Source organism: Antedon bifida, chromosome 1 (genome assembly GCF_963402885.1).
Source record: "Antedon bifida chromosome 1, ecAntBifi1.1, whole genome shotgun sequence".
NCBI lineage: Eukaryota > Metazoa > Echinodermata > Crinoidea > Comatulida > Antedonidae > Antedon > Antedon bifida.
Window position 1 is genome coordinate 10,893,132 of NC_136226.1, and position 72,089 is coordinate 10,965,220.

The following is a 72,089-nucleotide window of genomic DNA, read 5'->3' on the forward strand; positions in this document are numbered from 1 at the left end:
GTTGTTCCTACATTATAAATTATATGTTCTTTATATGACAAACCCATAGATAAGCAAAATATAGCTAAGTGTGATGTTTGTAATAATTCTGTGCATGCTCACTGTCTTCCCGGATATACTGACTGGATTTGCATATCATGTATCAACTGTTTATTTCCTTTCAATAAACTTTCAGATGATGATTTTCGGTATGTACAAAACCCCAATATCTCCCCTTTATATCTTGATATTACTCGGCTTAACTCAACAAATACTAGCCTAATAGATTCTGTTCTCTTGGTGTTTTAAGTAAATTAAAATATATTCTTCCATACAATATTTTATTTTTGCTTTACAACACTCTATTTTACCATATTTATCTTACTGTAATATTGATTGGGCTTCAATTTCTAACAACATTTTGCAGACTAATCCTTGGAATAGTCCATCAACATCCAAAATTCAAAGTAATTTAAAGTAATAAATTATAGTTTATACATAGCACAAGTACTTTCTTTTAACTATAGGATGTGGTATATAAATGGGGGTAGATTTCAGAGTAATAGAAGTGTTAGGATGAATGGTATATTGTTTCTACAGGTAAGTAAAACGTGAATGTTAGTCAAGGGAGACACTTTATCAAAGTTCCAACCACAGTAATTGACAATGTATTTCTATAGACCAACGGGTATATCTAATAGTGGAACCACAAAAATGTAGGATAGGCTAATTTCTAATTGGCAACCAATGGGAATTCAGAGTGTTTTTAGTTGTTTACTAAGGTGCATACTAGCACACTTCATTGTTAAATTAGCCGTTCGATAGTTGTACAAACTTTTAATCTTCCCACCCAACCATCCCCCGGTATCATCCAACACCTAACTCAACACAGGCGCTACTCATATGTTACTCATGTTATTCGCTCATTTGGCTGGTATAATTCTGGGCAATTATTTTGCCCCCAAATTCCACAATTTACCTAACGGATGTCACTTACATCCTCACCGATATACTTAATAACAACCATTTGATTTACTGGCTCCTGTGACAACACACTGGACCTTTAATACAGCGCGATGTCAGAGGCCAAAATGTAGTTTATTATTAAGCTTTAGTAGTATTTAGCATTGCTTGTACAGTATCAGTAGAAATAAATATTATGTATTGTTAAATATGTATACTCGGAATAAACTTGGAAAGCTTAACTTTTTGCTGTGGGTAAACTCGTTGTTTACAATGGTTCATTCTTATAACAACAGGTCATCTACCCGGAAACATTTTATTTATGAAAAGTACACTACAGCAGAAAAATTCTTTCATTTTTAACGGACCATTTTTATGGAATAATTTAATTTTAAACATTAAATTATCACCGACCTTACTTTCTTTTTTAAAAAAATACAAAATATTAATCCATCAATATTCTTTAGATAGTTAATAAGTTTGCTCCTATAGAATTTATATGCTACTTTTCCTTCTATTGATATTCAACCAAATCTGTTTGGCTTTTTTGTTCTTTTTTTTTAGAAAGCAATTGTATGTTACCATGTACAATGTGATGTATTTTGGAATGCTCAGCCTTAAAGCCCGGTTTGGCTTATTAGAGTTTCCACACATAAACAGATAATTAGCCAGATTTTTTATTTTTTTTTGTCTTGTCTTTGTCTTATCTTTTACTTATTTTATGTGAAACAATAAAATGAATGAATGAAAACATGATAGCATAAGAGAGGAGCTTGGTGTATCAAATGATTGGTTGCTGCAGTGTGTTAAAAAGCAGAAATTGTGCTATTTTGGTCACATTAAGCGGCAAGATGGAATGGAGAAGACAGTGTTGGAGGCTTATATTCCAGGGAAGAGAAGAAGAGAAAAACCAAGATGCAAATGGGAAAAGACTATAACAGATGTGTTTGGCTCTATGGATTACATAAGACAGGAGATGGTTTCAGAATAGTGTTAGAGAAGCCACACTCTGATCAGAGGTTGCCTTGACGACGACTATTATTTAATTAAATTGTATTACATAATAAAGCTTACAAATTGTGTTTTTGTTTTTTATTCACCCTCACCAACATCATGTTGTACATTCTTCATAGAGTACTTCTTTTTAATGTAATTTTTAAATGCTGTACTATTATTTAATTCAATTGTATTACTTAATCTATATTCCAGACGAAGACCAAGATTCAAATGGAAAGAATATAACATATGTGTTTGACTCTATGGAGCAAGCAAGTAAGATGACAGAAGACAGGAGATGGTTTGAGAGTAGTGTTAAAGAAGCTTTCTTTTTTCGCGTGTGAAAATCTCCTCTTGAGGATGAAGTCTTTCTCATGATTGTTGTCCGTAGTTAAAAAAAGGCCTATTGCAAAATCTTTCGATAATTTAGAGCTCACTTGTAATCAAGCTATATAACTATTAAATGAAATTATAAATATATAAAAAAAAACAATGCTTATACTCCTGATTTTCGTGATCGTTACCCCACCCACAGTGCCCAGCAGACGCTAACCCCTCTGTTCATTCTGTAGAATAGATATCATGTTCGAATGACACAATTTAGTTTGTCGTTAAAGTAAGACTGAAAGATGAACAAACTTTCGTTTCGGAAAAGACTTCGAGATGTAAATTTGAAATATTTATTATTATTATATTTTTCTGGCGAGTCGAAGATTAAAATAAAGTTTAAAAATGTGAAATTGTAAGTAATTCATTGTATAGATTCTACTTTATTTCTACGTTTATGTTATTTAAATTAATTTTTTAAATACTATTTCTAAAAATAAAAATGAAATTAAAATGTCATTAGTACCATTATTATATTTAAAAAAATTATATTACATAACATAATGTAAACCTAGTAGGGTTATTTTTTAATTAGCTACAACATGTTATTACAACGTGTTAATGTTGACATATTCCCTTCTATACATAACATGTTTAGACCACATTGCTTAGTTTCACGGCGAATTAAATATCTAGATACAACCCAAACCCAAACGAATTTAATTAAACCTGGCATGAGAACCAAAACAAACCGATTTAATCACTATTCCAATAACAAATTTATAATTTTGTTTATTCTTAAGTATTGGCTGCTGCTTGCATCTGAAGACTTTCAAACTCTTTATTCCCTCTTATGTTGTTTTTCCTGCAATAATAAAACAAGAAAACGGCGTGTCATCGGTAATAGACTAAAAGATGCGGAGAAAAATGTTTAAACGTAAAAGTAATAAACGTAGCGTCGCTAGTGGGAACCACGCTTAAGTACTGTTCTTACCTCGTAATTATTTCAGCTTCTTCTATAGTCTGCGGAAGTGGCACATTTAGAGTTTCAGGCAGAAGTAGTGCCACCAGTCCAGAAGTCACTGACGTAAAACTGAACGCCACCAGCGGCAGAGGTGCCCATACTTTTTCGAGGAAAAGAATCGGAGGGGCAAGCATCCCAGCCACTCGTGAAAAGAGGGAGCATATTCCTAAACCGGTGCTCCTGTAAACACATATACAATTACGTTATAGTCAATATGTGACATGTATTGACACAAGTTACAATGGCAGCAAAAGAAGCGGGTGCTTGTTATTTTGGATTTTACAGACCATTTACACAGACCAGACAACATTCAGGAACATATTAATATTATTTTACGAACTTATCATATAGTATTACTGTAAAGTAAATGTATTTAACTTGCCTAATATTCGTTGGAAAAAGTTCAACAGTATATATATAAACAATTGCAAATGCAGATGTAATAAAAAACTTGCCAATCATTGCTAAAGATGTCCTGAAAGCCACGAGTGTTACCGCTGAAAGTGTACAAACATAATTATTATTACTCTAAATAAATGGCTTTATAAAAGCAACACGTTGCTCATTAATAATTGAAAATTCGAATCGACCCGATTGAAAAATACATTGTTAAAATTACTTTAGTAATAATTGTAGCATATCAAAACAGAAGGTCGAATTCTGATTGTCAGTATATAGTACCGTATGCTCGATTATAATCCAACACACTAATTTAAGCTAAGTTGGGACACTATTTGGAATTCATTGTTGATTCAATTCAGTATAATTGAACCCCACCCCAAACTTTCGTACCCAGGCAATCATGGACTAGTACAAAGTACACAGTACCATAAGACGCAACCACCAACCACCATATTTGGGAAGGTTGTGACTGTCCATTTGAGGTTCACACGACATGAGATTTTCAAATGTACAGCTTCCATTAAAGATGTATTGTCCTCCAAAAACATGAAAAATAATAAATAATAAAATCAGACTTTAAATAGTTCATTTTGCAGTTTCAATAAAGTTATTCACTTCTGGAAAAAAAAAATCAAAATAAAAAATTATTTCACTTATAAAAATACAAAAAAAAACGTTTAATTTTAACCAAAAACCATTACCTGACAGACAATTTAAGAATTTTTTGCTTTAAATCACATTTTTTCAGGTAAATATGTTTTGCTCAAAGTGAATAACTATTACACTAAAATGGCATATTCAACAAAAAATGTGAAAACAATTTTTTTTTTAGGGGGACAATATATCTTTAAGCACAACGTTCTACAAACAATGGCAAACTGAGTTTCCAAACAAAAGTTTGAATTTTTTTTTTTACATCGAGCGCGCTCTGGTGTTACGTGACAGACTTGAAAAGTTTCAATAGAGCATGCGCATCGATGTGGACCAAATCTAGACTTACGAATCCATATATTGATGAAACAAGCAACACCACCAGCAACAAGGGTACCTGCTAGTGAACATCGTCTGCCCAGCTTCTGAATAAAGAACCAAGTGAACAGGTAGGCCAACAACTCGGTAACACCACCCAAGAAAGTTCCAATGTATACGTCGACGTTTAGACCCTCAACACCATACGTCAAACCATAGTAGGCAAGGTTAACGGCAAACCTATTTTAAACATTCGTTTAAGCAAAATTTAGTTTTAGTTGGAATTTATCAAAAACATATCTTTGATATGGCTGTAATGACATGGCATTATACTTTTTACCTTTTTTACTTTTTCGGTCACAGAGTTTTAGAGCGGAATAAATGAAAATAGTTTTATTACACAAATAAACAAGAAATGTGTCGTACCAACTGTATGTGATGTAAACAGTTTTCCTTCTCATCTGTGGATATCGAAGTATAATCAACGGACTAGTCTTGGTACTTTCACTTGAATCCTATAATAAATATTCATGCGTTTTACGTCACATTTTGTTTTATTAACTTTCTTTTATTCAATTAAAGATGTATTGTCCCCCAAAACATGAAAAATAAAATCAGACTTAGAATAGATTATTTTGTAGTTTTAATTACGTTCGAAACGTTTTCGTAAAAAAAAAACCGGAGAAAATTAATGTTTTCACTCATAAAATGACAAAATAAATGGCTAAATTCAACCAAAAACCCATTGGCTGGCAGCCAATTTGATTAATGTTTGCTTTAAATTACAGTTTTTTAGGTAAATACATTTTTTGATCACATTTTTTGGTTTAAGTGAATAACTCTTAGGTATTAATGTCACCTAATAGTTATCCACTTACACCAAAAATGGCATATTCAACAACAAAATGTTAAGAATTATTTTTCAGGGGGAGGGGGGAGGGGCAATACATCTTTAAAAACCTATAAAATCAACCAAAACGAGGAACCAGTCAGACATATCAATTTTGCATGGTTGTGAGATCAGGCGTCGACCCTTTCCCTAAAACTGTTATGAATAAATACAAAATATTTTCTCTTTTTCTATTGACAATAATGTCACTTAACTATTACTATACAATGACATTTTGGCAGCAAAATAAATATTTCAACTTACACATCCAACTTCTAAATTGTCCAATATGTCATCCGGTAAATCTCCAACTTTATTTCTTTTTGCAATTTTTTGAATAACAAGTTTTGCTCCTTCAGTTCTCCCTTTGGCAAGAAGCCAGCGAGGTGACTCTGGAATAAAACTGTAAAAAATGATCAAATTAAGTTAGAAATGAATTACTAGATTACCAGCCACCGAATTACATAAAAATATTATAATACCAACTTTGCTTGACCATAATTATTTTTTAAATATTTATAGAAAATTGTTACCATATGCGAATTAATTCACAGAGCTAATATTCACATAATGCTCCCGAAACAAAGTCTTAAGTTTTTCGGAGTGGAGTTCTTTTTTTGATTGTCATAAGAAAACAAGGCCATATACATGGCTGCAGTCGCGTGCTCAAATTTGAGTTAGTGTTACCGACCGACATAGTGAGCTGTAGAGCAGAGTAAAATACTATAGTGGATGCTGAAATTTGCTTTAAAGGAGAAGGTGTTAGATGAAAAAGGAACTCTTATAGATTATCGGAAGAGGTGGCAATAGGAGAAACCCAAGGGCTGGAAAGAGAAAGCCCTACATGAAGATTCCTATCGATATTATAAATTTTATTTAATTGTGATTCATGCTTGTGAAGATATGATTACAAACGTGATTTTGTTAAATCGTGCGTAGATCGCGTAATTTTTTATTGCGCACCGTGAACAAATAACCACACCGATTCCTGGCCATAAGGAATATACTGTAAAAAATTGACTTAGCTAGATGAAACTGATATCAAGGCAAGGCCATATACAAGTTAGTGTTTACCGACCGACCGACCAACCGACCGACTTAGTGAGCTGTAGAGTCGAGTTGCACGCGACTAAAAAATTGACACTTTACACGATTTGAACACTATGACCCTACTGTACGATCAATATACAAGGCTACAAGTCCACTTTTACAATAGCTAATTATATTTCCTGTGTACATTCATTTAAGGAACATGTAATATAGCAATTCACAAATTACTCTTTATATGCTTTCCGTTTTTAATTTATAAAAGTACACTTACAAGTAAAGCAACAGCAGAGGGGAAAGGGAAATGCTGAAAGTCATGAGAAGTTTGTCCCATGATCTAATGAAATAAGCAATCGGAGCTAACATCAATATGCCAAAGCACCAATAGATAGTCACAATGGTAGACATCATGGCTCGTCTTGATGGAGCAACTAATTCCGTAACTGAAAATAATAACAGAGAAAAAGCAATATTTAAATTCAAATTGTCTGTATGGTATTACATTATCGGGACAGTCTACGAAATATATTGGCAATGTTCGTTGTATGCCCGTGACGAAAATTATATTATGTTTGAAACTTTAACATTTAACATTAAAATATGATTATATTATTTACCAATTTAGCTTGAAAGGTCGCGACATTTACAGCGTGTTGTTTTACCAGGCATGATACTGAAGCAGGGAGACAAACCTAGGCCCCATGCATATTGCCCTTGCATGCACACAATGCATTAACATGATGTCAATCGAAAGCTCCTTCATTTATATGTCGTTTTATTTTTTTTTCTGTCTCAAGTCTCAATTTTGCGTGATTGTTTAGTACACTGTGCAGTATTATACCTATCATCAGCTCTGAATATACCATTTTAATTGTATTTGTTAAGTTGGTCAATGGTTTAAAATATGAATTTTAATGATCTTTAATAAAATATTATCCTACCGTATGTGAAGACTGAACAATATAACCCAGTATTACATATTCCGGTCAGGAAGCGGAAACTCGCATACATCACATATGATTTCGACAGACTGCATAACATCGAGAATGATAAAGCCAATGCAAAGCCTAAAAACACTACTTTTCTTCTTCCTAGACTAACAAGTGAAATTTATAAAATGTGAGTAGTGTAACAAAATGCAGCAGAGTAGAGAACGGTACTTATAAGTTTGAACTACACTCAAACATGGATTAAGGAATAGACTCAAAATCGCATATAATTAGAAGACTCGCTGAAAATCGCGAAAACCATTATTTAAACAAGAGCAATCAGAGAGTTGCAACATCCACCAGGAGTAACAAGTATCAAGAATCGTGATAAACATTAGTCTTGTATAGTTACGGCCTAATATTAGTAAAATAATAAAAAGTGGTCCAGAATTGTTATCCTGGTCCGGATTGCCTCCAAAATTTAATGGCATGATACTATTATGAAGGCACCGAATTCTTTCATTTATTTAAAACTTACAAATCACAAAGAAGTCCGAATAGAATAGAACCAACAAATAAGCCTGCTAGGTACAAGGATGACGCCAAGGAAACCAAATAACTGTCTTCACACACCAGGTCAAACTACCAAAATGTAATGCATGTTATATAAATATTTATTGTTAAATTAAATACTTATAAGGCATTGTTGTGATGTATTGGAACAACTCCTGAAATATAGGTAACAATGATTTTAGAAAGATTGAAAATGTTCATCTGGTTTGAAGATACGATATTTTAAAAATCTATTTTGACAAACCAAAATTAGTTACTGACCTGACTGACAGTTTCAGTGCTCCTTTCGAACTGTCAGTCAGTAACTAATTTTGGTTTGTCTAAATAGATTTTTAAAATAATGATTTTAGATAATACAATAACATACAAGCCAACTTAGTGTGCAAAAAAACAATGTTGACATTCATTTATATCTACAATTCAACATTATATCTATTTAATGTATTTATGGTGTTATTTATCTATAAACCATAATCCTCCTTTCTTGAGTTTTGTCCTACCTCTTGACGAACACAAAATAAACAATCTTACCTCAGACACAATAGTGGAATCATACCGTGATCGATCGTAAGTCCATCCATGTTCACAATCAATCAGTTCAGTCGTATCATTTGCATACATTTTACATTGTGCTTCATTGATTAATAGTGTCCCCTCATCATCTGGTGGAAGTCTCATGCTATCGCCTGTATTCCAGCAGTCACCGAGATAAAGCTCGCTACAATTAGCTTCATATGGAGGCTTGCAATGGTGATCCATAGTCCCACTGAGAAACACGGTTGATATATTAGTAAACGAATTAAAAAATATAAGACAGCATATTGACAATGTCACCAGTTTGTGATAGAGACCATATTCACCAATGTATTTAAAGACGTTATCAAACTTCATAGTGTTATTAGATTGGTACTTATTCAACAACCAAACCTGACGCTACTGATCCCTGGATAGGATTTGTTCTATTGTGTGTAGGCTACAGTAGTTACAAACATAACACACGACTATATAGAATACCATTAAATGCATCACCGCGCAATTCCTCGTTCAAGTTTAACTGTTAAATATTTATGGTGAACTGACGTGCCTAAACGTAGCTCTCCCGGCTCCTATTGTTAGGTAACAAACCAATCAGATTACTACACTCAAGCCGTCCACCTGCCCATTAATTATTACAATTACACTGCTGATGGCTGGTGGTAGTAAGAAAAAACCGACTCCTAAAGATTCCGGAGAAAACGTAGCTGACTCCGGCGGATCTGGAAAAAGCTGAAACCATTAGGCCTACTGACAAAACAGAAATTAAAGAACTGATCGATTTAGAGCTTACGAAATGCTTAGCACCTGACTCTACATTTATGAAGAACATTGCTGCAGCTGTATCAAATTCCGTGCAAGAACTAATTGGTAAGCTCACTGATGGAGTGGAGTTGTGGCTTGGGGAGTGGAGTTGTGGCTTGCGGAGTGGAGTTGGGTTCAAGTCCTGTCATATGTCAGGATTTTTTCTCATGACAATTTGCAACTCCACTCCCAAAGACTTAATAAGTCTTTGTTTATGTAGAGCATCTTATGTATATGTTTGTCTTGTGAATGGGATTTCCACCTTTGAGAAGGATAGTGAATGAATTCTCTTGTGGTTATCCTTGGCAATTTGCCTAAAATGAAAATTTAAAAAAAGAGATTAGAGATTCTTTACACTGTGATATTAACAAGACTAACGATAAGAAAAAAGCATGATTTTAGAAAACAATATTGATGAAGCTGAACAATATTCCAGGCGTAATTGCCTAATTCTTCACGGCATTTCCGAATCAAGCAACGAGTGCACGGATACCAAGATTATCAATCTGCTTCAAGAAAAGCTTAATGTCAGCGTTGGAATTGCCGACATAGATAGAACTCATAGACTAGGACAAAGTAAGGGCTCAGACGCTAACAAACCTAGACGTGTTATTATTAAATTCTCAAACTACAACAAAAGAAGAGAAGTATTTAATGCAAAGAAGCAATTTAAAGGGACTAAATACTTCATACATGAGCATCTGACCCTGAAACACTCGGAGCTATTACGAGTCATAAAAACCAAAATATGCGAAGTACATTAAATCATGGATTTCCATGATTAAACCTATATGGACACTTGACGGCAAGATTTTTATTCTTACCAACGGCATAAAAAAACTTACCACCAGTAATCAACTAGATCTATCTCGGAACCTAAACGATTTAAAAGCTTGAACTATAAATTAATAACAATGATTAACATTGTATAACTAACAGTGTGAGCTGGTTGACATTTAAATAAGGCGATACAAGTTGGAAACTTTATTTTGTTTTTACAATACAAGTCTTTTCTTATGTTTCACCTTTTTTTTGTTATGCCTTACAGAAATGTACTTGATTATTTAGACCCAAACATGGATATGCAAGTAATCATGTCAAGTTGTTCCTACATTATAAATTATATGTTCTTTATATGACAAACCCATAGATAAGCAAAATATAGCTAAGTGTGATGTTTGTAATAATTCTGTGCATGCTCACTGTCTTTCCGGATATACTGACTGGATTTGCATATCATGTATCAACTGTTTATTTCCTTTCAATAAACTTTCAGATGATGATTTTCGGTATGTACAAAACCCCAATATCTCCCCTTTATATCTTGATATTACTCGGCTTAACTCAACAAATACTAGCCTAATAGATTCTGTTCTCTTGGTGTTTTAAGTAAATTAAAATATATTCTTCCATACAATATTTTATTTTTGCTTTACAACACTCTATTTTACCATATTTATCTTACTGTAATATTGATTGGGCTTCAATTTCTAACAACATTTTGCAGACTAATCCTTGGAATAGTCCATCAACATCCAAAATTCAAAGTAATTTAAAGTAATAAATTATAGTTTATACATAGCACAAGTACTTTCTTTTAACTATAGGATGTGGTATATAAATGGGGGTAGATTTCAGAGTAATAGAAGTGTTAGGATGAATGGTATATTGTTTCTACAGGTAAGTAAAACGTGAATGTTAGTCAAGGGAGACACTTTATCAAAGTTCCAACCACAGTAATTGACAATGTATTTCTATAGACCAACGGGTATATCTAATAGTGGAACCACAAAAATGTAGGATAGGCTAATTTCTAATTGGCAACCAATGGGAATTCAGAGTGTTTTTAGTTGTTTACTAAGGTGCATACTAGCACACTTCATTGTTAAATTAGCCGTTCGATAGTTGTACAAACTTTTAATCTTTCCACCCAACCATCCCCCGGTATCATCCAACACCTAACTCAACACAGGCGCTACTCATATGTTACTCGTGTTATTCGCTCATTTGGCTGGTATAATTCTGGGCAATTATTTTGCCCCCAAATTCCACAATTTACCTAACGGATGTCACTTACATCCTCACCGATATACTTAATAACAACCATTTGATTTACTGGCTCCTGTGACAACACACTGGACCTTTAATACAGCGATGTCAGAGGCCAAAATGTAGTTTATTATTAAGCTTTAGTAGTATTTAGCATTGCTTGTACAGTATCAGTAGAAATAAATATTATGTATTGTTAAATATGTATACTCGGAATAAACTTGGAAAGCTTAACTTTTTGCTGTGGGTAAACTCGTTGTTTACAATGGTTCATTCTTATAACAACAGGTCATCTACCCGGAAACATTTTATTTATGAAAAGTACACTACAGCAGAAAAATTCTTTCATTTTTAACGGACCATTTTTATGGAATAATTTAATTTTAAACATTAAATTATCACCGACCTTACTTTCTTTTTTAAATAAATACAAAATATTAATCCATCAATATTCTTTAGATAGTTAATAAGTTTGCTCCTATAGAATTTATATGCTACTTTTCCTTCTATTGATATTCAACCAAATCTGTTTGGCTTTTTTGTTCTTTTTTTTTAGAAAGCAATTGTATGTTACCATGTACAATGTGATGTATTTTGGAATGCTCAGCCTTAAAGCCCTGTTTGGCTTATTAGAGTTTCCACACATAAACAGATAATTAGCCAGATTTTTTATTTTTTTTTTGTCTTGTCTTTGTCTTATCTTTTACTTATTTTATGTGAAACAATAAAATGAATGAATGAAAACATGATAGCATAAGAGAGGAGCTTGGTGTATCAAATGATTGGTTGCTGCAGTGTGTTAAAAAGCAGAAATTGTGTTATTTTGGTCCGATTAAGCGGCAAGATGGAATGGAGAAGACAGTGTTGGAGGCTTATATTCCAGGGAAGAGAAGAAGACGAAGACCAAGATTCAAATGGAAAGAATATAACATATGTGTTTGACTCTATGGAGCAAGCAAGTAGGATGACAGAAGACAGGAGATGGTTTGAGAGTAGTGTTAAAGAAGCTTTCTTTTTTCGCGTGTGAAAATCTCCTCTTGAGGATGAAGTCTTTCTCATGATTGTTGTCCGTAGTTAAAAAAAGGCCTATTGCAAAATCTTTCGATAATTTAGAGCTCACTTGTAATCAAGCTATATAACTATTAAATGAAATTATAAATATATAAAAAAAAACAATGCTTATACTCCTGATTTTCGTGATCGTTACCCCACCCACAGTGCCCAGCAGACGCTAACCCCTCTGTTCATTCTGTAGAATAGATATCATGTTCGAATGACACAATTTAGTTTGTCGTTAAAGTAAGACTGAAAGATGAACAAACTTTCGTTTCGGAAAAGACTTCGAGATGTAAATTTGAAATATTTATTATTATTATATTTTTCTGGCGAGTCGAAGATTAAAATAAAGTTTAAAAATGTGAAATTGTAAGTAATTCATTGTATAGATTCTACTTTATTTCTACGTTTATGTTATTTAAATTAATTTTTTAAATACTATTTCTAAAATTAAAAATGAAATTAAAATGTCATTAGTACCATTATTATATTAAAAAAAATTATATTACATAACATAATGTAAACCTAGTAGGGTTATTTTTTAATTAGCTACAACATGTTATTACAACGTGTTAATGTTGACATATTCCCTTCTATACATAACATGTTTAGACCACATTGCTTAGTTTCACGGCGATTTAAATATCTAGATACAACCCAAACCCAAACGAATTTAACTAAACCTGGCATGAGAACCAAAACAAACCGATTTAATCACTATTCCAATAACAAATTTATAATTTTGTTTATTCTTAAGTATTGGCTGCTGCTTGCATCTGAAGACTTTCAAACTCTTTATTCCCTCTTATGTTGTTTTTCCTGCAATAATAAAACAAGAAAACGGCGTGTCATCGGTAATAGACTAAAAGATGTGGAGAAAAATGTTTAAACGTAAAAGTAATAAACCTAGCGTCGCTAGTGGGAACCACGCTTAAGTACTGTTCTTACCTCGTAATCATTTCAGCTTCTTCTATAGTTTGCGGAAGTGGCACATTTAGAGTTTCAGGCAGAAGTAGTGCCACCAGTCCAGAAGTCACTGACGTAAAACTGAACGCCACCAGCGGCAGAGGTGCCCATACTTTTTCGAGGAAAAGAATCTGAGGGGCAAGCATCCCAGCCACTCGTGAAAAGAGGGAGCATATTCCTAAACCGGTGCTCCTGTAAACACATATACAATTACGTTATAGTCAATATGTGACATGTATTGACACAAGTTACAATGGCAGCAAAAGAAGCGGGTGCTTGTTATTTTGGATTTTACAGACCATTTACACAGACCAGACAACATTCAGGAACATATTAATATTATTTTACGAACTTATCATATAGTATTACTGTAAAGTAAATGTATTTAACTTGCCTAATATTCGTTGGAAAAAGTTCAACAGTATATATATAAACAATTGCAAATGCAGATGTAATAAAAAACTTGCCAATCATTGCTAAAGATGTCCTGAAAGCCACGAGTGTTACCGCTGAAAGTGTACAAACATAATTATTATTACTCTAAATAAATGGCTTTATAAAAGCAACACGTTGCTCATTAATAATTGAAAATTCGAATCGACCCGATTGAAAAATACATTGTTAAAATTACTTTAGTAATAATTGTAGCATATCAAAAGAGAAGGTCGAATTCTGATTGTCAGTATATAGTACCGTATGCTCGATTATAATCCAACACACTAATTTAAGCTAAATTGGGACACTATTTGGAATTCATTGTTGATCGATTCAATTCAGTATAATTGAACCCCACCCCAAACTTTCGTACCCAGGCAATCATGGACTAGTACAAAGTACACAGTACCATAAGACGCAACCACCAACCACCATATTTGGGAAGGTTGTGACTGTCCATTTGAGGTTCACACGACATGAGATTTTCAAATGTACAGCTTCCATTAAAGATGTATTGTCCTCCAAAAACATGAAAAATAATAAATAATAAAATCAGACTTTAAATAGTTCATTTTGCAGTTTCAATAAAGTTATTCACTTCTGTAAAAAAAAAATCAAAATAAAAAATTATTTCACTTATAAAAATACAAAAAAAAACGTTTAATTTTAACCAAAAACCATTACCTGACAGACAATTTAAGAATTTTTTGCTTTAAATCACATTTTTTCAGGTAAATATGTTTTGCTCAAAGTGAATAACTATTACAATAAAATGGCATATTCAACAAAAAATGTGAAACAATTTTTTTTTTAGGGGGACAATATATCTTTAAGCACAACGTTCTACAAACAATGGCAAACTAAGTTTCCAAACAAGAGTTTGAATTTTTTTTTACATCGAGCGCGCTCTGGTGTTACTTGACAGACTTGAAAAGTTTCAATAGAGCATCGATGTGGACCGAATCTAGACTTACGAATCCATATATTGATGAAACAAGCAACACCACCAGCAACAAGGGCACCTGCTAGTGAACATCGTCTGCCCAGCTTCTGAATAAAGAACCAAGTGAACAGGTAGGCCAACAACTCGGTAACACCACCCAAGAAAGTTCCAATGTATACGTCGACGTTTAGATCCTCAACACCATACGTCAAACCATAGTAGGCAAGGTTAACGGCAAACTTATTTTAAACATTAGTTTAAGCAAAATTTAGTTTTAGTTGGAATCTATCAAAAACATATATCTGATGTGGCTGTAATGACATGACATTACACTTTTACCTTTTTAACTTTTTCGGTCAAATAGTGTTAATACACAAATAAACAAGAAATGTGTCGTACCAACTATATGCGATGTAAACAGTTTTTCTTCTCATCTGTGGATATCGAAGTATAATCAACGGACTAGTCTTGGTACTTTCACTTGAATCCTATAATAAAAATCCATGCGTTTTACGTAACATTTTGTTTTATGTTACGCTCATAATCTTTGGTTCTTGTTCATTCCGTGTTTACGGTATGAACGCGTCTTAGACTCTGCTAATAAGATGACATTTTGTCAGCGAAATAAATATGTCAACTTACACATCCAACTTCTAAATTGTCCAATATGTCATCCGGTAAATCTCCAACTTTATTTCTTTTTGCAATTTTTTGAATAACAAGTTTTGCTTCTTCAGTTCTCCCTTTGGCAAGAAGCCACCGAGGTGACTCTGGAATAAAACTGTAAAAATGATCTAATTAGGTTAGAAATGAATTACTATATTACCTATCAGCCATACAAATATTATAATACCAACTTTGTTTGACCATTTTTTAATATTTATACGAAATTGTTACCATAAGTGAATTAATTAACAGAGCTAATAATCACATGTTGCTCCCTAAACAAAGTCTTAAGTTTTTCGGATTTGAGTTGTTTTTGTTTTTTTCATAAGAAAAAAACCATTTTACACGATTTTAACATTATGACCCTACTGTACTATAGAAAAGGCTACAGCTTCAACAGCTAATTATATTTCCTGTTTACATTCATTTTAAGCTTTCCGTTTTTAATTTATAAAATACAATTATAATATATTGGTTCTTACAAGTAAAGCAACAGCAGAGGGGAAAGGGAAATGCTGAAAGTCATGAGAAGCTTGTCCCATGATCTAATGAAATAAGCAATCGGAGCTAACATCATTATGCCAAAGCACCAATAGATAGTCACAATGGTAGACATCATGGCTCGTCTTGATGGAGCAACTAATTCCGTAACTGAAAATAATAACAGAGAAAAAAACAATATTTAAATATAAATTGTCTGTATGGTATTAAATTATCGGGACAGTCTACGAAATATATTGGAAATGTTCATTGTATGCCCGTGACGAAAATTATATTATGTTTGAAACTTTAACATTTAACTTTAAAATATGATTATATTATTTCTGACCAACCTTGAAAGGTCACGACATTTACAGCGTGTTGTTTTACCAGGCATGATACTGAAGCAGGGAGACAAACCTAGGCCCCATGCATATTGCCCTTGCATGCACACAATGCATTAACATGATTTCAATACTGTCCTTCATTATGTCGCTCTATTTTTTTTTTTCTGTCTCAAGTCTCAATTTTGCGTGAATGTTTAGTACACTGTGCAGTATTATACCTATCATCAGCTCTGAATATACCATTTTAATTGTATTTGTTAAGTTGGTCAATGGTTTAAAATATGAATTTTAATGATCTTTAATAAAATATTATCCTACCGTATGTGAAGACTGAACAATATAACCCAGTATTACATATTCCGGTCAGGAAGCGGAAACTCGCATACATCACATATGATTTCGACAGACTGCATAACATCGAGAATGATAAAGCCAATGCAAAGCCTAAAAACACTCCTTTTCTTCTTCCTAGACTAACAATTGAAATTTATAAAATGTGAGTAGTGTAACAAAATGCAGCAGTCGAAGAGTACGGTACTTATAAGTTTGAACTACACTCAAACATGGATTAAGGAATAGACTCAAAATCGCATATAATTAGAAGACTCGCTGAAAATCGCGAAAACCATTATTTAAACAAGTGCAATAAGAGAGTTGCAACATCCACCAGGAGTAACAAGTATCAAGAATCGTGATAAACATTATTCTTGTATAGTTACGGCCTAATATTAGTAAAATAATAAAAAGTGGTCCAGAATTGTTATCCTGGTCCGGATTGCCTCCAAAATTTAATGGCATGATACTATTATGAAGGTACCGAATTCTTTCATTTATTTAAAACTTACAAATCAGAAAGAAGTCCGAATAGAATAGAACCAACAATGAAGCCTGCTAGGTACAACGATGACGCCAACGACACCAAATAACTGTCTTCACACACCAGGTCAAACTACCAAAATATAATGCATATTATATAAATATTTATTGTTAAATTAAATACTTATAAGGCATTGTTGTGATGTATTGCAACAACTCCTGAAATATAGGTAACAATGATTTTAGAAAGATTGAAAATGTTCATCTGGTTTGAAGATACGATATTTTAAAAATCTATTTTGACAAACCAAAATTAGTTACTGACCTGACTGACAGTTTCAGTGCTCCTTTCGAACTGTCAGTCAGGTCAGTAACTAATTTTGGTTTGTCTAAATAGATTTTTAAAATAATGATTTTAGATGTTGTATATTATAACATAATGTGTGCTGAAAAGGCCGGTAAGTATATAGGCCTACTGTTGTGCTCGCTCATATAGCAAGGAAGAGTTAATTACACTCTTCCCTGCTCATACAATGATACAATGATATAATTGATTGTAACCTATCCTAGCCTATAACTAAATCAGTTTTAATAGATGTTCATTTAAGGTTTTTTTACAAAGTATTCACCACGAGCTAAACTTTATTGTTCATATACACAATGACAGTTTTGAATACAAGGTACTCCAACGCAACCGTTTCTAAAATCTAAAACTAATCTCTATTTCTACACAATAGAGCATGCATTATGGGAGACACAGTGACTTCAACCAGTCTTTATGCCAATGGTTTATATTGTAATAACTTATCAGTTTGTATATTTAATACATACGCCATATGGGCTAGTATGTTATTTCCATAGTTTGTTTTTCGACCAGCATAATGATAATACAATAACATACAAGCCAACTTAGTGTGCAAAAAAACAATGTTGACATTCATTTATATCTACAATTCAACATTATATCTATTTAATGTATTTATGGTGTTATTTATCTATAAACCATAATCCTCTTTTCTTGAGTTTTGTCCTACCTCTTGACGAACACAAAATAAACAATCTTACCTCAGACACAATAGTGGAATCATACCGTGATCGATCGTAAGCCCATCCATGTTCACAATCAATCAGTTCAGTCGTATCATTTGCATACATTTTACGTTGTGCTTCATTGATTAATAGTGTCCCCTCATCATCTGGTGGAAGATTCATGCTATCGTTTGTATTCCAGCAATCACCGAGATAAAGTTCGCTACAATTAGCTTCATATGGAGGCTTGCAATGGTGATCCATAGTCCCACTGATAAACACGGTTGATAGTAAACGAATTCAAAAATATAAGACAGCATATTGACAATGTCACCAGTTTGTGATAGAGACCATATTCACCAATGTATTTAAAGACGTTATCAAACTTCATAGTGTTATTAGATTAGTACTTATTCAACAACCAATCCTGACGCTACTGATCTCTGGATAGGATTTGTTCTATTGTGTGTAGGCTACAGTTGTTACAAATGTTAGTTATTAACATAACACAAGACTATATAGAATATGTATCACCGCGCAATTCCTCGTTCAAGTTTAACTGTTTTGAAAACAGCTCCTGCGAGTCTCATGGGCTCAACACCGCACATTAGTATTGTATGCACCATGGTGAACGGACGTGCCTAAACGTGCACGGATACCAAGATTATCAATCTGCTTCAAGAAAAGCTTAATGTCAGCGTTGGAATTGCCGACATAGATAGAACTCATAGACTAGGACAAAGTAAGGGCTCAGACGCTAAACAAACCTAGACGTGTTATCATTAAATTCTCAAACTACAACAAAAGAAGAGAAGTATTTAATGCAAAAAACAATTTGGTGGATACTTCATACATGAGCATCTGACCCTGAAACACTCGGAGTAGTATTACGAGCCATAAAAACCAAATATGCGAAGTACATTAAATCATGTATTTCCATGATTAAATCTACATGGACACTTGGCGGCAAGATTTTATTCTTACCAACGGCATAAAAAAACTTACCATCAGTAATCAACTAGATCAATCTCGGAACCTAAACGATTTAAAAGCTTGAACTAGAAATTAATAACAATGACATTCTATAACTAACAGTGTGAGCTGGTTGACCTTTAAATAAGGCTATACAATTTATTTTGTTTTTACAAGTCTTTTTTTATGTTTCACCTTTTTTTTTTGTTATGCCTTACAGAAATGTACTTGATTATTTAGACCCAAACATGGATATGCAAGTAATCATGTCAAGTTGTTCCTACATTATAAATTATATGTTCTTTATATGACAAACCCATAGATAAGCAAAATATAGCTAATGTGAGTGTGATGTTTGTAATAATTCTGTGCATGCTCACTGTCTTGACGGATATACTGACTGGATTTGCATATCATGTATCAACTGTTTATTTCCTTTCAATAAACTCTCAGATGATGATTTTCGATGTACAAAACCCCAATATCTCCCCTTTATATCTTGATATTACTCGGCTTAACTCAACAAATACTAGCCTAATAGATTCTGTTCTGTTGGTGTTTTAAGTAAATTAAAATATATTCTTCCATACAATATTTTATTTTTGCTTTACAACACTCTATTCTACCATACTCCTACTGTAATATTGCTTGGGCTTCAATTTCTAACAACATTTTGCAGACTAATCCTAGGAATAGTCCATTAAACATCAAAAATTCACTGTCTCTTTAAGCTTCAAAAGAAGGCTCTAAGGATTTGCACGGGAGAATCCCCAAGATCCCATACAAAGCAATTATTCCATCAGCTAAACACTTTAAACATATTCAATATTAACAAACTGCAAACGCTTGTATTTATGTTTCGTGTTATTAATAACCAACTCTCTTCTCATTTTAAAGGAAATTTAAAGTAATAAATTATAGTTTAGGCCTATACACAACACAAGTACTTTCTTTTAACTAAGGATGTGGTATATAAATGGGGTAGATTTCAGAGTAATAGAAGTGTTAGGATGAATGGTATATTGTTTCTAAAGGTAATTAAAGCGTGAATGTTAGTCAAGGGAGACACTTTATCAAAGTTCCAACCACAGTAATTTACAATGTATTTCTATAGACCAACGGGTATATCTAATAGTGGAACCACAAAAATGTAGGATAGGCTAATTTCTAATTGGCAACCAATGGGAATTCAGAGTGTTTTTAGTTCTTTACTAAGAGCACACTTCGATGTTAAATTAGCCGTTCGATAGTTGTACAAACTTTTCAATCTTCCCACCCAACCATCCCCCGGCATCATCCAACACCTAGCTCAACACAGGAGCTACTCATATGTTACTCATGTTATTCGCTCATTTGGCTGGTATAATTCCACAATTTACCTAACGGATGTCACATCCTTACCGATATACTTAATAACAACCATTTGATTTACTGGCTCCTGTGACAACACACTGAACCTTTAATACAGCGATGTCATATGAGTGGTAGCCCCCAAGAGGCCAAAATGTAGTTTATTATTAAGCTTTGGTAGTATTTAGCATTGCTTGTACAGTATCAGTAGAAATAAATAATATTTATTGTTAAATATGTATACTCTGAATAAACTGTGTAAACTCATTGTTTACAATGGTTAGAGTCAGGTTCATTCTTATAACACCAGGTCATTTACCCGGAAACATTTTATTTATGAAAAGTACACTACAGCTCTCAGGAAAAATTCTTTCATTTTAACGGACCATTTTTATGGAATAATTTAACTTTAAACATTAAATTATCACCGACCTTACTTTCAATACAAAATAATAATCCATCAATATTCTTTAGATAGTTAATAATTTGCTCCTATGGAATTTATATCCTACTTTTCCTTCTATTGATATTCAACCAAATCTTTGTTGTTCTTTTTTTTTAGAAAGCAATTGTACGTTCATGTACAATGTGATGTATTTTGGAATACTCAGCCTTAAAGCCCTGTTTGGCTTATTAGATTTTCCACACATAAACAAATAATTAGCCAGATTTTTTATTTTTCTTTGTCAATAAAATGAATGAATGAAAAAATGATAGCATAAGAGAGGAGCTTGGTGTATCAAATGATTGGTTGCTGCAGTGTGTTAAAAAGCAGAAATTGTGCTATTTTGGTTACATTAAACGGATGTACGATGGAATGGAGAAGACAGTGTTGAAGGCTTATATTCCAGGGAAGAGAAGAAGAGGAAGACCAAGATGCAAATGGAAAGACTATAACAGATGTGTTTGAATCTATGGAGCAAGCAAGTAGGATGACAGAAGACAGGAGATGATTTCAGAGTAGTGTTAGAGAAGCTTTCTTTTTTCGCGTGTGAAAATCTCCTCTTGAGGATGAAGTCTTTCACATGATTGTTGTCCGTAGTTAAAAAAAGGCCTAATGCAAAACCTTTCGATAATTTAGAGCTCACTTGTAATCAAGCTATATAAATATTAAATGAAATTATAAATATATGAAAAAAAAACAATGCTGATACTTCTGATTTTCGTGATCGTTACACCACACACAGTGCCCAGCAGACGCTAACCCCACTGTTCATTCTGTAGAATAGATATCATGTTCGAAAAGGATGACACAATTTAGTTTGTCGTTAAAGTTAGACTGAAAGATGAACAAACTTTCGTTTCGGAAAAGACTTCGAGATGTAAATTTGAAGTATTTATTATTATTATATTTTTCTGGCGAGTCGAAGATTTAAAGAAAGTCTAAAAATGTGAAATTGTAAGTAATTCATTGTATAGATTCTACTTTATTTCTCCGTTTATGTTATTTAAATTATTTTTTTAAATACTATTTCTAAAATTAAAAATAAAATTAAAATGTCATTAGTAACATTATTATATTAAAACAAAAATTATATTATATAACATAATTGTAAACCTGGTAGGGTTATTTCTTAATTAGCTACAACATGTTATTACAACGTGTTAATGTTTTTTATTTGACATATTCCCTTCTATACATAACATGTTTAGACCACATTGCTTAGTTTCACGGCGATTTAAATATCTAGATACAACCCAAACCCAAACGAATTTAACTAAACCTGGCATGAGAACCAAAACAAACCGATTTAATCACTATTCCAATAACAAATTTCTAATTTAGTTTATTCTTAAGTATTGGCTGCTTGCATCTGAAGACTTTCAAAATCTTTATTCCCTCTTATGTTGTTTTTCCTGAAACAAGAAAACGGCGTGTCATCGGTAATAGACTAAAAGATGCGGAGAAATATGTTTAAACGTAAAAGTAAAGAACCTAGCGTCGCTAGTGGGAACCACGCTTAAGTACTGTTCTTACCTCGTAATCATTTCAGCTTCTTCTATAGTCTGCGGAAGTGGCACATTTAGAGTTTCAGGCAGAAGTAGTGCCACCAGTCCAGAAGTCACTGACGTCAAACTGAACGCCACCAGTGGCAGAGGTGCCCATACTTTTTCGAGAAAAAGAATCTGAGGGGCAAGCATCCCAGCCACTCGTGAAAAGAGGGAGCATATTCCTAAACCGGTGGTCCTGTAAACACGTATACAATTACGTTTCAGTCAATATGTGACATGTATTGACACAAGTTACAATGGCAGCAAAAGAAGCGGGTGCTTGTTATTTTGTATTTTACAGACCATTTACACAGACCAGACAACATTCAGGAACATATTAATATTATTTTACGAACTTATCATATAGTATTACTGTAAAGTAAATGTATTTAACTTGCCTAATGTTCGTTGGAAAAAGTTCAACAGTATATATATAAACAATTCCAAATGCAGATGTAATAAAAAACTTGCCAATCATTGCTAAAGATGTTCTGAAAGCCACCAGTGTTACCGCTGAAAATGTACAAACATAATTATTATTACTCTAAAATGGCCTCATAAAAGCAACACGTTGCTCATTAATAATTGAAAATTCGAATCGACCCGATTGAAAAATACATTGTTAAAAATAATTAGTTTAGTAATAATTGTAGCATATCAAAACAGAAGGTCGAATTCTGATTTGTCAGTATATAGTACCGTATGCTCGATTATAATCCAACACACTAATTTATTTGGAATTCATTGTTGATTCAATTCAGTATAATTGAACCCCACCACAAACTTTCGTACCCAGGCAATCATGGACTAGTACAAAGTACACAGTACCATAAGACGCAACCACCAACCACCATATTTGGGAAGGTTGTGACTGTCCATTTGAGGTTCACACGACATGAGATTTTCAAATGTACAGCTTCCATTAAAGATGTATTGTCCTCCAAAAACATGAAAAATAATAAATAATAAAATCAGACTTTAAATAGTTCATTTTGCAGTTTTAATAAAGTTATTCACTTCTGTAAAAAAAAAATCAAAATAAAAAATTATTTCACTTATAAAGAGACAAAAAAAACGTTTAATTTTAACCAAAAACCATTACCTGACAGACAATTTAAGAATTTTTTGCTTTAAATCACATTTTTTCAGGTAAATATGTTTTGCTCAAAGTGAATAACTATTACACTAAAATGGCATATTCAACAAAAAATGTGAAAACAATTTTTTTTTTTAGGGGGACAATATATCTTTAAGCACAACGTTCTACAAACAATGGCAAACTGAGTTTCCAAACAAAAGTTTGAATTTTTTTTTTACATCGAGCGCGCTCTGGTGTTACGTGACAGACTTGAAAAGTTTCAATAGAGAATGCGCATCGATGTGGACCGAATCTAGACTTACGAATCCATATATTGATGAAACAAGCAACACCACCAGCAACAAGGGTACCTGCTAGTGAACATCGTCTGCCCAGCTTCTGAATAAAGAACCAAGTGAACAGGTAGGCCAACAACTCGGTAACACCACCCAAGAAAGTTCCAATGTATACGTCGACGTTTAGACCCTCAACACCATACGTCAAACCATAGTAGGCAAGGTTAACGGCAAACCTATTTTAAACATTCGTTTAAGCAAAATTTAGTTTTAGTTGGAATTTATCAAAAACATATCTTTGATATGGCTGTAATGACATGGCATTATACTTTTTACCTTTTTTACTTTTTCGGTCACAGAGTTTTAGAGCGGAATAAATGAAAATAGTTTTATTACACAAATAAACAAGAAATGTGTCGTACCAACTGTATGTGATGTAAACAGTTTTCCTTCTCATCTGTGGATATCGAAGTATAATCAACGGACTAGTCTTGGTACTTTCACTTGAATCCTATAATAAATATTCATGCGTTTTACGTCACATTTTGTTTTATTAACTTTCTTTTATTCAATTAAAGATGTATTGTCCCCCAAAACATGAAAAATAAAATCAGACTTAGAATAGATTATTTTGTAGTTTTAATTACGTTAGAAACGTTTTCGTAAAAAAAAAACCGGAGAAAATTAATGTTTTCACTCATAAAATGACAAAATAAATGGCTAAATTCAACCAAAAACCCATTGGCTGGCAGCCAATTTGATTAATGTTTGCTTTAAATTACAGTTTTTTAGGTAAATACATTTTTTTGATCACATTTTTTGGTTTAAGTGGATAACTCTTAGGTATTAATGTCACCTAATAGTTATCCACTTACACCAAAAATGGCATATTCAACAACAAAATGTTAAGAATTATTTTTCAGGGGGAGGGGGGAGGGGCAATACATCTTTAAAAACCTATAAAATCAACCAAAACGAGGAACCAGTCAGACATATCAATTTTGCATGGTTGTGAGATCAGGCGTCGACCCTTTCCCTAAAACTGTTATGAATAAATACAAAATATTTTCTCTTTTTCTATTGACAATAATGTCACTTAACTATTACTATACGATGACATTTTGTCAGCGAAATAAATATTTCAACTTACACATCCAACTTCTAAATTGTCCAATATGTCATCCGGTAAATCTCCAACTTTATTTCTTTTTGCAATTTTTTGAATAACAAGTTTTGCTTCTTCAGTTCTCCCTTTGGCAAGAAGCCAGCGAGGTGACTCTGGAATAAAACTGTAAAAAATGATCAAATTAAGTTAGAAATGAATTACTAGATTACCAGCCACCGAATTACATAAAATATTATAATACCAACTTTGCTTGACCATAATTATTTTTTAAATATTGATAGAAAATTGTTACCATATGCGAATTAATTCACAGAGCTAATATTCACATAATGCTCCCGAAACAAAGTCTTAAGTTTTTCGGAGTGGAGTTCTTTTTTTGATTGTCATAAGAAAACAAGGCCATATACATGGCTGCAGTCGCGTGCTCAAATTTGAGTTAGTGTTTACCGACCGACCAACCATCCGACCGACATAGTGAGCTGTAGAGCAGAGTAAAATACTATAGTGGATGCTGAAATTTGCTTTAAAGGAGAAGGTGTTAGATGAAAAAGGAACTCTTATAGATTATCGGAAGAGGTGGCAATAGGAGAAACCCAAGGGCTGGAAAGAGAAAGCCCTACATGGAGATTCCTATCGATATTATAAATTTTATTTAATTGTGATTCATGCTTGTGAAGATATGATTACAAACGTGATTTCGTTAAATCGTGCGTAGATCGCGTAATTTTTTATTGCGCACCGTGAACAAATAACCACACCGATTCCTGGCCATAAGGAATATACTGTAAAAAATTGACTTAGCTAGATGAAACTGATATCAAGGCAAGGCCATATACAAGTTAGTGTTTACCGACCGACCGACCAACCGACCGACTTAGTGAGCTGTAGAGTCGAGTTGCACGCGACTAAAAAATTGACACTTTACACGATTTGAACACTATGATCCACTTTTACAATAGCTAATTATATTTCCTGTGTACATTCATTTAAGGAACATGTAATATAGCAATTCACAAATTACTCTTTATATGCTTTCCGTTTTTAATTTATAAAAGTACACTTACAAGTAAAGCAACAGCAGAGGGGAAAGGGAAATGCTGAAAGTCATGAGAAGCTTGTCCCATGATCTAATGAAATAAGCAATCGGAGCTAACATCATTATGCCAAAGCACCAATAGATAGTCACAATGGTAGACATCATGGCTCGTCTTGATGGAGCAACTAATTCCGTAACTGAAAATAATAACAGAGAAAAAGCAATATTTAAATTCAAATTGTCTGTATGGTATTAAATTATCGGGACAGTCTACGAAATATATTGGAAATGTTCATTGTATGCCCGTGACGAACAGTTATCTCATCAAAATATTATTATTCAGCTTTAAAGGTCGGGACATTTACCGGGTGTTGTTTTTATCAGGCATGGTACTGTACCGTTTTTCGTCCCTTGTCCCTGCATGCACACAATGCATTAACTATGACGTGAATCGAACGCTCCTTAATTATGTCGTCTCAATATTTCGGAAATTTTAGGTGAATGTTGGTAGACGGTGCAGTATTACCTATCTTCAGATCTGAATATACCATTTTTGTATATATATATACCACAATTGTAATTGTTAAGGTGGTCATAGTTTTTGTAATATGTAAAAGTGTTGTTTTTTTTCGCAACGGGTTAAATTATGAATTTTAATGATAAAATATTATTCCTACCGTATGTGAAGACTGAAACATATATCCCAATATCAGATATTCCGGTCAGGAAGCGGAAACCCACATACATCACATATGATTTCGACAGACTGCATAACATCGTGAATGATAAAGCCAATGCAAAGCCTAAAAACACTCCTTTTCTTCTTCCTAGACTAACAATTGAAATGTATAAAATGTGAGTAGTGTAACGAAATGAATGAATATGAAAGATTACGGTACTAAGTTTGAACTACAATCAAACATGGATTAAGGAATAGATCTATAGAATATATTCCTTAATCCATGACTCAAAAGCGCATATAATTAGGAAACTCGATGAAAATCGCAAAAACCAGTATTACAAGGGTTGCAACATCCACCAGGAGTAACAGGTATCAAGAATCGTGATAAACATTCTTCTTGTATAGTTACGGCCTAAGATTATTCAAATAATAAAAAGTGGTCTAGAATTGTTATCCTGGTCCAGATTGCTTCCAAAATTAAATGGCATGATACTATTATGAAGGTACCGAATTCTTTCATTTATTTAAAACTTACAAATCACAAAGAAGTCCGAATAGAATAGAACCAACAAAGAAGCCTGCTATGTACAACGATGACGCCAACGACATCAAATAACTGTCTTCACACACCAGGTCAAACTACCAAAATTTAATGCATATTATATAAATATTTATTGTTGACACTAATAAGGCATTGTTAGGATGTATTGGAACAATTCCTGAAATATAGGTAACAATGATTTTAGAATGATTGAAAATGTTCATCTGGTTTGAAGATACGATATTTAAAAAAACTATTTTGACAAACCAAAATTAGTTACTGACCTGACTGACAGTTTCAGTGCTCTTTTCACGAACTGTCAGTCAGGTCAGTAACTAATTTTGGTTTGTCAAAATAGATTTTAAAAATAATGGTTTTAGATATTGTATATTATAACATAATGTGTGCTGAAAAGGCCGGTAAGTATAGAGGCCTACTGTTGTGCTCGTTCATATACCAAGGAAGAGTTAATTACACTCTTCCCTGCTCATACAATGATATAATTTTGAAAGATTGAAACCTAGCCTAACCTATAACTAAATCAGTTTTAATAGATGTTTATCTAAGGTTTTTTTACAAAGTATTCACCACGAGCTAAACTTTATTGTTCATATACACAATGACAGTTTTGAATATGAGGTACTCCAACGCAACCGTTTCTAAAATCTAAAACTAATCTCTATTTCTACACAATAGAGCATGCATTATGGGAGACACAGTGACTTCAACCAGTCTTTATGCCAATAGTTAATATTGTAATAACTTATCAGTTTGTATATTTAATACATACGCCATATGGGCTAGTATGTTATTTCTATAGTTTGTTTTTGGACCAGCATAAAAATAATACAATAACATACAAGCCAACTTAGTGTGTGCAAAAAAACAATGTTGACATTCATTTATATCTACAATTCAACATTATATCTATTTAATGTATTTATGGTGTTTTTTATCTATAAAACATAATCCTCTTTTCTTGAGTTTTGTCCTACCTCTTGACGAACACAAAATAAACAATCTTACCTCAGACACAATAGTGGAATCATACCGTGATCGATCGTAAGCCCATCCATGTTCACAATCAATCAGTTCAGTCGTATCATTTGCATACATTTTACATTGTGCTTCATTGATTAATAGTGTCCCCTCATCATCTGGTGGAAGACTCATGCTATCGTTTGTATTCCAGCAATCACCGAGATAAAGTTCGCTACAATTAGCTTCATATGGAGGCTTGCAATGGTGATCCATAGTCCCACTGATAAACACGGTTGATATATTAGTAAACGAATTCAAAAATATAAGACAGCATATTGACAATGTCACCAGTTTGTGATAGAGACCATATTCACCAATGTATTTAAAGACGTTATCAAACTTCATAGTGTTATTAGATTGGTACTTATTCAACAACCAATCCTGACGCTACTGATCCCTGGATAGGATTGGTTCTGTTGTGTGTAGGCTACAGTTGTTACAAATGTTAGTTATTAACACTAGAGGGTGAGCTCGCTTCGCTCGCTCCCCCTCTAGGAAGTGTAGACGATGGTTCTCGGAATGATAATGTTCTTCTTTTACGTTTTCTGTCGGTTACCATTATTGAAATGCTTGACATTCGTAAAACTAAACTATTCTGTTTCACAGTGTCTTAGATGATTAATAACATTTTAAGTATAGTCTTTATTATTTGGTAGGGCCCTTATAGGGCGGAGGTGGGGAGGCGGAGTTCATTTGAGGGAGGGGCTTATTCGAAAAAAAAAGGAAATTTTTTAGTTTTAATAATATGGTAACATTTATAATCAAATGACATTTTTAATCTGCCGTGACAGAGTGGGCCATTTCGGCCCAAGAAAGAAGACATTACGGCTTGCAACATGGGCAGACATTTCGGTCCTAACAGGACACAGATAGCCTACAGTTATTCCTGCCAGCTTACTTAATAAAACTCAGCTATCGGGATTTCACTCGATTAATGTCTTATCATCAAATCTCCCTATGTAATTTTATAATACTATTCCCCACAATATATTCCGATTCTTTATGGCGTATATTTAATTTGATCTTTATTAATTTGCAGTATAATTTTTATTTTTTAACTACTGTACCTTTCACACGCGCGGTCCGTTCCTAAAATAAACAAAAAACTAAAATGGCTATGACTAATGGCCAACTTAAGCTCCAGTCCTACTATAGTATCTGTTTTTTTCTTCCGTTTTCCAAAGGGACACTGTATTGATTGATGGAAAGTGCCTGTTCCAGTCACCTTTAGGGTCAAATCTATTATTTTAACTGCTCCCTTGTGTATAAAAGAGAGAAAATAGTTGAAACCAAGTTGCTGCAAGGTGAACTTATCATAAACCCGGAAATAACTTGACCGCCAAGAATTGAAATTGAGTAGAAAATCTACTGTTGAAATCATAAATGTTGTTAAAAAACTCTTTATAATATCTTGCTAAGATAGAAATATGGAAAAATAGCGTCGAACTGCACATTAATGTTATCAAATCTACGTTTCGCGGTACATCTGAGATAGATAAGGTAGGTATCCAAGGCGGAGATTTGTACCGAAGTTTTTGCATTGTGCTCGCCTATGTCAGAATTAACCATAATTTATATATAGATAACACAAGACTATATAGAATACCATTAAATGCATCACCGCGCAATTCCTCGTTCAAGTTTAACTGTTAAATATTGTACTATTTTTTTAAAAACAAATGCTCCTGCGAGTCCCATGGGCTCAACACCGCACATTAGTATTGTATGCACTATGGTGAATGGATGTGCCTAAACGTAGCTCTCCCGTCTCCATTCAGATTACTACACTCAAGCCGTCCACCTGCCCATTAATTATTACAATTACACTGCTGATGGCTGGTGGTAGTAAGAAAAAACCGACTCCTAAAGATTCGAAAAAAAAAGAAAACGTAGCTGAATCCGGCGGATCTGGAAAAAGCTGAAACCATTTAGGCCTACTGACAAAACAGAAATTAAAGAATTGATCGACTTAGAGCTTACGAAATGCTTAGCACCTGACTCTACATTTATGAAGAACATTGCTGCAGCTGTATCAAATTCCGTGCAAGAACATCTAATTGGTAAGCTCACTGATGGAGTGGAGTTGTGGCTTGGGGAGTGGAGTTGTGGCTTGGTGGTTATGATGCTTGGCTACCAATCCAAGGGTCCTGGGTTCAAGTCCTGTCATATGTCAGGATTTTTTTTCATGACAATTTGCAACTCCACTCCCAAAGACTTGTAATAATAAGTCTGTGTTTATGTAGAGCATCTTGTGTATATGTTTGTCTTGTGAATGGGATTTCCACCTTTGAGAAGGATAGTGAATGAATTATATTGTGGTTATCCTTGGCAATTTGCCTAAAATGAAAATTTTAAAAAAAGAGATTAGAGATTCTTTACACTTTGATATTAACAAGACTAACGATAAGATAGCAAGCCTTGAAGAAAAAATCATGATTTTAGAAAACAATATTGATGAAGCTGAACAATATTCCAGGGAAGACAGTGTTGGAGGCTTATATTCCAGGGAAGAGAAGATGTGTTTGAATCTATGGAGCAAGCAAGTAGGATGACAGAAGACAGGAGATGGTTTCAGAGTAGTGTTAGAGAAGCTTTCTTTTTTTGCGTGTGAAAATCTCCTCTTGAGGATGAAGTCTTTCACATGATTGTTGTCCGTAGTTAAAAAAAGGCCTAATGCAAAACCTTTCGATAATTTAGAACTCACTTGTAATCAAGCTATATAAATATTAAATGAAATTATAAATATATGAAAAAAAAAACAATTTTCGTGATCGTTACACCACACACAGTGCCCAGCAGACGCTAACCCCACTGTTCATTCTGTAGAATAGATATCATGTTCGAAAAGGATGACACAATTTAGTTTGTCGTTAAAGTTAGACTGAAAGATGAACAAACTTTCGTTTCGGAAAAGACTTCGAGATGTAAATTTGAAGTATTTATTATTATTATATTTTTCTGGCGAGTCGAAGATTTAAAGAAAGTCTAAAAATGTGAAATTGTAAGTAATTCATTGTATAGATTCTACTTTATTTCTCCGTTTATGTTATTTAAATTATTTTTTTAAATACTATTTCTAAAATTAAAAATAAAATTAAAATGTCATTAGTAACATTATTATATTAAAACAAAAATTATATTATATAACATAAATGTAAACCTGGTAGGGTTATTTCTTAATTAGCTACAACATGTTATTACAACGTGTTAATGTTTTTTATTTGACATATTCCCTTCTATACATAACATGTTTAGACCACATTGCTTAGTTTCACGGCGATTTAAATATCTAGATACAACCCAAACCCAAACGAATTTAACTAAACCTGGCATGAGAACCAAAACAAACCGATTTAATCACTATTCCAATAACAAATTTCTAATTTAGTTTATTCTTAAGTATTGGCTGCTTGCATCTGAAGACTTTCAAAATCTTTATTCCCTCTTATGTTGTTTTTCCTGAAACAAGAAAACGGCGTGTCATCGGTAATAGACTAAAAGATGCGGAGAAATATGTTTAAACGTAAAAGTAAAGAACCTAGCGTCGCTAGTGGGAACCACGCTTAAGTACTGTTCTTACCTCGTAATCATTTCAGCTTCTTCTATAGTCTGCGGAAGTGGCACATTTAGAGTTTCAGGCAGAAGTAGTGCCACCAGTCCAGAAGTCACTGACGTCAAACTGAACGCCACCAGTGGCAGAGGTGCCCATACTTTTTCGAGAAAAAGAATCTGAGGGGCAAGCATGCCAGCCACTCGTGAAAAGAGGGAGCATATTCCTAAACCGGTGGTCCTGTAAACACGTATACAATTACGTTGCAGTCAATATGTGACATGTATTGACACAAGTTACAATGGCAGCAAAAGAAGCGGGTACTTGTTATTTTGTATTTTACAGATCATTTACACAGACCAGACAACATTCAGGAACATATTAATATTATTTTACGAACTTATCATATAGTATTACTGTAAAGTAAATGTATTTAACTTGCCTAATGTTCGTTGGAAAAAGTTCAACAGTATATATATAAACAATTCCAAATGCAGATGTAATAAAAAACTTGCCAATCATTGCTAAAGATGTTCTGAAAGCCACCAGTGTTACCGCTGAAAATGTACAAACATAATTATTATTACTCTAAAATGGCCTCATAAAAGCAACATGTTGCTCATTAATAATTGAAAATTCTAATCGATCCGATTGAAAAATACATTGTTAAAAATAATTAGTTTAGTAATAATTGTAGCATATCAAAACAGAAGGTCGAATTCTGATTGTCAGTATATAGTACCGTATGCTCGATTATAATCCAACACACTAATTTAAGCTAAATTGGGACACTATTTGGAATTCATTGTTGATTCAATTCAGTATAATTGAACCCCACCCCAAACTTTCGTACCCAGGCAATCATGGACTAGTACAAAGTACACAGTACCATAAGACGCAACCACCAACCACCATATTTGGGAAGGTTGTGACTGTCCATTTGAGGTTCACACGACATGAGATTTTCAAATGTACAGCTTCCATTAAAGATGTATTGTCCTCCAAAAACATGAAAAATAATAAATAATAAAATCAGACTTTAAATAGTTCATTTTGCAGTTTTAATAAAGTTATTCACTTCTGTAAAAAAAAAATCAAAATAAAAAATTATTTCACTTATAAAGAGACAAAAAAAACGTTTAATTTTAACCAAAAACCATTACCTGACAGACAATTTAAGAATTTTTTGCTTTAAATCACATTTTTTCAGGTAAATCTGTTTTGCTCAAAGTTAATAACTATTACAATAAAATGGCATATTCAACAAAAAATGTGAAACAATTTTTTTTTTAGGGGGACAATATATCTTTAAGCACAACGTTCTACAAACAATGGCAAACTGAGTTTCCAAACAAAAGTTTGAATTTTTTTTTACATCGAGCGCGCTCTGGTGTTACTTGACAGACTTGAAAAGTTTCAATAGAGCATGCGCATCGATGTGGACCGAATCTAGACTTACGAATCCATATATTGATGAAACAAGCAACACCACCAGCAACAAGGGTACCTGCTAGTGAACATCGTCTGCCCAGCTTCTGAATAAAGAACCAAGTGAACAGGTAGGCCAACAACTCGGTAACACCGCCCAAGAAAGTTCCAATGTACACGTCGACGTTTAGACCCTCAACACCATACGTCAAACCATAGTAGGCAAGGTTAACGGCAAACCTATTTTAAACATTAGTTTAAGCAAAATTTAGTTTTAGTTGGAATCTATCAAAAACATATATCTGATGTGGCTGTAATGACATGACATTACACTTTTACTTTTTTAACTTTTTCGGTCACAGAGTTTTAGAGCGGAATACATGAAAATAGTTTTAATACACAAATAAACAAGAAATGTGTCGTACCAACTGTATGTGATGTAAACAGTTTTTCTTCTCATCTGTGGATATCGAAGTATAATCAACGGACTAGTCTTGGTACTTTCACTTGAATCCTATAATAAAAATCCATGCGTTTTACGTAACATTTTGTTTTATGTTACGCTCATAATCTTTGGTTCTTGTTCATTCCGTGTTTACGGTATGAACGCGTCTTAGACTCTGCTAATAAGATGACATTTTGTCAGCGAAATAAATATGTCAACTTACACATCCAACTTCTAAATTGTCCAATATGTCATCCGGTAAATCTCCAACTTTATTTCTTTTTGCAATTTTTTGAATAACAAGTTTTGCTTCTTCAGTTCTCCCTTTGGCAAGAAGCCACCGAGGTGACTCTGGAATAAAACTGTAAAAATGATCAAATTAGGTTAGAAATGAATTACTATATTACCTATCAGCCATACAAATATTATAATACCAACTTTGTTTGACCATTTTTTAATATTTATACGAAATTGTTACCATAAGTGAATTAATTCACAGAGCTAATAATCACATGTTGCTCCCTAAACAAAGTCTTAAGTTTTTCGGATTTGAGTTGTTTTTTGTTTTTTTCATAAGAAAAAAACCATTTTACACGATTTTAACATTATGACCCTATTGTACTATAGAAAAGGCTACAGCTTCAACAGCTAATTATATTTTCTGTTTACATTCATTTTAAGCTTTCCGTTTTTAATTTATAAAATACAATTATAATATATTGGTTCTTACAAGTAAAGCAACAGCAGAGGGGAAAGGGAAATGCTGAAAGTCATGAGAAGCTTGTCCCATGATCTAATGAAATAAGCAATCGGAGCTAACATCATTATGCCAAAGCACCAATAGATAGTCACAATGGTAGACATCATGGCTCGTCTAGATGGAGCAACTAATTCCGTAACTGAAAATAATAACAGAGAAAAAAACAATATTTAAATATAAATTGTCTGTATGGTATTAAATTATCGGGACAGTCTACGAAATATATTGGAAATGTTCATTGTATGCCCGTGACGAAAATTATATTATGTTTGAAACTTTAACATTTAACATTAAAATATGATTATATTATTTACCAATTTAGCTTGAAAGGTCGCGACATTTACAGCGTGTTGTTTTACCAGGCATGATACTGAAGCAGGGAGACAACCCTAGGCCCCATGCATATTGCCCTTGCATGCACACAATGCATTAACATGATGTCAATCGAAAGCTCCTTCATTATGTCGTTCTATTTTTTTTTTCTGTCTCAAGTCTCAATTTTGCGTGAATGTTTAGTACACTGTGCAGTATTATACCTATCATCAGCTCTGAATATACCATTTTAATTGTATTTTTTAAGTTGGTCAATGGTTTAAAATATGAATTTTAATGATCTTTAATAAAATATTATCCTACCGTATGTGAAGACTGAAAAATATAACCCAATATTACATATTCCGGTCAGGAAGCGGAAACTCGCATACATCACATATGATTTCGACAGACTGCATAACATCGAGAATGATAAAGCCAATGCAAAGCCTAAAAACACTCCTTTTCTTCTTCCTAGACTAACAATTAAAATTTATAAAATGTGAGTAGTGTAACAAAATGCAGCAGTCGAAGAGTACGGTACTTATAAGTTTGAACTACACTCAAACATGGATTAAGGAATAGACTCAAAATCGCATATAATTAGAAGACTCGCTGAAAATCGCGAAAACCATTATTTAAACAAGAGCAATCAGAGAGTTGCAACATCCACCAGGAGTAACAAGTATCAAGAATCGTGATAAACATTATTCTTGTATAGTTACGGCCTAATATTAGTAAAATAATAAAAAGTGGTCCAGAATTGTTATCCTGGTCCGGATTGTCTCCAAAATTTAATGGCATGATACTATTATGAAGGTACCGAATTCTTTCATTTATTTAAAACTTACAAATCACAAAGAAATCCGAATAGAATAGAACCAACAAAGAAGCCTGCTAGGTACAAGGATGACGCCAAGGAAACCAAATAACTGTCTTCACACACCAGGTCAAACTACCAAAATGTAATGCATGTTATATAAATATTTATTGTTAAATTAAATACTTATAAGGCATTGTTGTGATGTATTGCAACAACTCCTGAAATATAGGTAACAATGATTTTAGAAAGATTGAAAATGTTCATCTGGTTTGAAGATACGATATTTTAAAAATCTATTTTGACAAACCAAAATTAGTTACTGACCTGACTGACAGTTTCAGTGCTCCTTTCGAATTGTCAGTCAGGTCAGTAACTAATTTTGGTTTGTCTAAATAGATTTTTAAAATAATGATTTTAGATGTTGTATATTATAACATAATGTGTGCTGAAAAGGCCGGTAAGTATATAGGCCTACTGTTGTGCTCGCTCATATAGCAAGGAAGAGTTAATTACACTCTTCCCTGCTCATACAATGATACAATGATATAATTGATTGTAACCTATCCTAGCCTCTAACTAAATCAGTTTTAATAGATGTTCATTTAAGGTTTTTTTACAAAGTATTCACCACGAGCTAAACTTTATTGTTCATATACACAATGACAGTTTTGAATACAAGGTACTCCAACGCAACCGTTTCTAAAATCTAAAACTAATCTCTATTTCTACACAATAGAGCATGCATTATGGGAGACACAGTGACTTCAACCAGTCTTTATGCCAATGGTTTATATTGTAATAACTTATCAGTTTGTATATTTAATACATACGCCATATGGGCTAGTATGTTATTTCTATAGTTTGTTTTTCGACCAGCATAATGATAATACAATAACATACAAGCCAACTTAGTGTGCAAAAAAACAATGTTGACATTCATTTATATCTACAATTCAACATTATATCTATTTAATGTATTTATGGTGTTATTTATCTATAAACCATAATCCTCTTTTCTTGAGTTTTGTCCTACCTCTTGACGAACACAAAATAAACAATCTTACCTCAGACACAATAGTGGAATCATACCGTGATCGATCGTAAGCCCATCCATGTTCACAATCAATCAGTTCAGTCGTATCATTTGCATACATTTTACATTGTGCTTCATTGATTAATAGTGTCCCCTCATCATCTGGTGGAAGACTCATACTATCGTTTGTATTCCAGCAGTCACCGAGATAAAGCTCGCTACAATTAGCTTCATATGGAGGCTTGCAATGGTGATCCATAGTCCCACTGATAAACACGGTTGATATATTAGTAAACGGATTAAAAAATATAAGACAGCATATTGACAATGTCACCAGTTTGTGATAGAGACCATATTCACCAATGTATTTAAAGACGTTATCAAACTTCATAGTGTTATTAGATTGGTACTTATTCAACAACCAATCCTGACGCTACTGATCCCTGGATAGGATTTGTTCTATTGTGTGTAGGCTACAGTTGTTACAAATGTTAGTTATTAACATAACACAAGACTATATAGAATACCTTTAAATGCATCACCGCGCAATTCCTCGTTCAAGTTTAACTGTTAAATATTGTACTATTTTTTTGAAAACAAATTCTCCTGCGAGTCCCATGGGCTCAACACCGCACATTAGTATTGTATGCACCATGGTGAACTGACGTGCCTAAACGTAGCTCTCCCGGCTCCTATTGTTAGGTAACAAACCAATCAGATTACTACACTCAAGCCGTCCACCTGCCCATTAATTATTATTATTACACTGCTGATGGCTGGTGGTAGTAAGAAAAAACCGACTCCTAAAGATTCCGGAGAAAACGTAGCTGACTCCGGCGGATCTGGAAAAAGCTGAAACCGTTAGGCCTACTGACAAAACAGAAATTAAAGAACTGATCGATTTAGAGCTTACGAAATGCTTAGCACCTGACTCTACATTTATGAAGAACATTGCTGCAGCTGTATCAAATTCCGTGCAAGAACTAATTGGTAAGCTCACTGATGGAGTGGAGTTGTGGCTTGGGGAGTGGAGTTGTGGCTTGCGGAGTGGAGTTGGGTTCAAGTCCTGTCATATGTCAGGATTTTTTCTCATGACAATTTGCAACTCCACTCCCAAAGACTTGTAATAATAAGTCTTTGTTTATGTAGAGCATCTTATGTATATGTTTGTCTTGTGAATGGGATTTCCACCTTTGAGAAGGATAGTGAATGAATTCTCTTGTGGTTATCCTTGGCAATTTGCCTAAAATGAAAATTTAAAAAAAGAGATTAGAGATTCTTTACACTGTGATATTAACAAGACTAACGATAAGATAGCAAGCCTTGAAGAAAAAAGCATGATTTTAGAAAACAATATTGATGAAGCTGAACAATATTCCAGGCGTAATTGCCTAATTCTTCACGGCATTTCCGAATCAAGCAACGAGTGCACGGATACCAAGATTATCAATCTGCTTCAAGAAAAGCTTAATGTCAGCGTTGGAATTGCCGACATAGATAGAACTCATAGACTAGGACAAAGTAAGGGCTCAGACGCTAACAAACCTAGACGTGTTATTATTAAATTCTCAAACTACAACAAAAGAAGAGAAGTATTTAATGCAAAGAAGCAATTTAAAGGGACTAAATACTTCATACATGAGCATCTGACCCTGAAACACTCGGAGCTATTACGAGTCATAAAAACCAAAATATGCGAAGTACATTAAATCATGGATTTCCATGATTAAACCTATATGGACACTTGACGGCAAGATTTTTATTCTTACCAACGGCATAAAAAAACTTACCACCAGTAATCAACTAGATCTATCTCGGAACCTAAACGATTTAAAAGCTTGAACTATAAATTAATAACAATGATTAACATTGTATAACTAACAGTGTGAGCTGGTTGACATTTAAATAAGGCGATACAAGTTGGAAACTTTATTTTGTTTTTACAATACAAGTCTTTTCTTATGTTTCACCTTTTTTTTGTTATGCCTTACAGAAATGTACTTGATTATTTAGACCCAAACATGGATATGCAAGTAATCATGTCAAGTTGTTCCTACATTATAAATTATATGTTCTTTATATGACAAACCCATAGATAAGCAAAATATAGCTAAGTGTGATGTTTGTAATAATTCTGTGCATGCTCACTGTCTTCCCGGATATACTGACTGGATTTGCATATCATGTATCAACTGTTTATTTCCTTTCAATAAACTTTCAGATGATGATTTTCGGTATGTACAAAACCCCAATATCTCCCCTTTATATCTTGATATTACTCGGCTTAACTCAACAAATACTAGCCTAATAGATTCTGTTCTCTTGGTGTTTTAAGTAAATTAAAATATATTCTTCCATCCAATATTTTATTTTTGCTTTACAACACTCTATTTTACCATATTTATCTTACTGTAATATTGATTGGGCTTCAATTTCTAACAACATTTTGCAGACTAATCCTTGGAATAGTCCATCAACATCCAAAATTCAAAGTAATTTAAAGTAATAAATTATAGTTTATACATAGCACAAGTACTTTCTTTTAACTATAGGATGTGGTATATAAATGGGGGTAGATTTCAGAGTAATAGAAGTGTTAGGATGAATGGTATATTGTTTCTACAGGTAAGTAAAACGTGAATGTTAGTCAAGGGAGACACTTTATCAAAGTTCCAACCACAGTAATTGACAATGTATTTCTATAGACCAACGGGTATATCTAATAGTGGAACCACAAAAATGTAGGATAGGCTAATTTCTAATTGGCAACCAATGGGAATTCAGAGTGTTTTTAGTTGTTTACTAAGGTGCATACTAGCACACTTCATTGTTAAATTAGCCGTTCGATAGTTGTACAAACTTTTAATCTTCCCACCCAACCATCCCCCGGTATCATCCAACACCTAACTCAACACAGGCGCTACTCATATGTTACTCATGTTATTCGCTCATTTGGCTGGTATAATTCTGGGCAATTATTTTGCCCCCAAATTCAACAATTTACCTAACGGATGTCACTTACATCCTCACCGATATACTTAAAAACAACCATTTGATTTACTGGCTCCTGTGACAACACACTGGACCTTTAATACAGCGCGATGTCAGAGGCCAAAATGTAGTTTATTATTAAGCTTTAGTAGTATTTAGCATTGCTTGTACAGTATCAGTAGAAATAAATATTATGTATTGTTAAATATGTATACTCGGAATAAACTTGGAAAGCTTAACTTTTTGCTGTGGGTAAACTCGTTGTTTACAATGGTTCATTCTTATAACAACAGGTCATCTACCCGGAAACATTTTATTTATGAAAAGTACACTACAGCAGAAAAATTCTTTCATTTTTAACGGACCATTTTTATGGAATAATTTAATTTTAAACATTAAATTATCACCGACCTTACTTTCTTTTTTAAAAAAATACAAAATATTAATCCATCAATATTCTTTAGATAGTTAATAAGTTTGCTCCTATAGAATTTATATGCTACTTTTCCTTCTATTGATATTCAACCAAATCTGTTTGGCTTTTTTGTTCTTTTTTTTTAGAAAGCAATTGTATGTTACCATGTACAATGTGATGTATTTTGGAATGCTCAGCCTTAAAGCCCTGTTTGGCTTATTAGAGTTTCCACACATAAACAGATAATTAGCCAGATTTTTTATTTTTTGTTTGTCTTGTCTTTGTCTTATCTTTTACTTATTTTATGTGAAACAATAAAATGAATGAATGAAAACATGATAGCATAAGAGAGGAGCTTGGTGTATCAAATGATTGGTTGCTGCAGTGTGTTAAAAAGCAGAAATTGTGTTATTTTGGTCCGATTAAGCGGCAAGATGGAATGGAGAAGACCGTGTTGGAGGCTTATATTCCAGGGAAGAGAAGAAGACGAAGACCAAGATTCAAATGGAAAGAATATAACATATGTGTTTGACTCTATGGAGCAAGCAAGTAGGATGACAGAAGACAGGAGATGGTTTGAGAGTAGTGTTAAAGAAGCTTTCTTTTTTCGCGTGTGAAAATCTCCTCTTGAGGATGAAGTCTTTCTCATGATTGTTGTCCGTAGTTAAAAAAAGGCCTATTGCAAAATCTTTAGATAATTTAGAGCTCACTTGTAATCAAGCTATATAACTATTAAATGAAATTATAAATATATGTAAAGTACAGGAAGAATAATAGCCAAAGAGACGATGTAATCTTCAATGACAAATTTATTCAGATCGAAAAGCAATAAAACCACAAAACTTATAAAAACTAAACACCCCCAACTTGACAAGACAAGAAATGCCGGTATGCCAAGCTAGAAAATATAATATAAAAATACAAACTTATCATCGTTAGTCCTTGACTACATCATGTCATAATTAACTTTATAAGAAACCATTGGCTTGTATTACAAAGCAACACAACATCAATGCCTGTGCATATGAACATACTATATAAACATCATTTTAGGATAAGAGGCTTGCTGCCTTGCCTTACTTAAATCACAAGATGTATACAAATGGCCAAATCCAAAAGCCAGTATTTAACTTAACTCATTCATTGTTATAATCATAATCATCATAAAAGGCATAATAATATAGCAATAAAATAATCAAATATATCAGTAGCATGACAAAGAAGTTCCATAGAGAATCATAATCATTATCAAAACATACCAATAACTATAAACATCATAAATCACAATATTACTATAATCATAATCATCAAAAGCATAATAAATACAATACAAAGTTTAGTTGGCAACGCACAACTATCAAATAAGGTAAAACAAATGACCACAAGTCTCACCTTAAATACACTTTGTAAAATGGCGTAACATACGCCTTCTTCACACGTTCCTTTATTCTGCCTATTGCAAACACAACACGGTATCCTTTAACACACAATACTCTGTAACTAGCGTGACCGTTGGCCTATAATTACATATAGTTACAATATATTAAATGCTTTACTCGTTACATTACACAATAACCATAATAATAACGTTTCAGATCCTTAGTGGACAATACATCATGTTATCAATACAGTACTATATTAATCAAGTATAATCATCAGACTCAGTAAGATGAGCTTATCGAATGCATGGTCTACTCGACGACACATGCAGGCATGGCTAGCACAGCCCGAAACACCACGTTTGCCTCTAGGCTTACGCTAACCAATCATCATAAAACAATACAATATAAAATTCACTAACTAGCATAGTTCTTTATACAGTTCATGGAATCGTTAATAAGATGTTAATAATAAAACAGAACATACCTTGCCTCTTATTTTATAGGCAATACAGGTAAAACTTTAACATGGAGAAACACGAGGTGTTTGACCTTTTGACTTCTTGATTCGTTCTGACTGTACGCGCAGTAGTAATGCGCTAGTCCTAATTACAAATTACCTGCGGTGTAATCATCCGCACCATATTATACCTTGTTCTATCATATCGTCATAACTTAGATAATAACTACAGTACAAATACATTATTCATCATGTAAACATAAAACTCTATCATCAATGAAGTAAACATAGATTTCATAATAGAATTGATAATCATAAATAAGAACTACTTATTACTGCGAAGTACCACAGAACTGCACGCTGATATATACAATGTACTACGAGGAGACGAGTAAAACCCGTACCTTACATACTCCCCATCTTTATCCGTTGTCGTCCCTGACAACAAAAACAAAAAAATAAGCAAAAAAAAATTAAGCAAAATATGTATAGATAACCAAATTCAATCCAGCTGTTACATTCTCCCCAGCTTTGTCCGTTGTCGTCCTCGGCAACATGACTATTTGTAGAATATTTCGTCTAACTGTTATTAAATTGTCCGGCTAACATTTGTGCAAACAAAAACTGTGTTTTGCTAAATTCTGCTAAGATAGCACTGTTGACTGTTTGTCGTTCTTTATCTTTGATTCGTTTAGATCGTCTTATTGTTTCTGCTTTAGACTGGTCTGCATCACTATCACTTTGTACATCTAAATGTGGTTCACGAACAATATCTTCTTTATTTCTTATTAATTCTCCTTCATCATCTCTATTTACAATTCGATGTACATTTTCTGGTTCTTCATGCTTTATAACTGCATGTTCTGGTTCATCATGTTGTATGACTACAGGTTCTGGTTCGTCATATCGTATGACTACAGGTTCTGGTCCATCATGCCGTATAACTGCATGTTCTGGTTCAGCAGTTCTCTTGCGTTTAGCAGTTCTCTTCTGTTGACAGTCTTATCCTGTCCAGCACCGGTCAACGGTTGTATTGTGTACACATTCCCAGTCGGATCCGGTCGGTTGATTACAACATACGGTATAGATTGCCAGTAGTCTTGTATCTTATTTCGACCTAAAGGATGGTTTCTTAAAAATACTCTTGCTCCAATAAGAAGGTCCGTCTCATCTGCGGTGCGATTGTTTCTTTCTCTTCGTGCTAGAGCTTGCTTCTCTATTTCTACTAAAGCACTTTGGAATGCACGCCTTAATCTATGGTGGTGGTTGCTTACCCATTCTTCTATACTTCCACTTTCATCTGCATCTAGCTCATTTCTCAAAATATGGTCGATCGGTAGTTTTGGCTCACGACCAAAGAAAAGGTAATATGGTGAATAACCTGTTGCTGAATGCGGGGTGACGTTATAGGCATAAAGTAGTTCTGGGAGATGATCTGGCCAGTTCTTCTTAGCTGCAGGTTGCAAAGTGCGTAACCGATCATGCATTGTCCTATTGAACCTTTCGCATTGCCCATTCCCTTGGGGATGGTAAGGCGTCGTTCTTGATTTAGTGATGTTATATAATCGGCATAATTCTTTGATCACATTACCTTCAAAATTACGTCCTTGATCACTATGGAGACGTTGAGGAACTCCAAACCTCACAAACCATTCTCGAACCAAAACTCTAGCCACTGTTGTTGCTTTCTGGTCCCTCGTAGGAATAGCTTGGGTGTATTTTGTAAAAACATCCGTCATTACTAAAACATTTTCTAGGTTATTCTTTCCGGGTTCTAATGTGGTGAAATCTATGGCTAAGACTTCTAGTGGTTTCTTCGCTATCAGAGAGCCCATCGATGGTCGAACTTTCTTCCCTGATTTCGCTAGTGTGCATCTGGGGCACTTGTCACAGTAATCTTGTATTTCATCTGCCATCCCAGGCCAGTAACACCTTCGTCGCATCACAGCTAAAGTTTTCCCGCTGGACTGGTGACCAAGATCGTCGTGCACTGTGCCCAAAACTTTGGTTTTCATTGATTCCGGCAGTAATAGCTGTTTGACCTTTTCCCCATTATCGACGATATTTCTGTACAGTACTCCTCCCGTCTCTGTGAGTCTGGGCCATTCTTTAAGCAGTTTCTTGACCTTCCTCGATTCGTTGGCCAACTGCCGTTTTCTCGGTGTCCTTCCAATTTTCCAAAAGTGTACCAAACGTGCAATACTCTCATCAGAATTCTGCAACTTTGCCATGTCCTCACCTGGAATTGACGGAATAGTTGTTGATGCCGTTTTTCGGTGTTCACCGTTAATTGCTGAGATCAATTCTTCACTGATGAACATTTCTTCTACCCTTAGTCTGAGAAAATTGGGTATTAATGATGATTGGTGGTCTTGAGAACAGTTTACCTCAGTTACTTCTTCAAAACGCACCGATGTCGGTTCGGGTGAGTGTTGGGTCTTTCTGCTTAGCGCATCGGCGTTGGCATTTGTTTTTCCTGGCCGGTATTTTATCGTGAAATTAAACTGGGCTAAGTCCGCCATCCATCTAGTTTCAGTTGCACCTAGTTTGGTTGAGGTTTGAATATGTGTCAGTGGGTTGTTGTCGGTGAATACGGTGAACTCGTTACCTATTAGTAGATCCCTGAATTTCTCGGTTATGGACCACTTCAGTGCCAGAAACTCCAACTTCATACTACTGTAATTAGACATGTTCTGTTTTTCCGGAGCGACCTGCTTGCGAATGACAAAACAACACGCTTACCACCTTGGTCTTGTGACAGCACTGCTCCTAATCCTTTATTGCTTGCATCTACCTCTAGTATGTATGATTTGGTAAAATCAGGGTAGCCCAGGATGGGTGTGGTGGTCAGCCTTTCTTTCAGCGTATTCACCGCTTCCGTACAAGCGTCCGTCCATCTTTCATGGAAGGGTGGTTTAGCAGGAACAGAGGGTGGTTTTTGTTTAGGTCTCTTGCTGGTTTCCCCTAGAACAGAATGTAATGGTGAGGCTATCTTGGCGTACCCTTCTACAAATCTACGATAATAGCCACATAGTCCAAGAAAAGAACGTACTTCAGTTTCAGTAGTTGGAATCTTCCAACTTCTTACTGCCTCTATCTTCTCTGGATCCGGAGCAACACCTTCTGCAGATACTATATGGCCAAGATATTTAACCGATGTTTGAAAGAGAAAACATTTTTCTGGCTTTACTTTTAGATTTTTTTCGCCAAGACGTTGCAGCACCATGTCGAGTCGTTCCAATGTCTGTTCATACGTTGACCCGAACACCAATATGTCATCTAGATAAATTAGCACCGTCTGGAAATTCTGATCTCCGAACACTAAATCCATTAGCCGCATAAAAGTAGCAGGCGCATTACATAGCCCGAAGGGCATTCGTGTAAATTCGTATAAACCACCGGTACCAGTTCGGAAAGCTGTCTTCTCGATATCTGCATCTTCTACCGGTACTTGGTGAAATCCGTGGGCGAGATCTAGGCTGCAAAAGTATCTGGCTCCTCTCAGCGCATTTAAAGCTTCCTCTATGCGGGGTAAAGGATAGGCATCTTTGTGTGTCTTCTCGTTGAGGGCTCTGTAATCAACGCAAAGTCTCAGCTCTCCATCTTTCTTTTTAACGAGTACTATAGGTGATGCGTAGGGACTTGATGATGGGCGTATCACCCCTTTGGTTAATGATTTCTCCAGGTAATCACGTACTTCATCCCATTGGTGTGGTGGGACCCTTCTGTGTGGAATTTTGATAGGCTGTTGATCATGTAGGATTATTTTGTGCTTAACCTCATCGCAAAATCCAATGTCATCTTCGTCTCTGCTAAACACATGCTGATACTTGTTGATCATTCCCTGTAATAGATTTTGCTGTTCGTTATTAAGGTCCTTACCAACATTCATTCTGGACATCAGTTCGTCTATATTCTTCTCACTATTGACCTGTGAAATATCATGTTGTCCTGCACACATAGTCTGGTATTGAAAGCAAACATCTGATTGTAGTGGTGCGGTGGTTGCCCTGGCAACTGGTGTCCTCGGCTGTAAATAAACATCTGCATCCGCAAAGTTAGCTATTTGTAGTGGAATCTTGCCAAATTGGTTTACTTCAACTAACGTCGGAGCAACAGTCACACCATTTTGTAAATCGTAACTATAATTCTCTTCAATAATCACCTCAATTACACCAGTCTTTGAAGATGCTGTGGTACAGTCGACCGTCTTCAACGTCCTGGCTGGTATAAGGATTGGTTTGTCTCCAGCTATTCTTACCAAACTGTTAATATCAGGGGGTGGTATGGATGCAGAGACGCCTTCATACAGAGCTAATGCATGGATAAGATGTCTTTCATCTTCCGATCTTTCTTCAGTTCCTAGTTGGTCACCAATCAGTTTCCTCATGTCCCTTAGGACGTTGGAACCCAAGACACCTGGAACTTGCCTTTTTCTTTCCGCCATCGGACCAGCTACATCTTTTACAACCAGAAATCCCATGTTGTCAACTCTGTGACCCATAGCCTGTAATGAAACTTCTATGTAACCTACATACGGTATCTCAAGTCCCTGTGCGCCAGAAATGGTCAGGTGTGATGAAATATCTTCTGCTTTTAAGTGTGCAAGGTGTGCTCTGTAGAAACTCTCAGTAATTGTTGAGACTTGTGCTCCTGTATCTATTAAACAGCGGAGGTTAATGTTACATAGTAAGATGGTGATTTCTGGGCATTTACCAACAGCTTTGGTTAGAAAAGAGTCGTCAGTCGAGCAGCCCATCGTTAGACTCGTGGCGTGGGGCTCGCCTCGTTTAAAGAGTTTCTAGGTTGGTTGTTGGTTGTTGATTGGTTGTTAGTTGAAGGTTGGTTGTTGGTTGTAGGTTGGTTGTTGACCGTGTTGGTTGGTCGTTGCGTCCTCCTTGGGCAGTCTCTCTTCAGATGTCCAGGTTCACCACATATGAAACAGCAACGTACTGACCTTGGGTGTTGTTGCCATCTGTTGTCTGGAATTGGTGCTTGTTGAGGATGTAGTTGTGTAGTTACTTGAGGTGGTTGCCAACTGACTGGTTGCACAAACCGTTGGTGGAGCATGTTGATCTGTCTCTGTTGCATCTCAATCTGCACATTCTGTTTCTGTAAAAGATCTAATATTTTTGTCTCAGCAGACACGGTTCTTACTGCAGCTTCTGTTGGATTTCTTCCCACATCTCCCAGCCATGCTACAGCTCGGTCTCGTAGCTGAAAGAAAGACAGTCGTGGTGATTCAATATTTCGCCTCAGTTCCCTCTGTAAATTGTGGTCCGAGACAGCTTCTGCCAGGCGGCTCTTCAAAGATGCCTCTCTGCACGGTTTATACGCACCATCTAATATTACAATCGAGTCGTATAGGCTCACCAATTCAAGAGAAAGAGAAATTAGATCTTGCTGCGCACCTTGTTTATAAGTGAAGAATTTCTGCTGTAATTTCGGGAGATTATTTGCATCTCCAAATACCTTGAGGAGAATTTCTAGGGCTTGATTTGGGTTGTTTTCTACTTCCTTACCCCGCCCATTGATTTCTTTCTTGGCATAACCACCTAAGTTTTCTTTTATAAATGCAACGGCTGCTTTCGGCTTTAAGTTTCGCAGTTCAAGTTGTGCACGTACATCTGCTGCCCAGTCCTGGACATTAGGATCAGTTGACTTTGTTGGTTTTCCGTGGAATACTTCCAACCTTCTACCAGGGGAAATGTAAACAGCCTTCGACTCTGCACCAGTCTCCTGTCGCTTTATTTCTTCCCTAGCCTCATCTGCATCCAACTTTGCCGTCTCAGACTTCTCTTTTTCTGAGGCCAATGCAGCTTTGAGCGAGTCAATTTGGTCTTTGAGTTCCTGCAACTCCATTATATTTATGCGGGACAAAAATCGTTAGAATACAAGCATAAAAATATTGCATAAAAATTCCACATACATAAAAAAATGGTTGAAATTTGAACTATAAACACAACAAATATGCATGTAAGAACATTGAATCTAAGGTTGCAAATGTATAACCTCGGACGTCAGGGTCTTGATCGGTTTTCGTTGTTCAGTATACCTTGGTTGGTGACATGTAAACGTTCCGCCCGATGTTAGTAGCGATCACCGAGTGTTTGGTTCGTAATCTTCTTAGAGGTGTCAAACATCTTTCCAATCCACGTGTTAGTACAAGCTGGGGGTTTTTTTTTTTTTTTTGGGTTGGATACTATCCTGTTGTTCCTATCCTGCCGACTACGCCAAATGTAAAGTACAGGAAGAATAATAGCCAAAGAGACGATGTAATCTTCAATGACAAATTTATTCAGATCGAATAGGAACTAGTATCGCAATAAAACCACAAAACTTATAAAAACTAAACACCCCCAACTTGACAAGACAAGAAATGCCGGTATGCCAAGCTAGAAAATATAATATAAAAATACAAACTTATCATCGTTAGTCCTTGACTACATCATGTCATAATTAACTTTATAAGAAACCATTGGCTTGTAGTACAAAGCAACACAACATCAATGCCTGTGCATATGAACATACTATATAAACATCATTTTAGGATAAGAGGCTTGCTGCCTTGCCTTACTTAAATCACAAGATGTATACAAATGGCCAAATCCAAAAGCCAGTATTTAACTTAACTCATTCATTGTTATAATCATAATCATCATAAAAGGCATAATAATATAGCAATAAAATAATCAAATATATCAGTAGCATGACAAAGAAGTTCCATAGAGAATCATAATCATTATCAAAACATACCAATAACTATAAACATCATAAATCACAATATTACTATAATCATAATCATCAAAAGCATAATAAATACAATACAAAGTTTAGTTGGCAACGCACAACTATCAAATAAGGTAAAACAAATGACCACAAGTCTCACCTTAAATACACTTTGTAAAATGGCGTAACATACGCCTTCTTCACACGTTCCTTTATTCTGCCTATTGCAAACACAACACGGTATCCTTTAACACACAATACTCTGTAACTAGCGTGACCGTTGGCCTATAATTACATATAGTTACAATATATTAAATGCTTTACTCGTTACATTACACAATAACCATAATAATAATAACGTTTCAGATCCTTAGTGGACAATATATCATGTTATCAATACAGTACTATATTAATCAAGTATAATCATCAGACTCAGTAAGATGAGCTTATCGAATGCATGGTCTACTCGACGACACATGCAGGCATGGCTAGCACAGCCCGAAACACCACGTTTGCCTCTAGGCTTACGCTAACCAATCATCATAAAACAATACAATATAAAATTCACTAACTAGCATAGTTCTTTATACAGTTCATGGAATCGTTAATAAGATGTTAATAATAAAACAGAACATACCTTGCCTCTTATTTTATAGGCAATACAGATAAAACTTTAACATGGAGAAACACGAGGTGTTTGACCTTTTGACTTCTTGATTCGTTCTGACTGTACGCGCAGTAGTAATGCGCTAGTCCTAATTACAAATTACCTGCGGTGTAATCATCCGCACCATATTATACCTTGTTCTATCATATCGTCATAACTTAGATAATAACTACAGTACAAATACATTATTCATCATGTAAACATAAAACTCTATCATCAATGAAGTAAACATAGATTTCATAATAGAATTGATAATCATAAATAAGAACTACTTATTACTGCGAAGTACCACAGAACTGCACGCTGATATATACAATGTACTACGAGGAGACGGGTAAAACCCGTACCTTACATATATAAAAAAAAACAATGCTTATACTCCTGATTTTCGTGATCGTTACCCCACCCACAGTGCCCAGCAGACGCTAACCCCTCTGTTCATTCTGTAGAATAGATATCATGTTCGAATGACACAATTTAGTTTGTCGTTAAAGTTGTAATGTTACTTGTTTTATAAATAACACAGGTAGTAGTCGTGACTTGATTAGTGTTTCATTTATTACATCTCAACCATCTTGGTTCTCCTACATCAAGTGATGCCATGAGGCATTGCTCACTCAACTGTACACTAACTATAGAGGGCTCACTCTATACTTACAATATCATAGCCTTAACTATTATGCTATCATTACATCTCCCTTTTTTTTTAAATTAAAAAGTTAATTACTGTTCATCTAAATCTACTAACTAACAACACTCTATACAATATCTTTTCCTTTGTTCACAAAACAAAACTATTACATCTTTCTTCTCTTACATATATATCCTAACAATCTTTATTTACAAAACCTCAACAGGCAAAAGCTCTTTCCTAACATACATACAGTACATTACATATAATGCTGTTTATGTTGTGCTCAGAGGTAGACTATTCTGGCACACAATTTAGGGGTTATTCTGCCCTTAGTTCATAAATCTAGTTTTATCAATTGTTTTCTGTTGCGTTTAGGGTAGCGACGTGTTTCTTGTGTGGTGTTTGGTTCTATTATATGTTATGTCTGTGAATCCTGCGAACTTGTTACTTTAATGATATCTCTGCGATTGCGTCTATAATATTTTCCATCGCTTTCAACTGTGTATGATCGTGGACTTTCTTGTTTCTCAACGATTGTTGCTGGTTTCCACTGACAATCTTTTCGCACATAAATTCTATCTCCAACTTTAAGTGTCTTTAGCGGTTTTGTTCCTCTGTCGTAATAGTTCTTTTGTTTTGCTTTGTTTTGTTTTAATTGTCTCATGTTGTTTGTTACTTTTGGTTTCAGCAGTTTCGTAGACGTTGGTAAATGTGTTTTTGTTCTACGGCCCATTAGCATTTGTACTGGTGATGGTAATCCATCTCTAGGTGTATTGCGGTAACTTAATAGCGCTAAATATGGATCTTGTTTATCTTCTTTCGCTTTTTTGAGTATCATTTTTGCGGTTTGAACTGCTTTTTCGGCTCTTCCATTTGCTTGCGGATAAAATGGGGATGCTGTTGTATGTTTAAAATCATACGCTTTGCCAAAATTTTGAAATTCCATTGACGCAAATTGTGGTCCATTATCAGAAATTACTTCTTCTGGTATCCCATGTCTAGCAAATTGTTGCTTGCAAAATTTTATAACTGAGCTAGATTTCGTGCTTTTTAACATGTTTATTTCGAAATACCCTGAATAATAGTCTACGATTATTAGGTATTCCTCAGCTTCTAGTGTGAATAGGTCCATGCCCACTTTCTGCCATGGTCTTGATGGTATTTGATGGGCTACCATTGGTTCTTTTTGGTTTTTCATTCGGTGTTTTAGGCATATTTCACATTTTCCTACTGTGTCTGTCACTTGGGCATTTATTCCTGGCCAGAAGATTAAATCTCGTGCAAGTTTCTTTGTTTTTTCAATACCTTGGTGACTAGCATGCAATTTACTCAACATCAGTTTACGTTGTGTCGCTGGTATGATTAATCTGTTATTTTTGAATAGCATATCTCCTTCTACTAAGATTTCATCTCTATAATCCCAATATGGTTTAACGTCTGGTTCTAGGATAGCTTTGTTCTCTGGCCATCCATTTATTACTACGTCCTTTAATTTACTTAAAGCTGTATCCTTTACTGTTTCATTCTTTATTTCTACTAGTCTTTCTTTTGTCATTTGTAGGTTGTTAATCATGTAAAGCGGAATGCTAAACTGTTCTGTTTCTATATCTGGTAGATGATTTCTACTCAATGCATCTGCTATATACAACTCTTTGCCTCTCTTATAAACTAGTTCCAGCTTGTATTTCTGTAGCTTTAATAACATTTTCTGTAGTCTTGGTGGCGTTAGTGCTAGTGCTTTTTTCATTATCGATTCTAAGGGTTTATGGTCGCTTTCTACGATAAATTCTTTGCCATACAAATATTGATGGAAACGCTCACATCCAAAAACTACAGCTGCTAATTCTTTCTCTATCTGTGCATATCTTGTTTGAGGCTCTGTAAACGCTTTTGATGCAAACGCTATCGGATGTTCATCTTGCAATAATACTGCGCCTATACCTGTGCTTGATGCGTCAACACTTACTGTCACCGGTTTCTCTACATCATAATATTGTAAAACTGGCGCCTCTGTTACTAAGCGCTGCAACTGTCCAAAACTAATATCATGTTCTGCTTGCCATTGGGTAGGGTCATTTTGTTTCACTATTACCCCTTTACTTTCCATATTATTCAACTCCTGTAATACTTTCTTTCTTATTGGAATAGGTACTGATCTTGGCGGATGAATTACCGGTTTTGCATCTTCTTTTACATGCAACTTTTGTACACCCCCAATACAACCTAAACCTTTAAATACATCGTATTTAGATTTCAAATCATTGTAGTCACTATTAGTTTCTATTCTTTCTACTCTCTTCACCAAGTTTAGTCTTTCACAAGCCTGCAGTCCCAATACAGGATGAACTGCTTTATTCATGACTTGGAACTCTAATTCATAGTATTTATGTTTGTTTTCACAGAGTAGTGTTACTTTACCAACTGGTCTTATCTTTTCACCAGAATATGTTATAAGCCTTGCATTTGTTTTATTTACTGGAATCTTTAATTCTTGTACTATACTTTCTGTTATCACATTACACTGAGCTCCAGTATCAATTTTCAACTTTACTACCTTATGTTTGCTATCACGGTTATAGATCTTTAAATTTACAGACCATTCTTTGGTGTTATCTTTATTCTCTAATGTATCCATTAGGAACTCTTCATCACTATTTGTACTATCACTATCTATTTCTTCTATTACTTCTATTTTATTTTTCTTAAACCTATATGGCTTTCTTTTATCTTTACTCCTACATTTTATAGCAAAATGATTATTTCTTCCACATGCTTTACATTGTTTGCCATATGCTGGACAATTCTTATACTCATGAGTTTTACCACATTGCCTACAATTGTATGAACTACTGGCAGCACTACTACTAGCTTTTTTGTACTTATATTCTGTTTTAAGCTTATTTATTTCACTCTCTTCTATCACTTCACTGTTGCCCGTTTTTGATGCATCTTTCATTACACATCTTTGTTTGCGGCTAATCTCTGCAGCTTGGCATATTTCTACTGCTTTCTGTAGCGTTAAATCATTTTCACGAAGTAACCTTTCTCTTACAGTATCACTTCGAGTTCCTACTACTATTCTGTCCTTTATTAAGCTATCATGTAAATTATCAAATTCACACGTTCTTGCTTTACTTCTTAAATCAGTTATGAATTGATCAAACCCTTCACCTTCCTTTTGTATTCTTGTATTGAACTTATGCCTTTCATACGTTATGTTCCTTTGGGGCTCAAAATGTGCTTTAAATTTCTGAAGAATTACCTCTACATCTTCAGCATCTTCGTCAGCTGTAAATACAAATGTGTTGAATATGTCTAGCGCCTCCTCGCCTATTACATGCAATAGTGTACTACACTTTACCTTTGCTGGCTTCCTATCTAGGCCACTAGCTGTAATGTACAACCCAAAACGTTGACTCCATTTTCTCCATTCTTCTGCCATATTATTACTGACACTTACTTTCAAAGATTCTGGAGGTTTTAATCCATTCATTCTGACACCATGTAATGTTACTTGTTTTATAAATAACACAGGTAGTAGTCGTGACTTGATTAGTGTTTCATTTATTACATCTCAACCATCTTGGTTCTCCTACATCAAGTGATGCCATGAGGCATTGCTCACTCAACTGTACACTAACTATAGAGGGCTCACTCTATACTTACAATATCATAGCCTTAACTATTATGCTATCATTACAAAAGTAAGACTGAAAGATGAACAAACTTTCGTTTCGGAAAAGACTTCGAGATGTAAATTTGAAATATTTATTATTATTATATTTTTCTGGCGAGTCTTAAATTAAAATGTCATTAGTACCATTATTATATTAAAAAAAATTATATTACATAACATAATGTAAACCTAGTAGGGTTATTTTTTAATTAGCTACAACATGTTATTACAACGTGTTAATGTTGACATATTCCCTTCTATACATAACATGTTTAGACCACATTGCTTAGTTTCACGGCGAATTAAATATCTAGATACAACCCAAACCCAAACGAATTTAATTAAACCTGGCATGAGAACCAAAACAAACCGATTTAATCACTATTCCAATAACAAATTTATAATTTTGTTTATTCTTAAGTATTGGCTGCTGCTTGCATCTGAAGACTTTCAAACTCTTTATTCCCTCTTATGTTGTTTTTCCTGCAATAATAAAACAAGAAAACGGCGTGTCATCGGTAATAGACTAAAAGATGCGGAGAAAAATGTTTAAACGTAAAAGTAATAAACCTAGCGTCGCTAGTGGGAACCACGCTTAAGTACTGTTCTTACCTCGTAATCATTTCAGCTTCTTCTATAGTCTGCGGAAGTGGCACATTTAGAGTTTCAGGCAGAAGTAGTGCCACCAGTCCAGAAGTCACTGACGTAAAACTGAACGCCACCAGCGGCAGAGGTGCCCATACTTTTTCGAGGAAAAGAATCTGAGGGGCAAGCATCCCAGCCACTCGTGAAAAGAGGGAGCATATTCCTAAACCGGTGCTCCTGTAAACACATATACAATTACGTTATAGTCAATATGTGACATGTATTGACACAAGTTACAATGGCAGCAAAAGAAGCGGGTGCTTGTTATTTTGGATTTTACAGACCATTTACACAGACCAGACAACATTCAGGAACATATTAATATTATTTTACGAACTTATCATATAGTATTACTGTAAAGTAAATGTATTTAACTTGCCTAATATTCGTTGGAAAAAGTTCAACAGTATATATATAAACAATTGCAAATGCAGATGTAATAAAAAACTTGCCAATCATTGCTAAAGATGTCCTGAAAGCCACGAGTGTTACCGCTGAAAGTGTACAAACATAATTATTATTACTCTAAATAAATGGCTTTATAAAAGCAACACGTTGCTCATTAATAATTGAAAATTCGAATCGACCCGATTGAAAAATACATTGTTAAAATTACTTTAGTAATAATTGTAGCATATCAAAACAGAAGGTCGAATTCTGATTGTCAGTATATAGTACCGTATGCTCGATTATAATCCAACACACTAATTTAAGCTAAATTGGGACACTATTTGGAATTCATTGTTGATTCAATTCAGTATTATTGAACCCCACCCCAAACTTTCGTACCCAGGCAATCATGGACTAGTACAAAGTACACAGTACCATAAGACGCAACCACCAACCACCATATTTGGGAAGGTTGTGACTGTCCATTTGAGGTTCACACGACATGAGATTTTCAAATGTACAGCTTCCATTAAAGATGTATTGTCCTCCAAAAACATGAAAAATAATAAATAATAAAATCAGACTTTAAATAGTTCATTTTGCAGTTTCAATAAAGTTATTCACTTCTGTAAAAAAAAATCAAAATAAAAAATTATTTCACTTATAAAAATACAAAAAAAAACGTTTAATTTTAACCAAAAACCATTACCTGACAGACAATTTAAGAATTTTTTGCTTTAAATCACATTTTTTCAGGTAAATATGTTTTGCTCAAAGTGAATAACTATTACACTAAAATGGCATATTCAACAAAAAATGTGAAAACAATTTTTTTTTTAGGGGGACAATATATCTTTAAGCACAACGTTCTACAAACAATGGCAAACTGAGTTTCCAAACAAAAGTTTGAATTTTTTTTTTTACATCGAGCGCGCTCTGGTGTTACGTGACAGACTTGAAAAGTTTCAATAGAGCATGCGCATCGATGTGGACCAAATCTAGACTTACGAATCCATATATTGATGAAACAAGCAACACCACCAGCAACAAGGGTACCTGCTAGTGAACATCGTCTGCCCAGCTTCTGAATAAAGAACCAAGTAAACAGGTAGGCCAACAACTCGGTAACACCACCCAAGAAAGTTCCAATGTATACGTCGACGTTTAGACCCTCAACACCATACGTCAAACCATAGTAGGCAAGGTTAACGGCAAACCTATTTTAAACATTCGTTTAAGCAAAATTTAGTTTTAGTTGGAATTTATCAAAAACATATCTTTGATATGGCTGTAATGACATGGCATTATACTTTTTACCTTTTTTACTTTTTCGGTCACAGAGTTTTAGAGCGGAATAAATGAAAATAGTTTTATTACACAAATAAACAAGAAATGTGTCGTACCAACTGTATGTGATGTAAACAGTTTTCCTTCTCATCTGTGGATATCGAAGTATAATCAACGGACTAGTCTTGGTACTTTCACTTGAATCCTATAATAAATATTCATGCGTTTTACGTCACATTTTGTTTTATTAACTTTCTTTTATTCAATTAAAGATGTATTGTCCCCCAAAACATGAAAAATAAAATCAGACTTAGAATAGATTATTTTGTAGTTTTAATTACGTTAGAAACGTTTTCGTAAAAAAAAACCGGAGAAAATTAATGTTTTCACTCATAAAATGACAAAATAAATGGCTAAATTCAACCAAAAACCCATTGGCTGGCAGCCAATTTGATTAATGTTTGCTTTAAATTACAGTTTTTTAGGTAAATACATTTTTTGATCACATTTTTTGGTTTAAGTGGATAACTCTTAGGTATTAATGTCACCTAATAGTTATCCACTTACACCAAAAATGGCATATTCAACAACAAAATGTTAAGAATTATTTTTCAGGGGGAGGGGGGAGGGGCAATACATCTTTAAAAACCTATAAAATCAACCAAAACGAGGAACCAGTCAGACATATCAATTTTGCATGGTTGTGAGATCAGGCGTCGACCCTTTCCCTAAAACTGTTATGAATAAATACAAAATATTTTCTCTTTTTCTATTGACAATAATGTCACTTAACTATTACTATACAATGACATTTTGGCAGCAAAATAAATATTTCAACTTACACATCCAACTTCTAAATTGTCCAATATGTCATCCGGTAAATCTCCAACTTTATTTCTTTTTGCAATTTTTTGAATAACAAGTTTTGCTTCTTCAGTTCTCCCTTTGGCAAGAAGCCAGCGAGGTGACTCTGGAATAAAACTGTAAAAAATGATCAAATTAAGTTAGAAATGAATTACTAGATTACCAGCCACCGAATTACATAAAAATATTATAATACCAACTTTGCTTGACCATAATTATTTTTTAAATATTTATAGAAAATTGTTACCATATGCGAATTAATTCACAGAGCTAATATTCACATAATGCTCCCGAAACAAAGTCTTAAGTTTTTCGGAGTGGAGTTCTTTTTTTGATTGTCATAAGAAAACAAGGCCATATACATGGCTGCATACATGGCTGCAGTCGCGTGCTCAAATTTGAGTTAGTGTTTACCGACCGACATAGTGAGCTGTAGAGCAGAGTAAAATACTATAGTGGATGCTGAAATTTGCTTTAAAGGAGAAGGTGTTAGATGAAAAAGGAACTCTTATAGATTATCGGAAGAGGTGGCAATAGGAGAAACCCAAGGGCTGGAAAGAGAAAGCCCTACATGAAGATTCCTATCGATATTATAAATTTTATTTAATTGTGATTCATGCTTGTGAAGATATGATTACAAACGTGATTTCGTTAAATCGTGCGTAGATCGCGTAATTTTTTATTGCGCACCGTGAACAAATAACCACACCGATTCCTGGCCATAAGGAATATACTGTAAAAAATTGACTTAGCTAGATGAAACTGATATCAAGGCAAGGCCATATACAAGTTAGTGTTTACCGACCGACCGACCAACCGACCGACTTAGTGAGCTGTAGAGTCGAGTTGCACGCGACTAAAAAATTGACACTTTACACGATTTGAACACTATGACCCTACTGTACGATCAATATACAAGGCTACAAGTCCACTTTTACAATAGCTAATTATATTTCCTGTGTACATTCATTTAAGGAACATGTAATATAGCAATTCACAAATTACTCTTTATATGCTTTCCGTTTTTAATTTATAAAAGTACACTTACAAGTAAAGCAACAGCAGAGGGGAAAGGGAAATGCTGAAAGTCATGAGAAGCTTGTCCCATGATCTAATGAAATAAGCAATCGGAGCTAACATCATTATGCCAAAGCACCAATAGATAGTCACAATGGTAGACATCATGGCTCGTCTTGATGGAGCAACTAATTCCGTAACTGAAAATAATAACAGATAAAAAGCAATATTTAAATTCAAATTGTCTGTATGGTATTACATTATCGGGACAGTCTACGAAATATATTGGCAATGTTCGTTGTATGCCCGTGACGAAAATTATATTATGTTTGAAACTTTAACATTTAACATTAAAATATGATTATATTATTTACCAATTTAGCTTGAAAGGTCGCGACATTTACAGCGTGTTGTTTTACCAGGCATGATACTGAAGCAGGGAGACAAACCTAGGCCCCATGCATATTGCCCTTGCATGCACACAATGCATTAACATGATGTCAATCGAAAGCTCCTTCATTTATATGTCGTTTTATTTTTTTTTCTGTCTCAAGTCTCAATTTTGCGTGATTGTTTAGTACACTGTGCAGTATTATACCTATCATCAGCTCTGAATATACCATTTTAATTGTATTTGTTAAGTTGGTCAATGGTTTAAAATATGAATTTTAATGATCTTTAATAAAATATTATCCTACCGTATGTGAAGACTGAACAATATAACCCAGTATTACATATTCCGGTCAGGAAGCGGAAACTCGCATACATCACATATGATTTCGACAGACTGCATAACATCGAGAATGATAAAGCCAATGCAAAGCCTAAAAACACTACTTTTCTTCTTCCTAGACTAACAATTGAAATTTATAAAATGTGAGTAGTGTAACAAAATGCAGCAGAGTAGAGAACGGTACTTATAAGTTTGAACTACACTCAAACATGGATTAAGGAATAGACTCAAAATCGCATATAATTAGAAGACTCGCTGAAAATCGCGAAAACCATTATTTAAACAAGAGCAATCAGAGAGTTGCAACATCCACCAGGAGTAACAAGTATCAAGAATCGTGATAAACATTAGTCTTGTATAGTTACGGCCTAATATTAGTAAAATAATAAAAAGTGGTCCAGAATTGTTATCCTGGTCCGGATTGCCTCCAAAATTTAATGGCATGATACTATTATGAAGGCACCGAATTCTTTCATTTATTTAAAACTTACAAATCACAAAGAAGTCCGAATAGAATAGAACCAACAAATGAGCCTGCTAGGTACAAGGATGACGCCAAGGAAACCAAATAACTGTCTTCACACACCAGGTCAAACTACCAAAATGCAATGCATGTTATATAAATATTTATTGTTAAATTAAATACTTATAAGGCATTGTTGTGATGTATTGGAACAACTCCTGAAATATAGGTCAGTCACTGACGTAAAACTGAACGCCACCAGCGGCAGAGGTGCCCATACTTTTTCGAGGAAAAGAATCTGAGGGGCAAGCATCCCAGCCACTCGTGAAAAGAGGGAGCATATTCCTAAACCGGTGCTCCTGTAAACACATATACAATTACGTTATAGTCAATATGTGACATGTATTGACACAAGTTACAATGGCAGCAAAAGAAGCGGGTGCTTGTTATTTTGGATTTTACAGACCATTTACACAGACCAGACAACATTCAGGAACATATTAATATTATTTTACGAACTTATCATATAGTATTACTGTAAAGTAAATGTATTTAACTTGCCTAATATTCGTTGGAAAAAGTTCAACAGTATATATATAAACAATTGCAAATGCAGATGTAATAAAAAACTTGCCAATCATTGCTAAAGATGTCCTGAAAGCCACGAGTGTTACCGCTGAAAGTGTACAAACATAATTATTATTACTCTAAATAAATGGCTTTATAAAAGCAACACGTTGCTCATTAATAATTGAAAATTCGAATCGACCCGATTGAAAAATACATTGTTAAAATTACTTTAGTAATAATTGTAGCATATCAAAACAGAAGGTCGAATTCTGATTGTCAGTATATAGTACCGTATGCTCGATTATAATCCAACACACTAATTTAAGCTAAATTGGGACACTATTTGGAATTCATTGTTGATTCAATTCAGTATTATTGAACCCCACCCCAAACTTTCGTACCCAGGCAATCATGGACTAGTACAAAGTACACAGTACCATAAGACGCAACCACCAACCACCATATTTGGGAAGGTTGTGACTGTCCATTTGAGGTTCACACGACATGAGATTTTCAAATGTACAGCTTCCATTAAAGATGTATTGTCCTCCAAAAACATGAAAAATAATAAATAATAAAATCAGACTTTAAATAGTTCATTTTGCAGTTTCAATAAAGTTATTCACTTCTGTAAAAAAAAAATCAAAATAAAAAATTATTTCACTTATAAAAATACAAAAAAAAACGTTTAATTTTAACCAAAAACCATTACCTGACAGACAATTTAAGAATTTTTTGCTTTAAATCACATTTTTTCAGGTAAATATGTTTTGCTCAAAGTGAATAACTATTACACTAAAATGGCATATTCAACAAAAAATGTGAAAACAATTTTTTTTTTAGGGGGACAATATATCTTTAAGCACAACGTTCTACAAACAATGGCAAACTGAGTTTCCAAACAAAAGTTTGAATTTTTTTTTTTACATCGAGCGCGCTCTGGTGTTACGTGACAGACTTGAAAAGTTTCAATAGAGCATGCGCATCGATGTGGACCAAATCTAGACTTACGAATCCATATATTGATGAAACAAGCAACACCACCAGCAACAAGGGTACCTGCTAGTGAACATCGTCTGCCCAGCTTCTGAATAAAGAACCAAGTAAACAGGTAGGCCAACAACTCGGTAACACCACCCAAGAAAGTTCCAATGTATACGTCGACGTTTAGACCCTCAACACCATACGTCAAACCATAGTAGGCAAGGTTAACGGCAAACCTATTTTAAACATTCGTTTAAGCAAAATTTAGTTTTAGTTGGAATTTATCAAAAACATATCTTTGATATGGCTGTAATGACATGGCATTATACTTTTTACCTTTTTTACTTTTTCGGTCACAGAGTTTTAGAGCGGAATAAATGAAAATAGTTTTATTACACAAATAAACAAGAAATGTGTCGTACCAACTGTATGTGATGTAAACAGTTTTCCTTCTCATCTGTGGATATCGAAGTATAATCAACGGACTAGTCTTGGTACTTTCACTTGAATCCTATAATAAATATTCATGCGTTTTACGTCACATTTTGTTTTATTAACTTTCTTTTATTCAATTAAAGATGTATTGTCCCCCAAAACATGAAAAATAAAATCAGACTTAGAATAGATTATTTTGTAGTTTTAATTACGTTAGAAACGTTTTCGTAAAAAAAAACCGGAGAAAATTAATGTTTTCACTCATAAAATGACAAAATAAATGGCTAAATTCAACCAAAAACCCATTGGCTGGCAGCCAATTTGATTAATGTTTGCTTTAAATTACAGTTTTTTAGGTAAATACATTTTTTGATCACATTTTTTGGTTTAAGTGGATAACTCTTAGGTATTAATGTCACCTAATAGTTATCCACTTACACCAAAAATGGCATATTCAACAACAAAATGTTAAGAATTATTTTTCAGGGGGAGGGGGGAGGGGCAATACATCTTTAAAAACCTATAAAATCAACCAAAACGAGGAACCAGTCAGACATATCAATTTTGCATGGTTGTGAGATCAGGCGTCGACCCTTTCCCTAAAACTGTTATGAATAAATACAAAATATTTTCTCTTTTTCTATTGACAATAATGTCACTTAACTATTACTATACAATGACATTTTGGCAGCAAAATAAATATTTCAACTTACACATCCAACTTCTAAATTGTCCAATATGTCATCCGGTAAATCTCCAACTTTATTTCTTTTTGCAATTTTTTGAATAACAAGTTTTGCTTCTTCAGTTCTCCCTTTGGCAAGAAGCCAGCGAGGTGACTCTGGAATAAAACTGTAAAAAATGATCAAATTAAGTTAGAAATGAATTACTAGATTACCAGCCACCGAATTACATAAAAATATTATAATACCAACTTTGCTTGACCATAATTATTTTTTAAATATTTATAGAAAATTGTTACCATATGCGAATTAATTCACAGAGCTAATATTCACATAATGCTCCCGAAACAAAGTCTTAAGTTTTTCGGAGTGGAGTTCTTTTTTTGATTGTCATAAGAAAACAAGGCCATATACATGGCTGCATACATGGCTGCAGTCGCGTGCTCAAATTTGAGTTAGTGTTTACCGACCGACATAGTGAGCTGTAGAGCAGAGTAAAATACTATAGTGGATGCTGAAATTTGCTTTAAAGGAGAAGGTGTTAGATGAAAAAGGAACTCTTATAGATTATCGGAAGAGGTGGCAATAGGAGAAACCCAAGGGCTGGAAAGAGAAAGCCCTACATGAAGATTCCTATCGATATTATAAATTTTATTTAATTGTGATTCATGCTTGTGAAGATATGATTACAAACGTGATTTCGTTAAATCGTGCGTAGATCGCGTAATTTTTTATTGCGCACCGTGAACAAATAACCACACCGATTCCTGGCCATAAGGAATATACTGTAAAAAATTGACTTAGCTAGATGAAACTGATATCAAGGCAAGGCCATATACAAGTTAGTGTTTACCGACCGACCGACCAACCGACCGACTTAGTGAGCTGTAGAGTCGAGTTGCACGCGACTAAAAAATTGACACTTTACACGATTTGAACACTATGACCCTACTGTACGATCAATATACAAGGCTACAAGTCCACTTTTACAATAGCTAATTATATTTCCTGTGTACATTCATTTAAGGAACATGTAATATAGCAATTCACAAATTACTCTTTATATGCTTTCCGTTTTTAATTTATAAAAGTACACTTACAAGTAAAGCAACAGCAGAGGGGAAAGGGAAATGCTGAAAGTCATGAGAAGCTTGTCCCATGATCTAATGAAATAAGCAATCGGAGCTAACATCATTATGCCAAAGCACCAATAGATAGTCACAATGGTAGACATCATGGCTCGTCTTGATGGAGCAACTAATTCCGTAACTGAAAATAATAACAGATAAAAAGCAATATTTAAATTCAAATTGTCTGTATGGTATTACATTATCGGGACAGTCTACGAAATATATTGGCAATGTTCGTTGTATGCCCGTGACGAAAATTATATTATGTTTGAAACTTTAACATTTAACATTAAAATATGATTATATTATTTACCAATTTAGCTTGAAAGGTCGCGACATTTACAGCGTGTTGTTTTACCAGGCATGATACTGAAGCAGGGAGACAAACCTAGGCCCCATGCATATTGCCCTTGCATGCACACAATGCATTAACATGATGTCAATCGAAAGCTCCTTCATTTATATGTCGTTTTATTTTTTTTTCTGTCTCAAGTCTCAATTTTGCGTGATTGTTTAGTACACTGTGCAGTATTATACCTATCATCAGCTCTGAATATACCATTTTAATTGTATTTGTTAAGTTGGTCAATGGTTTAAAATATGAATTTTAATGATCTTTAATAAAATATTATCCTACCGTATGTGAAGACTGAACAATATAACCCAGTATTACATATTCCGGTCAGGAAGCGGAAACTCGCATACATCACATATGATTTCGACAGACTGCATAACATCGAGAATGATAAAGCCAATGCAAAGCCTAAAAACACTACTTTTCTTCTTCCTAGACTAACAATTGAAATTTATAAAATGTGAGTAGTGTAACAAAATGCAGCAGAGTAGAGAACGGTACTTATAAGTTTGAACTACACTCAAACATGGATTAAGGAATAGACTCAAAATCGCATATAATTAGAAGACTCGCTGAAAATCGCGAAAACCATTATTTAAACAAGAGCAATCAGAGAGTTGCAACATCCACCAGGAGTAACAAGTATCAAGAATCGTGATAAACATTAGTCTTGTATAGTTACGGCCTAATATTAGTAAAATAATAAAAAGTGGTCCAGAATTGTTATCCTGGTCCGGATTGCCTCCAAAATTTAATGGCATGATACTATTATGAAGGCACCGAATTCTTTCATTTATTTAAAACTTACAAATCACAAAGAAGTCCGAATAGAATAGAACCAACAAATGAGCCTGCTAGGTACAAGGATGACGCCAAGGAAACCAAATAACTGTCTTCACACACCAGGTCAAACTACCAAAATGCAATGCATGTTATATAAATATTTATTGTTAAATTAAATACTTATAAGGCATTGTTGTGATGTATTGGAACAACTCCTGAAATATAGGTCAGTCACTGACGTAAAACTGAACGCCACCAGCGGCAGAGGTGCCCATACTTTTTCGAGGAAAAGAATCTGAGGGGCAAGCATCCCAGCCACTCGTGAAAAGAGGGAGCATATTCCTAAACCGGTGCTCCTGTAAACACATATACAATTACGTTATAGTCAATATGTGACATGTATTGACACAAGTTACAATGGCAGCAAAAGAAGCGGGTGCTTGTTATTTTGGATTTTACAGACCATTTACACAGACCAGACAACATTCAGGAACATATTAATATTATTTTACGAACTTATCATATAGTATTACTGTAAAGTAAATGTATTTAACTTGCCTAATATTCGTTGGAAAAAGTTCAACAGTATATATATAAACAATTGCAAATGCAGATGTAATAAAAAACTTGCCAATCATTGCTAAAGATGTCCTGAAAGCCACGAGTGTTACCGCTGAAAGTGTACAAACATAATTATTATTACTCTAAATAAATGGCTTTATAAAAGCAACACGTTGCTCATTAATAATTGAAAATTCGAATCGACCCGATTGAAAAATACATTGTTAAAATTACTTTAGTAATAATTGTAGCATATCAAAACAGAAGGTCGAATTCTGATTGTCAGTATATAGTACCGTATGCTCGATTATAATCCAACACACTAATTTAAGCTAAATTGGGACACTATTTGGAATTCATTGTTGATTCAATTCAGTATTATTGAACCCCACCCCAAACTTTCGTACCCAGGCAATCATGGACTAGTACAAAGTACACAGTACCATAAGACGCAACCACCAACCACCATATTTGGGAAGGTTGTGACTGTCCATTTGAGGTTCACACGACATGAGATTTTCAAATGTACAGCTTCCATTAAAGATGTATTGTCCTCCAAAAACATGAAAAATAATAAATAATAAAATCAGACTTTAAATAGTTCATTTTGCAGTTTCAATAAAGTTATTCACTTCTGTAAAAAAAAAATCAAAATAAAAAATTATTTCACTTATAAAAATACAAAAAAAAACGTTTAATTTTAACCAAAAACCATTACCTGACAGACAATTTAAGAATTTTTTGCTTTAAATCACATTTTTTCAGGTAAATATGTTTTGCTCAAAGTGAATAACTATTACACTAAAATGGCATATTCAACAAAAAATGTGAAAACAATTTTTTTTTTAGGGGGACAATATATCTTTAAGCACAACGTTCTACAAACAATGGCAAACTGAGTTTCCAAACAAAAGTTTGAATTTTTTTTTTTACATCGAGCGCGCTCTGGTGTTACGTGACAGACTTGAAAAGTTTCAATAGAGCATGCGCATCGATGTGGACCAAATCTAGACTTACGAATCCATATATTGATGAAACAAGCAACACCACCAGCAACAAGGGTACCTGCTAGTGAACATCGTCTGCCCAGCTTCTGAATAAAGAACCAAGTAAACAGGTAGGCCAACAACTCGGTAACACCACCCAAGAAAGTTCCAATGTATACGTCGACGTTTAGACCCTCAACACCATACGTCAAACCATAGTAGGCAAGGTTAACGGCAAACCTATTTTAAACATTCGTTTAAGCAAAATTTAGTTTTAGTTGGAATTTATCAAAAACATATCTTTGATATGGCTGTAATGACATGGCATTATACTTTTTACCTTTTTTACTTTTTCGGTCACAGAGTTTTAGAGCGGAATAAATGAAAATAGTTTTATTACACAAATAAACAAGAAATGTGTCGTACCAACTGTATGTGATGTAAACAGTTTTCCTTCTCATCTGTGGATATCGAAGTATAATCAACGGACTAGTCTTGGTACTTTCACTTGAATCCTATAATAAATATTCATGCGTTTTACGTCACATTTTGTTTTATTAACTTTCTTTTATTCAATTAAAGATGTATTGTCCCCCAAAACATGAAAAATAAAATCAGACTTAGAATAGATTATTTTGTAGTTTTAATTACGTTAGAAACGTTTTCGTAAAAAAAAACCGGAGAAAATTAATGTTTTCACTCATAAAATGACAAAATAAATGGCTAAATTCAACCAAAAACCCATTGGCTGGCAGCCAATTTGATTAATGTTTGCTTTAAATTACAGTTTTTTAGGTAAATACATTTTTTGATCACATTTTTTGGTTTAAGTGGATAACTCTTAGGTATTAATGTCACCTAATAGTTATCCACTTACACCAAAAATGGCATATTCAACAACAAAATGTTAAGAATTATTTTTCAGGGGGAGGGGGGAGGGGCAATACATCTTTAAAAACCTATAAAATCAACCAAAACGAGGAACCAGTCAGACATATCAATTTTGCATGGTTGTGAGATCAGGCGTCGACCCTTTCCCTAAAACTGTTATGAATAAATACAAAATATTTTCTCTTTTTCTATTGACAATAATGTCACTTAACTATTACTATACAATGACATTTTGGCAGCAAAATAAATATTTCAACTTACACATCCAACTTCTAAATTGTCCAATATGTCATCCGGTAAATCTCCAACTTTATTTCTTTTTGCAATTTTTTGAATAACAAGTTTTGCTTCTTCAGTTCTCCCTTTGGCAAGAAGCCAGCGAGGTGACTCTGGAATAAAACTGTAAAAAATGATCAAATTAAGTTAGAAATGAATTACTAGATTACCAGCCACCGAATTACATAAAAATATTATAATACCAACTTTGCTTGACCATAATTATTTTTTAAATATTTATAGAAAATTGTTACCATATGCGAATTAATTCACAGAGCTAATATTCACATAATGCTCCCGAAACAAAGTCTTAAGTTTTTCGGAGTGGAGTTCTTTTTTTGATTGTCATAAGAAAACAAGGCCATATACATGGCTGCATACATGGCTGCAGTCGCGTGCTCAAATTTGAGTTAGTGTTTACCGACCGACATAGTGAGCTGTAGAGCAGAGTAAAATACTATAGTGGATGCTGAAATTTGCTTTAAAGGAGAAGGTGTTAGATGAAAAAGGAACTCTTATAGATTATCGGAAGAGGTGGCAATAGGAGAAACCCAAGGGCTGGAAAGAGAAAGCCCTACATGAAGATTCCTATCGATATTATAAATTTTATTTAATTGTGATTCATGCTTGTGAAGATATGATTACAAACGTGATTTCGTTAAATCGTGCGTAGATCGCGTAATTTTTTATTGCGCACCGTGAACAAATAACCACACCGATTCCTGGCCATAAGGAATATACTGTAAAAAATTGACTTAGCTAGATGAAACTGATATCAAGGCAAGGCCATATACAAGTTAGTGTTTACCGACCGACCGACCAACCGACCGACTTAGTGAGCTGTAGAGTCGAGTTGCACGCGACTAAAAAATTGACACTTTACACGATTTGAACCCTATGACCCTACTGTACGATCAATATACAAGGCTACAAGTCCACTTTTACAATAGCTAATTATATTTCCTGTGTACATTCATTTAAGGAACATGTAATATAGCAATTCACAAATTACTCTTTATATGCTTTCCGTTTTTAATTTATAAAAGTACACTTACAAGTAAAGCAACAGCAGAGGGGAAAGGGAAATGCTGAAAGTCATGAGAAGCTTGTCCCATGATCTAATGAAATAAGCAATCGGAGCTAACATCATTATGCCAAAGCACCAATAGATAGTCACAATGGTAGACATCATGGCTCGTCTTGATGGAGCAACTAATTCCGTAACTGAAAATAATAACAGATAAAAAGCAATATTTAAATTCAAATTGTCTGTATGGTATTACATTATCGGGACAGTCTACGAAATATATTGGCAATGTTCGTTGTATGCCCGTGACGAAAATTATATTATGTTTGAAACTTTAACATTTAACATTAAAATATGATTATATTATTTACCAATTTAGCTTGAAAGGTCGCGACATTTACAGCGTGTTGTTTTACCAGGCATGATACTGAAGCAGGGAGACAAACCTAGGCCCCATGCATATTGCCCTTGCATGCACACAATGCATTAACATGATGTCAATCGAAAGCTCCTTCATTTATATGTCGTTTTATTTTTTTTTCTGTCTCAAGTCTCAATTTTGCGTGATTGTTTAGTACACTGTGCAGTATTATACCTATCATCAGCTCTGAATATACCATTTTAATTGTATTTGTTAAGTTGGTCAATGGTTTAAAATATGAATTTTAATGATCTTTAATAAAATATTATCCTACCGTATGTGAAGACTGAACAATATAACCCAGTATTACATATTCCGGTCAGGAAGCGGAAACTCGCATACATCACATATGATTTCGACAGACTGCATAACATCGAGAATGATAAAGCCAATGCAAAGCCTAAAAACACTACTTTTCTTCTTCCTAGACTAACAATTGAAATTTATAAAATGTGAGTAGTGTAACAAAATGCAGCAGAGTAGAGAACGGTACTTATAAGTTTGAACTACACTCAAACATGGATTAAGGAATAGACTCAAAATCGCATATAATTAGAAGACTCGCTGAAAATCGCGAAAACCATTATTTAAACAAGAGCAATCAGAGAGTTGCAACATCCACCAGGAGTAACAAGTATCAAGAATCGTGATAAACATTAGTCTTGTATAGTTACGGCCTAATATTAGTAAAATAATAAAAAGTGGTCCAGAATTGTTATCCTGGTCCGGATTGCCTCCAAAATTTAATGGCATGATACTATTATGAAGGCACCGAATTCTTTCATTTATTTAAAACTTACAAATCACAAAGAAGTCCGAATAGAATAGAACCAACAAATGAGCCTGCTAGGTACAAGGATGACGCCAAGGAAACCAAATAACTGTCTTCACACACCAGGTCAAACTACCAAAATGCAATGCATGTTATATAAATATTTATTGTTAAATTAAATACTTATAAGGCATTGTTGTGATGTATTGGAACAACTCCTGAAATATAGGTAACAATGATTTTAGAAAGATTGAAAATGTTCATCTGGTTTGAAGATACGATATTTTAAAAATCTATTTTGACAAACCAAAATTAGTTACTGACCTGACTGACAGTTTCAGTGCTCCTTTCGAACTGTCAGTCAGTAACTAATTTTGGTTTGTCTAAATAGATTTTTAAAATAATGATTTTAGATGTTGTATATTATAACATAATGTGTGCTGAAAAGGCCGGTAAGTATATAGGCCTACTGTTGTGCTCGCTCATATAGCAAGGAAGAGTTAATTACACTCTTCCCTGCTCATACAATGATACAATGATATAATTGATTGTAACCTATCCTAGCCTATAACTAAATCAGTTTTAATAGATGTTCATTTAAGGTTTTTTTACAAAGTAATCACCACGAGCTAAACTTTATTGTTCATATACACAATGACAGTTTTGAATACAAGGTACTCCAACGCAACCGTTTCTAAAATCTAAAACTAATCTCTATTTCTACACAATAGAGCATGCATTATGGGAGACACAGTGACTTCAACCAGTCTTTATGCCAATGGTTTATATTGTAATAACTTATCAGTTTGTATATTTAATACATACGCCATATATGAGCTAGTATGTTATTTCTATAGTTTGTTTTTCGACCAGCATAATGATAATACAATAACATACAAGCCAACTTAGTGTGCAAAAAAACAATGTTGACATTCATTTATATCTACAATTCAACATTATATCTATTTAATGTATTTATGGTGTTATTTATCTATAAACCATAATCCTCCTTTCTTGAGTTTTGTCCTACCTCTTGACGAACACAAAATAAACAATCTTACCTCAGACACAATAGTGGAATCATACCGTGATCGATCGTAAGTCCATCCATGTTCACAATCAATCAGTTCAGTCGTATCATTTGCATACATTTTACATTGTGCTTCATTGATTAATAGTGTCCCCTCATCATCTGGTGGAAGTCTCATGCTATCGCCTGTATTCCAGCAGTCACCGAGATAAAGCTCGCTACAATTAGCTTCATATGGAGGCTTGCAATGGTGATCCATAGTCCCACTGAGAAACACGGTTGATATATTAGTAAACGAATTAAAAAATATAAGACAGCATATTGACAATGTCACCAGTTTGTGATAGAGACCATATTCACCAATGTATTTAAAGACGTTATCAAACTTCATAGTGTTATTAGATTGGTACTTATTCAACAACCAAACCTGACGCTACTGATCCCTGGATAGGATTTGTTCTATTGTGTGTAGGCTACAGTTGTTACAAACATAACACACGACTATATAGAATACCATTAAATGCATCACCGCGCAATTCCTCGTTCAAGTTTAACTGTTAAATATTTATGGTGAACTGACGTGCCTAAACGTAGCTCTCCCGGCTCCTATTGTTAGGTAACAAACCAATCAGATTACTACACTCAAGCCGTCCACCTGCCCATTAATTATTACAATTACACTGCTGATGGCTGGTGGTAGTAAGAAAAAACCGACTCCTAAAGATTCCGGAGAAAACGTAGCTGACTCCGGCGGATCTGGAAAAAGCTGAAACCATTTAGGCCTACTGACAAAACAGAAATTAAAGAACTGATCGATTTAGAGCTTACGAAATGCTTAGCACCTGACTCTACATTTATGAAGAACATTGCTGCAGCTGTATCAAATTCCGTGCAAGAACTAATTGGTAAGCTCACTGATGGAGTGGAGTTGTGGCTTGGGGAGTGGAGTTGTGGCTTGCGGAGTGGAGTTGGGTTCAAGTCCTGTCATATGTCAGGATTTTTTCTCATGACCATTTGCAACTCCACTCCCAAAGACTTAATAAGTCTTTGTTTATGTAGAGCATCTTATGTATATGTTTGTCTTGTGAATGGGATTTCCACCTTTGAGAAGGATAGTGAATGAATTCTCTTGTGGTTATCCTTGGCAATTTGCCTAAAATGAAAATTTAAAAAAAGAGATTAGAGATTCTTTACACTGTGATATTAACAAGACTAACGATAAGATAGCAAGCCTTGAAGAAAAAATCATGATTTTAGAAAACAATATTGATGAAGCTGAACAATATTCCAGGCGTAATTGCCTAATTCTTCACGGCCTTTTTTTTTCGAATCAAGCAACGAGTGCACGGATACTAAGATTATCAATCTGCTTCAAGAAAAGCTTAATGTCAGCGTTGGAATTGCCGACATAGATAGAACTCATAGACTAGGACAAAAGTAAGGGTTCAGACGCTAACAAACCTAGACGTGTTATTATTAAATTCTCAAACTACAGCAAAAGAAGAGAAGTATTTAATGCAAAGAAGCAATTTAATCTCATACATGAGCATCTGACCCTGAAACACTCGGAGCTATTACGAGTCATAAAAACCAAAATATGCGAAGTACATTAAATCATAGATTTCCATGATTAAACCTACATGGACACTTGACGGCAAGATTTTTATTCTTACCAACGGCATAAAAAAACTTACCACCAATAATCAACTATATCTATCTCGGAACCTAAACGATTTAAAAGCTTGAACTATAAATTAATAACAATGATTAACATTCTATAACTAACAGTGTGAGCTGGTTGACCTTTAAATAAGGCGATACAAGTTGGAAACTTTATTTTGTTTTTACAATACAAGTCTTTTCTTATTCACCTTTTTTTTGTTATGCCTTACAGAAATGTACTTGATTATTTAGACCCAAACATAGATATGCAAGTAATCATGTCAAGTTTTTCTTACATTATAAATGATATGTTCTTTATATGACAAACCCATAGATAAGCAAAATATAGCTAAGTGTGATGTTTGTAATAATTCTGTGCATGCTCACTGTCTTCCCGGATATACTGACTGGATTTGCATATCATGTATCAACTGTTTATTTTCTTTCAATAAACTCTCAGATGATGATTTTCGATGTACAAAACC

At 34.2% G+C, this 72,089-nt stretch overlaps 7 protein-coding genes across 7 annotated transcripts; all 7 read right to left on the bottom strand.

Moving 5' to 3' along the window:
- Positions 1 to 2,601: 2,601 nt before the first annotated feature.
- LOC144834824 (organic cation transporter protein-like) lies at positions 2,602 to 3,458 on the bottom strand. Its single transcript, XM_078689818.1, has 2 exons — positions 3,260 to 3,458; positions 2,602 to 3,130 (listed from the first exon to the last, which is right to left on the bottom strand). Exons 1-2 carry the CDS (start codon positions 3,421 to 3,423, stop codon positions 3,064 to 3,066), a joined length of 231 nt encoding a protein of 76 aa, XP_078545944.1. The 5' UTR covers positions 3,424 to 3,458; the 3' UTR covers positions 2,602 to 3,063.
- A 158-nt stretch (positions 3,459 to 3,616) lies between these two features.
- On the bottom strand, positions 3,617 to 8,857 carry LOC144834677 (solute carrier family 22 member 21-like). Its single transcript, XM_078689572.1, has 8 exons — positions 8,630 to 8,857; positions 8,064 to 8,167; positions 7,574 to 7,692; positions 6,871 to 7,039; positions 5,814 to 5,952; positions 5,087 to 5,175; positions 4,692 to 4,900; positions 3,617 to 3,786 (listed from the first exon to the last, which is right to left on the bottom strand). Exons 1-8 carry the CDS (start codon positions 8,855 to 8,857, stop codon positions 3,617 to 3,619), a joined length of 1,227 nt encoding a protein of 408 aa, XP_078545698.1.
- A 4,686-nt stretch (positions 8,858 to 13,543) lies between these two features.
- Positions 13,544 to 18,487, bottom strand: LOC144834683 (solute carrier family 22 member 7-like). Its single transcript, XM_078689581.1, has 8 exons — positions 18,260 to 18,487; positions 17,224 to 17,327; positions 16,733 to 16,851; positions 16,034 to 16,202; positions 15,528 to 15,666; positions 14,917 to 15,124; positions 14,352 to 14,461; positions 13,544 to 13,699 (listed from the first exon to the last, which is right to left on the bottom strand). Exons 1-8 carry the CDS (start codon positions 18,485 to 18,487, stop codon positions 13,544 to 13,546), a joined length of 1,233 nt encoding a protein of 410 aa, XP_078545707.1.
- A 4,090-nt stretch (positions 18,488 to 22,577) lies between these two features.
- Positions 22,578 to 28,550, bottom strand: LOC144834694 (organic cation/carnitine transporter 2-like). Its single transcript, XM_078689591.1, has 6 exons — positions 28,323 to 28,550; positions 27,291 to 27,394; positions 26,751 to 26,905; positions 26,102 to 26,270; positions 25,062 to 25,200; positions 22,578 to 22,733 (listed from the first exon to the last, which is right to left on the bottom strand). Exons 1-6 carry the CDS (start codon positions 28,548 to 28,550, stop codon positions 22,578 to 22,580), a joined length of 951 nt encoding a protein of 316 aa, XP_078545717.1.
- Positions 28,551 to 31,971: 3,421 nt separating this feature from the next.
- On the bottom strand, positions 31,972 to 36,947 carry LOC144834705 (beta-alanine transporter-like). Its single transcript, XM_078689602.1, has 9 exons — positions 36,720 to 36,947; positions 35,684 to 35,787; positions 35,193 to 35,311; positions 34,491 to 34,659; positions 33,984 to 34,122; positions 33,741 to 33,829; positions 33,347 to 33,555; positions 32,777 to 32,886; positions 31,972 to 32,127 (listed from the first exon to the last, which is right to left on the bottom strand). Exons 1-9 carry the CDS (start codon positions 36,945 to 36,947, stop codon positions 31,972 to 31,974), a joined length of 1,323 nt encoding a protein of 440 aa, XP_078545728.1.
- Positions 36,948 to 50,381: 13,434 nt separating this feature from the next.
- Positions 50,382 to 53,456, bottom strand: LOC144834721 (uncharacterized). Its single transcript, XM_078689625.1, has one exon. It carries the CDS (start codon positions 53,454 to 53,456, stop codon positions 50,382 to 50,384), a length of 3,075 nt encoding a protein of 1,024 aa, XP_078545751.1.
- Positions 53,054 to 70,201, bottom strand: LOC144834728 (organic cation transporter protein-like). Its single transcript, XM_078689636.1, has 12 exons — positions 69,974 to 70,201; positions 68,941 to 69,044; positions 66,678 to 66,816; positions 64,218 to 64,334; positions 64,004 to 64,107; positions 61,741 to 61,879; positions 59,281 to 59,397; positions 59,067 to 59,170; positions 56,804 to 56,942; positions 55,110 to 55,219; positions 54,252 to 54,461; positions 53,054 to 54,122 (listed from the first exon to the last, which is right to left on the bottom strand). The coding sequence occupies exons 1-12, from the start codon at positions 70,199 to 70,201 to the stop codon at positions 54,056 to 54,058; spliced, it is 1,578 nt and encodes a 525-aa protein (XP_078545762.1). The 3' UTR covers positions 53,054 to 54,055.
- Between the last annotated feature and the right edge of the window lie 1,888 nt (positions 70,202 to 72,089).

Excerpts from the sequence above, each read along its gene's own strand:
- LOC144834694 (XM_078689591.1), bottom strand. The coding sequence starts at position 28,550 with ATGGATCACCATTGCAAGCCTCCATATGAAGCTAATTGTAGCGAACTT. Across the intron at positions 27,395-28,322 it reads ATTCCACTATTGTGTCTGAG|TTTGACCTGGTGTGTGAAGA; the intron begins GTAAGATTGTTT and ends AAATTTTGGTAG. Across the intron at positions 25,201-26,101 it reads CCTCTGCTGTTGCTTTACTT|TTTTATTCCAGAGTCACCTC; the intron begins GTAAGTGTACTT and ends CATTTTTTACAG.
- LOC144834677 (XM_078689572.1), bottom strand. The coding sequence starts at position 8,857 with ATGGATCACCATTGCAAGCCTCCATATGAAGCTAATTGTAGCGAGCTT. Across the intron at positions 7,693-8,063 it reads TTCGGACTTCTTTGTGATTT|TCTAGGAAGAAGAAAAGTAG; the intron begins GTAAGTTTTAAA and ends TTCACTTGTTAG. Across the intron at positions 5,176-5,813 it reads ACAATTTAGAAGTTGGATGT|GATTCAAGTGAAAGTACCAA; the intron begins GTAAGTTGAAAT and ends TATTTATTATAG.
- LOC144834683 (XM_078689581.1), bottom strand. The coding sequence starts at position 18,487 with ATGGATCACCATTGCAAGCCTCCATATGAAGCTAATTGTAGCGAACTT. Across the intron at positions 16,852-17,223 it reads TTCGGACTTCTTTCTGATTT|TCTAGGAAGAAGAAAAGGAG; the intron begins GTAAGTTTTAAA and ends TTCAATTGTTAG. Across the intron at positions 15,125-15,527 it reads ACAATTTAGAAGTTGGATGT|TTTGCCGTTAACCTTGCCTA; the intron begins GTAAGTTGACAT and ends GTTTAAAATAAG.
- LOC144834705 (XM_078689602.1), bottom strand. The coding sequence starts at position 36,947 with ATGGATCACCATTGCAAGCCTCCATATGAAGCTAATTGTAGCGAGCTT. Across the intron at positions 35,788-36,719 it reads ATTCCACTATTGTGTCTGAG|TTTGACCTGGTGTGTGAAGA; the intron begins GTAAGATTGTTT and ends ACATTTTGGTAG. Across the intron at positions 32,128-32,776 it reads GTTGGTGGTTGCGTCTTATG|GACCACCGGTTTAGGAATAT; the intron begins GTACTGTGTACT and ends ACGTGTTTACAG.
- LOC144834824 (XM_078689818.1), bottom strand. The coding sequence starts at position 3,423 with ATGCTTGCCCCTCCGATTCTTTTCCTCGAAAAAGTATGGGCACCTCTG. Across the intron at positions 3,131-3,259 it reads GAAGCTGAAATAATTACGAG|GAAAAACAACATAAGAGGGA; the intron begins GTAAGAACAGTA and ends TTATTATTGCAG.
- LOC144834721 (XM_078689625.1), bottom strand. The coding sequence starts at position 53,456 with ATGAATGGATTAAAACCTCCAGAATCTTTGAAAGTAAGTGTCAGTAAT.
- LOC144834728 (XM_078689636.1), bottom strand. The coding sequence starts at position 70,201 with ATGGATCACCATTGCAAGCCTCCATATGAAGCTAATTGTAGCGAGCTT. Across the intron at positions 69,045-69,973 it reads ATTCCACTATTGTGTCTGAG|TTTGACCTGGTGTGTGAAGA; the intron begins GTAAGATTGTTT and ends GCATTTTGGTAG. Across the intron at positions 54,462-55,109 it reads GTTGGTGGTTGCGTCTTATG|GAGCACCGGTTTAGGAATAT; the intron begins GTACTGTGTACT and ends ATGTGTTTACAG.